The 71787-nt window shown below is 45.4% G+C and overlaps 1 protein-coding gene and 1 pseudogene across 4 annotated transcripts; both read left to right on the plus strand.

The window, feature by feature from the left end:
• The first annotated feature begins 3224 nt into the window (after window positions 1–3224).
• On the plus strand, window positions 3225–59754 carry ATF3 (activating transcription factor 3). 4 transcript variants are annotated; one of them, XM_057507998.1, is made up of 4 exons: window positions 3225–3361; window positions 54003–54246; window positions 57119–57226; window positions 58276–59754. In XM_057507998.1, exons 2-4 carry the CDS (start codon window positions 54007–54009, stop codon window positions 58471–58473), a joined length of 546 nt encoding a protein of 181 aa, XP_057363981.1. In that variant the 5' UTR covers window positions 3225–3361; window positions 54003–54006; the 3' UTR covers window positions 58474–59754. The 4 variants fall into 4 exon arrangements, with proteins under 4 accessions (XP_057363981.1, XP_036768376.1, XP_036768377.1 ...); XM_036912481.2 differs by lacking the exon at window positions 3225–3361 and adding an exon at window positions 48053–48246; XM_036912482.2 differs by lacking the exon at window positions 3225–3361 and adding an exon at window positions 48096–48229.
• LOC118926018 (interferon alpha/beta receptor 2-like) lies at window positions 9092–11650 on the plus strand (annotated as a pseudogene).
• Window positions 59755–71787: the final 12033 nt, after the last annotated feature.

A 71787-nucleotide genomic window follows, 5' to 3' on the forward strand; every position in this document is an offset into this window, starting at 1 on the left:
CATCACAAAGCTCACTCCTTCGTGTACCCTGCTCCTGTCCCCTCTGTTGTGCTGATGGAGGCACTGCCCAGTGCTCTTCCTCTTCTACCAGGTGTTTTGGAGCCTGTGACCAAACACCTAGGTGTGCTCCCTCTGCAGTCTCAGGAGGAGGTCAAGAAAACCACAGGCGGCCTCAGCGAGTTGGGGCTGGGGGTCTGTGGGGGCAGTGACTTCTTGCTCTACTGGGGCTAGACGCACAGACATGGAAGTGTTGAACAGTTTGGTACCTTCAGGCCAGCCTCTGTTCTGTAACTAAGGGAGCTAAAGCCCAGGGATAAGGTGACCTGTCCAGGTACACACGGTCTGTTCAGGAGAGTCTTAGTCACCTAACTTCTGGCCCACTGCTCTTCCCATGGATCACACTTCTGTTATAAAGTCTCAGGTGAGATAATGGGCATTAAACATATGTGATAAACTGTAACATGTCACATGACAGAAAGGAAGACAAATGGTGACATGAAGTAAATACAGAGGTGAAATCATAGAGAAGAATTGGAGAACACGATTTTGGAGGACCCTTGGCTATTTGTTTTCTTCTCTCTCCCATCCAGTCCCTAGACGGGTGAGGGGATTATTCCTCCTCAGATCTGGGAACCATTTCCCAGTGGAATGATGTGATGAGTTGGATTGCCTTTTTTAAACCTTCAGTAATCAAGATCTTGTGTATCATTTCAAGTTTTGAATTTTCATCTCCCAGCATTCACTTCCCATCACTTTCCTATCCCAGAGCTCCATTAAATGTCACTAAGAGCTGTAAATGTAAGTGGCCACTAATGTGGAAGGATTGTGATCGCCAGCAAATAGCCCCAGCAAAGGAGGAGCAGAAATCCTGGGTCTGTTCCCAACTGTGCAGGTGACTCACTGGATGACACAAAGCAAAGTGCTGCTTTTGTGGGGGGAGAGATGTGGGATGACACCGTCACTGCTCTCCTGACAGAGGCTGAAGGGTGGGGGAGAAGCCACTGGGCAGTTCCCAGTATAGTGGAAGCCCAGGGGTCCTTGGTGAATCCAGTTCCATAGTAGCTGCTTAGAATAGCTAAGCCTAGGCTCAGCCCTGAGCTCTGTCCCAGAGCTTGAGCGCCTGCCTCTGATGGAGCCACTGAGATGGCTTGTGCTGGATTATGGCATTTACCCTTCATGACATCATTCTCATGGGTTAGGAATGCACCCTGGTTATTTCTAACTCCCATCTTAATAACTTGTTATAGATCTGCTCTGCAGGAACTTTTTGAAACTTTATATATCAGCCCGTTCAGCCTTTTCAGGTAACAAATAGATTTACCATTTATCTAAAACACTTAGGTCCTTAAAAAAACAGTGCTTACAAAGGTTTTAAAAATAATATTATTAATTTGATCATTATAATTTAATGCTATACACAATAGTCATTGTATTATAATTTGATGATAATGATTTAGATGGTCTCACAGGGTTATTTTCCAACACTCAGTATGCTTATCTGTGTCTTTATCTCCATGAACACCTCCTTATCAAAAAGTATTCATTAATGTGATGGGCATAACTCTCCATGCAAACTTACGTACATTCAATGTCCTCTAAGAACTTACTATCTAGGACTGACATATAGTAGATGCTCAATAAATACTTGTTGGATGGATGAATAGAGTAAAAAAAAGAGAAACCCATGTGGTAACCGGTGAGACTTACCAGGAAAGATGTATTGGGGGCTGGAGGGAAAACGTGAGTGTATAATTGGCCTTGAGGGAAAGGGGACTCTTATGGTTGATGTGTGTGTGTGAGCTCTTCTCAGACCAGTCCTAGAGCTGGTTCTTAGAGAAATAGCTGGTCCCCAAGCTGCTGGAATGATGCACAGACAAGGGATACCAAAGGGGAGTCCCTCAGAGGTGCTATATGGCTGGCAGGAGTTGAAGGGGCAGGTACATGGTCCGGAAGAGGAAGACCAGGCCCTGTGGCCATCGCTCTCTGTTCAATATGAGCCATACTAGAATGAAGTTGTTAGAAGCCAGGTGATTTGGTAGTGACTGGATAAACTGGTTCACCCAGACCATGGAATATTACTCAGTGCTAAGAACCTTAAATGCATATTACTAGGTGAAAGAAGCCCATCTGAAAAGGCTACACGCTATATAATTCCAGCTGTGAGACATTCTGGAAAAGGCAAAAGTATGAAGACAGGAAAAGGTCAGTGGTTATCAGGTTGGGGGTGGGGAGCTGAATAGTCACAGCACAGAGGATTTTTAGGGCAGTGAAAATACTCAGTGTGATGTTATAATGATAGATATGTGTCATTATATATTTGTCCAAACTCATAGAATGTACAGCGCCAGGAGTGTGTTACAACCCTACTATAAACCATGGACTTTAGGTTATAATGATGTGTCAGTGTAGGTTCATCAATTATAACATGTCCTACCCTAGTGGGGGACAGTTTTAATGGGGGAGGCTGTGCATGTCTGGGGGGCATGGGTTCAATGGGAAATCTCTGTACCTTCCACTCAATTTTGCTGTGAACCTATAACTGCTCCACAAAATAACGTCTTAAAAAGAATACAGGTGAGCTGATTACACCTTTCTGTACAAAGAATTCAGTCCATGTGGAGTCAGAGACTTGGGAAACCACCATGATCAACTCTGCAACTTTGGGTCAGTTAATTTAGCCTTTAATTCCACAGGCTTGTAATGCCTTCCTTAGAGTGTTTTGAGAATTAGATGAAATACTATATGTAAACTGTTTACCCCAGTACGTGGGATATGCAGCATGGTAAATATATTACTTCCCCTCTCTGCACCCCCGTCCTCCCCATCCTCCCCCCACAACCACCACCAACTCTTCCAAAATGATTGTGATTATTAAACATTCTCTTGGCTACTAATTTCAAAATCAAGCCAATGGAGGAAAGCTATCTTGGTCAAAGTGACCTTCTACTAGGAAGGGAATCTGTGTGTGGGAGGGGGTGCGTGTGTCCTCACATGCTCAGCTAGAGATGTTGGTCACAGGGGCCAGACGTGGACTTGAGCCCTGGGAGTCGGTGTCGAGCCCCTCACTCAGCTTTCTCCTGTGAAAAGGTCAGGATGATGGAAGGCTGTCATATTTAGACGATGGCTCGCAGGGAAGCCTCGGTGGGTTAGTCACCTATAATATGACATCATATTGCCACTCAATATAGTAACAGCTGTTGGTTGCTTTGGGGGGGCAGGGGCAGTATCAGCTTTTGTTGACCAACCATACCTCCAGGATAAATTGGTTGGAACCAGCCGGGAAGACATGACAAGAGGAGGCTCCTCCTCTAAATAGAATGTTCCACATTTCCTAAGGATTTTCAGCTCCTCACTCCAAAATGTGAGTTTTCACTTTATTTTGTATTTGGGGCCAAGCAGGGGAATGTCATGGTGGAAGGGTGTTTGGTCAGGAAGCCTGCCGCTGGGGAAATACCCACCATGACCAGGGTGTAGAGAGGCGGGGAAGTGAGAAGTTCTGTGCACCAGCTATGGGATCTATATGGCTCCCAAAGACGTGGCTCGAGGGAGGGGGATTGAAAAGGCCTGGGGTTAGGGTGCTGCAGAGTCTCTAGGCTGGAGTAGGCATCTTACCTCTCACAGGTTCCACAGCAAGGGTGCAGTCAGATCGGCACCCCACTGAGGCAATGACGTTGTCTCAGCCTTTGAAATTAGCCTAGATGAAGCTACAGTTTGAAGATGGCACTCACGGAGCAGGGCTGCAGTGAGTCTGGGTATTGATTTGTCATATCATAAAGGAAAGCCATGGATTTGGTTAACCCCTTCCTCCCCATGTATTCCCCTGATATCTCTGCCTCTTGTGAGGCCTTATACTTTGGCAACAGAATGCTTTGTATCAGCGGGGTAATGCACAGGTCAACTGGGAGACATGACTCTTCCTGTGTCTAAAGTGGATTAAGTCCCAAATGAGGAAGTAAAGAGGTAAGAGAGAAAAAGCCCTGGGCCAAGAGTCAGGAGACCTTATTTAGCAGCTGATTCTGCCACTTTTTGAGCCGTGTGACCTTGGGCAAGTCACTACTTCTCTTTAGGTTTTGGTTACTTGCCTTGTCTGTAAGAATATGCACTCTTGGGGTCCCTGCAACCGTAACTAGCACGCTCCAGTTCTGCAAGTGTGGGTCTGCTCTACTGTTGTCAGTGGAGTAGAAAGGGTCCGGGGTCTGCCACTCACTGTGTGACTTTGCACAAGGTGACCTCTTCTCTGAACCTCAGTTTCACACGTATAAAATATGAGGTATTAGAGGATATGAGTGAGATAATGAACCTGAAAGCTTTTTCAGAGGCACTACGTAATGATACGTAAATGACACCCTGGGTGTGGAAGGGGAAGACAGGCTGAGAGGGGCACAGTTGGGGTTACTGGCAAGTTGGACTGTGACCAGGGCTAGGAGCACAAGTTGGTGAGGATTGTGGTCAGCCAGGCCATGAAAACCTCCAACCCTGTCCTGCTCGCTTCCTCTTCATTTCCCAGCAGCTGAGGGAGGGGAAACAATTGAGAGGTTGTAAGTGGTGCTGAAAACAGCCCAAGAAAGTGGCTGCAAACTCTTGTCTGAGGGTTGTGCCCCCTGAGTGGGCACAGTGCCAAAGCAGAGAGGGCGTGGGGGGCCCGGCCAGGGTCTTGAACCCCCATGCAGATGGGAAGCCTCCTGTTTCCTAGGGATGCCGGGAGGGGAAGAGTTCCACCTCCCACCTCCCAGGCTGCCCTGCTGAGACACCACCTCCCACGGGGTGAAAAACACCTGAGGGAAACCCTGGAAATAACAGGTCACGGCTACATAATGACCAGGGCGACCTGTCTCAATGCATCCTTTTGGAAAAATCACAGACCCTCTAGAGAAACTCCAAATTCCTGCTTCTTCCAGTAAATTGATTAAATCTAGGTTAGGGATTTTACTTCCACTCTCCCTTTTGCACTGTAGTGAAAGTGAAATCGACCATTCCTTTGAAGCCTCTCTTAGAGCCATAAGCATACTTTCCCTTCCCTCCCAAAGGGGGCTTCTCTGGTTTTGAATTCCGTTAATTTTGAAGCCCCAGGCACTGAAGTGTTGTGAGCCCGGCGGGAGGTGCGGCTGTCCTGCTGCTGACTCATCTGGCATCAACATAATTATGTTTCAGGAGTCAACGTGATTTTCAAACTATGAGTAATACGCAGTATTAGAGAGAATGTTTACAAAGCAGCGGGCATTTCAGCACACTGAAGAAACCAGCTGCTGCCAACAGCTGAAATGGGTGTAGGAATAAGAAAGTGCTCTCTGGAAAAACAACCTTGGTGTCTGGACGCCTCTCTTTGGAAAGGAGTCAGACAGGAAAGGCAGGTGAGCTCAGAGTTCTCTGAAGAAGGATCTAGACCGAGCATCGTTATCCGAATACCTGGATGTCCAATTATTTAATGTAGAAAAACTTTTTTACAGTTTGTTTTCATATACTCAACTAGAGTGAAAGATGGATTTAAAGACTTAAGCAAATTATTTCTTAAAGCCGGTTTCCCTGTGTTAATAATTAAAATAGTCTAAAGTTGTGTGAAGAAACATGCTGTTGCTTCTAAGGCAGGAATGGGGACATAAATCATTCCACGTTTTAAGGACTGGGGAGCAAAAGCCCATGGAGGCAGGGAAGGAGGGGGATGCCTGCTTAAAGTTCCTTTAAGGAATTAGTAAGAGAAAATGTTGAGAGCCTTTGAGTCCAGTTGGCTGGTATTTAGACCTCAGAAGAGAAGTGCTGGGCTTCAGCCCTGTTGCAGGGCTATGTGGGTCCCTGAAACCGGGACCTTGGGCTTAGACCAGGGTGAGGGCCTCCGGAAAAAACAAAGCAAGATAATCCATGGTGGGATTTGCTTTGGCCTGCTGGGGGGGCCCAGCTTATTTTTCTGACTTTACCCAGGTGCTGCTTTTCTTCCTCCAGCCCTAAACAAATGATTTGCAACCTGGGCAACGTAGCAAGCCAAAACAACATAGTAAAAACAGGAAGGATTCCATCTTGAAAATACATTTTAAAACCCAATTAGTTAAAAAGTAAGTTTTTAAACATACTCTTTAACAATCAGACAATAATAACTCAGCCCACCTTGGGAGCAAAGCAGGCAGTCTTGAGTGATACGCTCCCAGACCAGGAAGCTGCTATCCTGGGAGAAAATCAGAGCAGTAAATTTCTTGTAAATAACCAGGAAGACTAATAAGAAACTTAATGTCTCTTCAAAGATAAACATTTTGGGACCACTTAGCAGGTGTATATCCCTAGCCCTCTGTCTCTCAATCACCTACAAATCCCCTAGACAATGCCCCACCCTGGGACTCTGTTGTCCCCTCCTGGCCTGAGCCAGGAGCTCTGTCCTCCCCCTTTCTCTCTAAATAAAAGCCTGTACCTTGTTGTCCTACCTTGTGTGTTTGCGAAGTTCATTCTTAGACTCCGGGAACAAGAACCCCGGCATCATTTTCATAATGGTAATGTTAGTAACAGTTGCTCCATCAGCCTCCGAGGAGGAGCCTGGAGTGTCCACCCACCACTGCACCCCCAGTGTCTAACTGGGAGCCTGCATTTAGTAAGTGCCTGGTAAATATTTGCAGAATTAATGAATAAGAGCTTTGAAGACCTGCATTCTGCTCTTCTGTTTAGTTGGTCTTCCTGCTGTTAGTTTCCCCCCGACCCCCACCCCCACCGCCACCTGCCCACGGCTGGGGACTCAGCAAGCGGGGCCATGCTTGGAAACCTGTCTACTGAAGGCTCTAGTACTTACAAGGAAAAATAATTGCTTACATCCTTGGGGATTAATTGCTAAAATCAGATGAAGGTAGAACACTCAATCAGAAACTTCATTAGATTAGACCCCCTTAAAGGCAAGGCAATAACTTTAATTTACTTATATGTTGGAGGTAAATTAGGGGACTATCAGGCTTCATTTTACCGGCTGATTCTTGAACTGAAATCATCACTGTGGTTGTAATAAAAATGGTCATCTCAGTGTCTGGGCATTGTGATGGCAGGTGAAAGATAACTATTTGGACTAGGTGGGCCCTTGAAAAACAAAAGTTTCACTTTCAGATACGCATGTGAAGGTATAAAGGAAAAGGAGAAATGATGAAAAATTAACCCTGCCTTTTTTTTTCCATTGGGGAAAGAGCCCCTTGATCTTACATGCAAGGACTTATTTCTAAATTTCGGTAAGGTTCTGTAAGTACAGCTAGAGTCTTTCACAATGTCTGCCACAGATGCTCTGCGCTTCTGTCCTTTCCGTTCCTGCTTTGGCTCCCCTGCCTTTCTCTCCTCTCTCTCTTCCCCTCCCTTCCTTTCCTACATTAACTCCTTCCTTCTCTTCCCGTGTTGCTTTCCACCCCAGACATTCCTTATCGTGTACGCTTTCCTATAGCTTCTAGCAAGGAGCCATTCATCTGGTGGAAGCTCAACATTTTTAAAACTACAAATAGAAAGACAAAGTCATAAACGAATTTAAGCTCACAAATAAGTTGTTCATAAGTAATTTGTTTATTTTTAAGCTACCAAGATTAATTTCGCACAAGAATATTCCTCTTCACTTAAGAATGTCCTTAATGAAGCAAAAAATCATTTTTATTCAATCTCATCCCTTGAGTACACGGCCTTTGAATGTTCTACATTTGCATGGTAGAAAAAGGAGGGACACCCCCCCAGACGAAGACACACACTGAGAACCCTAACCTGCCCTCAACTGAGCAGCTCAGGTGTGTTTTCTGTGGACTACCTGGATTGACTGACTGATCCCTCCTCTCTCCACCATGAAAAGTATAGTATGGCTTACTAAAGCAGTAAATATGAACTAGTTAAGGGTATACTGAGGCATACTGAGGCTGGGGCATTTCTAAGGTTCTGAATCTCCCCTATTCTCTTTATATCAGAGGTGCATGTCCAGACAGTCCTGACTTCACGTTCTCTGCTCCATTGTTCCTGCAGGTACATTAATGCTTGTCAGGCCAGGAACCCCAACCTGGGTTTGAACGACATGGTCTGTGTTCCCTAAGGCATCTCAAATAAAAAAGCTCTTCACTTTTGATCCCTATTTATTTCATAAATATTTTGAAATAATTTAATGTTCATTTAACAGTGTTATTAAGCTCAGTATAGGTTGCTGAACATTTGAGATCCAAATGTTTAATGAATATTCAAAAACAAATGGTGGCTTTTCAGACCCCTTAGTATAAACTCATTCTAATTTTTCCCCATATTCTCCCTTTATTTCTGTCCCTCTACCTTCCCCGTCTTCCTGTTTTCCTCCTCCTTTGTTTTCTTGTATTTTGTTTGTTTGTTGCTTAAGGTAGATGTCTTCCTAAGAAACATATCTAAAAGGATGTAAGAAAAATGATTTAGCCATCTAGGACTGATAGAGTCTTGTCATCATGTTTCATTTTAAATACACATATCCTCTTTCCTAATTAAAAAATTAGACAATCCAGTTTTGCACCCTTCCTGTTTTTGTTTTTTTTGAAGTGTTTTATTTTCTGTCCCAATTCTAATGCCAGCCTATTGCCCCCTTATCAGAAGTGAGACAGAAACAGCTTCCAAAGGGAAATGGGGACAAAGAGAAGGGACAAAGCTGATAAAAGCTGAGTGTGTGTGCACAGCAGGGATATGGGGAAATGAGTTTGTCCAACAGGATCAAGGAAGTTTTTGGCTTTTTTTTTTTTTTACTCCAGATGTACATATCTTCCCACATCATTACTCTTCTATAACATGCTTTTAAGGACTGTAAAAGAGTCCTAAGTTAACTAAATATCTTTGTTCTGTATTTAACACTCTACATTAAATATGTGGGTGGTAACTGATTTGTCAGTGTTACACATCGTGCTGCAGTAAACACTCTTGTAGCTAAATCTTTGTGCGTAGCCATTCTTATTACTTTAAATATATCTTCTTGGGATTCTACGGGCCGCCGCCGCCCCAGGGGCCCGCAGTGCGCGTCCTGCCACGGCGCCCGGTCCGGGAGCGTAGGGTCAGCTCCAGGGGCTGGGCCCGTGGCCGGCCTCCCAGCAGAGCGGCAAGACACCCCTGCTGCCATGGGAAAGTAAAGACTTATATAATAACAAAGATGCTTTTGAGCTAGAACGCCTCAGCGATTAGACCACGGAATTTGTACCCCGTGGTGTGCATCAGCCTCGTGCTTGGTATTTTACATGCTTTGCCTGATTTTCCAGGTGAACCTTGCATTTTAAAGATGACATTATGAAAGTTCCGGACAATCTTATCACGGGAATTAAAAAAACATTCAATTGTGCCAACTCACTATACCTTGTGGTACACCATCATGAGTAGACCAGAAGATAGGAAGATTGTTGAGGACTGTAGAAATATCACAAGATCATTTTGTGACCTAACAGATGTGTGGGGAAACACGCGAGAGACGTACATCCCCAGCGTAGACTGGTTCAAGGGGAACCCACGCTGGTCAGCTCAATGAGCGGTTTCTTCCTGGCAACACGCATGTCTTTGTCTTTGGAACCGCCAGAATTTGAGGTGGTTGGTTTTATTGACCACATTAATGTAACAGTGAAAGTTCCATCCATCATTCCCAAGATACCAGATGGGGAAGAATTACGGTTTTACTTACCACTGTTCATCGAAGAACAGTCAGGGAGAATTGTTAAGAAGCATAAGCCCAAAATATATGAAAACATCACTGGAGATTTCACTTACGTCATCGGCAAGTTAATTCCAAACACGAACTACAGTGTGTCTGTTTATATAGAGCCTACAGATCTGAGAGCAGTAAATAGAGCTCCCTTAAAATGTACCCTGCTTCAACCTAGACGGCGATCAGAATTTCTGTGACAAGTCGGGCTGGGTATTTCCCCAGCTGCTGCCACTGGAGGCCGTGGCTGTAGCAGAGGTCATTCACAGTAACAGAAAGAAGAGAGCGTGGGATTATAATTATGATGAAAGTGACAGGGATAACAAAGCAGCCCCCGGGCAAGTGCTGGCGGTTATACCATGCACGGCCTAACAGGCAGGCCTCTGTGTCCGGCCTCCACTGCCATAGCCCCCTCAGAGGACTGCATCCATACAGATGCTGAGGAACCTGGCCTGCCCCAGCCCAACGCTGACACTGAGCCCCTCGTGGCGCAGGGCCCAGCCCCTGGCAGTCAGAACACACAAGTGAGGCGTACAGCGGGAGAGGCCATCTGCTGCAGGACCCCTTTTCCGAGGGGATGGCAGCTCCACTCAGGGGTCTGGGGACAGAATCGCCTTCAATGTGGATTTAAACTGTGTTTGTGAGGGTCCTTGATGACAACTCAGAAGTCCCTGCAACGTGTCATCTTTTCCAGAAGAGACAGTCTACCTGGAGGATCCCGATGGAATGGATCTTGATGAAGCAGAAAGCCTTCTGGTGGCCAGTGGATACAGGACACAGCCACCCTTCCCTGGCCCCGCTGCAGAGTGCCTGTGGCCTGAAGATGCTCCTTCCAATAAAAGTGCCACTTCTGAGTCAGATGTTGACATCGGGGATGGTTATATAATGAGATGAAGCCAAAAACATTTAATGAACTTGGACGGACAATACCTCCAAGGGTCTCCCTCTTTGCACTGTCACTTGCTCTTTTGTGGTCTGCAGTGTTCTTTGGGGCAGGATTTGGAGACTGAGGTCTGCTTGGGGTTCCTGGTGATGTCACTGATGTACATTCCCAGTGGGGCGCAAGGGAGTTGGGAAGCGTGGTACTTTATCATAGAATCACCCAGTGTGTTGCTTACATGTTCAAAGTGCTACACTTTGAAGGGAAAATGCCCTACCAGCTCCCTTTATTCTTGGGCATTTATAATGTTTCTGTATCATGTTTCCCACAGTAAGGAGCAAGGTTCCCTGTGGTTTCCAGAGGTGGTCCGAGGCCCTGTAAGACTTCTGCACAACAATTAAATTGGACCAAGGTGGAAGTGGGGAAAGAAAAGGAAGACACTGAGGGTTCATGGCAGGAGCATTCAGCAGTGTTGAGCCCAGCAGGCTCAAGGAAGGAGCTGGAAAGTAGGCAGGAAAGGAGGCAGGAGGGAGGGCAACGGGGGGAAAGGAAAGAGACACAGAGAAAACAGAAGCACATGCTCTGCCCTGGAACCGGAGAAGGTCCTGCCAAATCTTGAGCACTTCCCAGATGTCATATTCTGTCGTTAGAATTGGATTCTCAGCTCCTTGATTTTAGTGAGGAAGACAGATTGCACACACAAATAACTCTAGTCACAGGCAGGTAACTAAGAGAGGAAACATTTGCATGAAGGAGAAGGATAGAATATCAATATCGTATTTTAAGATTTTTTAAAAAGGGAGAGAACAAAATGCAAAAATGCTTTAAAGTTTTCAGAAGAAATGTCTACAGATCCTGTTTAACAATTTAAGAAGTGCTGTGTGCCGATTCCAAACGTCCTATGTGTGATTACAGTTCCTGTGAATGGGGCTGAATGGGGGGAAGAAAAGTTCTAGAATATGATGTAGCAAATATGACAAGGAGATCTGACTCTGCTGCCATTTCACTGTGTGGCCCTGGGCACTGGGCTTAGCCTCTCTGACCCTCAGTTTCTTTATTTATGAAATACAGGGTTTGGCCTAGTAATCTCTAAGATCTTACAATGCTGGAGAAGTATTAGAAAAATACACAGGAATAAAGATTCTGGTGTAGGAACTGCAACCCCGAACTGCTCCCAGGGTGATGAAAGGCATAGTGTTGCCCAGCTGCATCTGGGGAGGTCTCTTCCTGCACACTAGGTGAAGCGTGAGGAGAAACCTCAACCTGGACAGGGGAGGGTTCTTGACTCTGAATGAGAAAGAACTGTCAAGGAGGTCCGGAGAGTGTAGGTAAAAAGGGAATTCATTAGAGTGAGAGCAGCAGGAAATGGCAGCTGCCTGGCAGGCAGCAGAGAACAGGAGAGCGCAGAGGGAAAGTTCTCGGCCTAGGGCAGATTCCCTTGCCAGCTCCTGAAGTCAGGGTCACCTGGCATCCTGTGGACTCTTGGATCTGCGCTGCATGGGAGCTAGCCCCTACCACCCCAGGATCTGGGGGAGCTGCAGAGCACAGGATGGAGTGAGATTATGTTATGAGAACTTCCCAAAGGAGATTTTCAGGCAGGCTACTAAGAGAAGATTGTACAACTGCCGTTTTGTCTGGGTCACCCAGGCCACGGAAACATGCAGGGCAAATCTGAGCTTAGTAGCCCCTTCCTACTTATTAGGAGTAAGGCAGAGACAGAGTGAAGACTTGGAAATTAAGTGAAATAGCAAAGAGACAAAATGCAACAATTTGAGCAATGAGAAAGCTTTATTTGAAAGTATGCACTTAAAGAAAGGAAAGTGCGGGCCTCCTTAGGAGGTGCACTGAAAGCTTGGGGTTTCTGTCTTTTAAGGCTTTCAAGAATGGGGCAAAGGGCAGAGGGGGGTTGTTGGGCGTAGGCTTGATTTGTGGTCTCTGGTGAGAGACGCCGTGTTTCCTTCTTTATCATCACTCCTCCAGCTAATTCTGCTGAATAAACTCGACACGAGGGATTTATTTATCCTGTTCTTCTCCAAGGTAGTGGTTACCCTCAAGTAGTGCGGACAGAGCAGTTAAGACTGCCTGCCCTTCTTAAGGTACACTGCTGGGTTATTTAGCCTGATTACCAGAGAATGTGTTAGTGACGCCGGGGTTCTTGTTTGCGGAGCCGAAGAATGAGCTTCACAAACAGTCAAGCTAGGAGAGCAAGGTACAGGCTTTTATTTAGAGATAAAGTGAAAGGACAGAGCTCCCGGCTCACGCCAGGAGGGGACAAGAGAGTCCCTCGTTGGTGCGTTGTCTAGGGGGTTTTATAGGCAGTTGAGGATTTTTTGAGAACATGAAGAAACTTAGGGGTGGGGACTTGTTAAGTGGTCTCTGAATATTAAAAATTAACTTAACATAAGGAATTTCCTGCCTTGATTTCTCTCTGGGACACCAGTGCCTTGGACCGGGAGCATATCAAAAGGCTGCCTGCCCAGCCCCCAAGGTGGGCTGAGGTATTGTCTACTTGCTAAAGAATCTTAGAGCCTCTTGAACTTCCTGGGTGTTAACATGCGATCTTATCTTTAAGATGGATTCTTCCTGCCTTTTACTATGCTGTCTACAGCTGGGTCTGCATGCTAAGTTAGTTGCTCAGTTTGCAGAATCACCTCGTCAGATCTGAAGGAGGAAAGACAGCACATAGGCCTGGGCCTTTTAGCATGCTAAAGTGAATCTTACACATGGTTATGAATGATTAGCATAATAAAACATGTGCTACTCTTCTTTATCTGGGGAACATTAACTGATCTCACTGAAGAATGACTCTAGAGCTCAATGTTTAACATAGAGTTTTAGCAGGGGGGGTTTCCTTGCATGTAGTTACATTGCTCTGACTGCAGATATCCTGCCCTGCCCCCTCCGGAGGCCCTCACCCTTCCCTGACTACATCTATGGTCCCTGTCTCATTAGGAATCTTACGTCTCAACTCTCTGCTTTTTAAAATGGAACCTTAGCCTTAAGATGGGGTCCCTACTGTTCTTACTATACTGTTTATATCGCAGCACTTTTTCCTGTAGGTAGGAAAGTTAATAGGACCCTCCTCTCTGTCCTCATGTCAAGAGGAGGTTCTGGGACCTTTCTTCTGGACACATCCACAAGCGAAAAAACAAAAATTGTATCAGTTCTCGTTCAAAGACTGAGTAGGATATATTTTTTAAATTAAGGTATTATAGATATACACTCTTATGAAGTTGTCACATGGAAAAACAATGTGTTTACTACATTCACTCATATTATCGAGTCCCCCCCACCCCATTGCAGTCACTGTCCATCAGTGTAGTAAGATGCCACAGAGTCACTATTTCCCTTCTCTGTGCTACACTGTCTTCCCCATGATCACCCCAACACCATGTGTACTAAACATAATACCCCTCAATCCCCTTCTCCCTCCTTCCCCACCCCTTTGGTAACTGCTAGTCCCTTCCTGGAGTCTGTGAGTCTGCTGCTGTTTTGTTCCTTCAGTTTTGCTTCATTGTTATTATACTCCACAAATGAGGGAAATCATTTGGTACTTGTCTTTCTCTGCCTGGCTTATCTCACTGAGCATAATACCCTTTAGCTCCATCCATGTTGTTGCAAATGGTACCTTCTAAGTAGGGTAATTTTGTAACTGTTCTAAAGTAACTCAAGGTGATGGCTGTAAGAAGAGAAAACCTTATTTAATAGTCTAATGAAATTCCATAAGGGAGTTCCTCATATACATAATCCATTTCTCTGCCTTCTGAATGAATCTATCTTGTTTTGAAAGATTTTCAGAGTGATCTTTTGGGGTAACCTTCTTATGGCTGCATTTATGTGTCTATATGAGTGTACACACGTGTTTTTAAATTTTGTACAATGTTTGGATGTTGGTAAAGGATAATACATACTTTTTCATACAAAAAATATATCTTCTCAAGGAGAATAAATATATATTTTTAGATTTAAAGTAATCAAATCTATCAATATCTTTTCTTAACAATGACCTTCTCCATGTAGAACTTTGAAAGTCATTTCATATTTTCTTCTAATAAAATTTTTTTTAAGTAAAGTTTACATATTTTCAGTGAAATGCACAAACCTTAAGTGGACCATCCAGTGAGTTTTGCAAATGACAGAGGCACAAATGCGCCAAGACACTGGATTATATACTTTAAATGGGCGAATTGTATGTTATGTGAATTACATCTAAATAAAGCTATTAAAAATATGTAAATATATATAGAGAAATTAACATTATCTCAGAAAGTTCCCTAGTTTCCTTACCAACAGAACTTCACTCCCGCTCTAACCCAGGGGCAACCACAATTTTTAGTTTTTCATCATAGATTAGTTTTTCCTGTGTTAGAACTTTATAGAAATTGAATCGTAAGAATATATTTTATATATTCTTTTGTATAAAGAATAACTTTTGTATAAAGTTTCTTTCACTCAACACAATGTTTTAAAAATTCATCTGTGTTGTGTGCTTCAGGAATTTCTTTTTGTTGTTTAGAGTAATATTTCATTATGTGTCTATATTACAGTTCTTTAATCCAGTCCTCTGTTGATAGATAACTGGAGTGTTTCCAGTTTAGGGCCATCTGAACATTCTTGTACATGTCCTCTTGGGGATGTTTGCTTTCATTTATCTTGGGGAAATCCTAGGGGTGGAATTGCTGGGTCATAGAATAGATGTATGTTTAGTTTTATAAGAAACCACCAGGTGTTTTTCCAAAGTGGCTGAACCATTTTCCACTCTCACCAACAATGAATCAGAGTTCCAGCAGCTCCATACCCTTACCAACATTTGATGCTGTCAGTCTTTTTAATTTTAGCCATCTGTTGGGTAGCTTATTGTGTTTAATTTGCATTTCCTTGGTGACTAAAAGCATTGAACATTTCCTCATGTGCTTCTAGTTTTTTACTAGTTTTATTTTAATAGTTCTGCATTGTATATCTAATCACATCTATTTTTCCATCTGTTTATTATGATTTGAAGTAAATCTCAACATTTTTTTCTTATCAATAAACCCAGCAAAGTTTATGAAATAATAATTTTCCCCACTGACTTATAATGATTTCTTTATCATAGTTAAGTTCTTATGTATAATGTGGTCTCAAAATATCTGTTCTTTTAGAAAACATACTGAAAAATTGATTTGTACATTTGTACACTGATTCTTTTGTCAGTTCCACAGTTTTATTTTTTATTTAATCTTTTTACTTTTTATTTTTTAATTGAGGAACATACAATAAAATGCACAAATCTTAGTGTACAGCTTAATGAATTTTAACATGTGTATTCTCAAGTAATCATCACTGATATCAAGATATCAAACATTCTCACTATTTTTTCCCCTTCACCTATTTCACCCCCCTCAGCCCCTGCCATGGCAGCTACCAGTCTATTCTCTGTGTTCATGAGTCTATTTCTGTTTTGTTTATTTGCTCCATGCTGTTTTATTGATACTTGCTCACTTGCTTTTTAAAATGGTTTAATGCCCAGCAGGGCCACTTTCTCATTATTCTTTTTCATGTTCAACACTTTCTTTGCTGTTCATACGTAATTATTCTTTCAGTAAACATTGTAATGATAATGTCAAACTCTGAAAAGAATCTGATAGAGATTTTTATTGGAAGTACACTAAGCGTACAAATTAATCTGAAAAAATCACGTCGTTGTCATAGAACTTAATAGTCAAATTTTTGTCCACATTTCTCAGCAACATTTTTTAGTTTTTATTATATGAATCATTCGCATTCTTGTTAAAGAATATTCCACGGCACTTACTAGAGATTTTCAAGGTCATTGTTGTTGATTTTGCTGTTGTAATTTGATTTTTTCCATTATATTTTCTAGCTGAATAGTATTTCTGTGAGAAAAACTGTATACATAGAAAATTGATATACAGAAAAGCTACCAGCTTCTGTGTCTCTTTTGTATAGCTAGCACTTTTCCTGAAGCTTCATGCCAATTCTAATAAATTTTGATTGAATTATTCTTTTGAGTTTTCAGGAATATAATTATATTACCTCTAAATAATTATAAATCTGTTTTCTCCCTTCTAATATTTATTCATCTTATTTTTGTCTATGTATTATTTAATTGGTCAGAACTTCCATATCAAAATTAAATAAAAATGACAGTAGATTCTATCCCTGTTTTGTTACTGATTTTAATAACACTGTGTAATGAAATATTAGTATTTCATTCTTAAGGATGGTATTGACTGTTTAAGATAAATACCATTTGTTATGTTAAGAAGGAGTTATTAAATTTTTAATCATTTTAAAGTAAGGAATAGCTGTCATGTTTTAATGTCTTTTCTGCCACGCTTTGAGAATTTCATTTGGACTTTGTTTTGTAGCCAAAGGACATGATATATTATACCATTGGGTTTTTCAATTTTTAAAACAAAAACCCTTTTCATTTAGGTTAAACCCTCCTGGGGTTATTCTCTTAATACTCTGTTATCTGTGTTTGGATTTTCTTCTCTATGATCATAATTTAGATAGGTTTCTTATCTTCTTTTGCACTGTCTTTTAACATCAGGGCTCTCTCAGTAGATACTTTTTCCATATTTTTCAATGTTTTAAAGTAATTATTGAAGCATAGTAATTATCTAATCCTTAAGAGTTGAAAAGTTTTTCCCTATAAAGTTTTCTAGGCGAAGACAACTGTTTTTCTAGAGAGTTCTTTGCCTCTTTTCTTTTTCTAGTTTCTTCAGCTGTAATTAGGTTTCATACTTCTGAATTTGGTAATTTCCAGAAGACTATCCATGTCATCTAGGTTTCCAAATTTATTTAAAAATTTTGCAAATAATTATGTTTAAAATATCTCCTTATCTGATGTTGGATCTTCTCTTTTTGTTTCTGATTGTATTACCTACAGAAGTTTATTTCTTCTTTACTCTCTCTAATGGTTCGTCTATTTTATTATATTTATTTTAAGAAGGTCTTGAATTAACTATGAATTCTAAGTCACTTAGTTTTGGTTTTGTCTTTATTCTTCTTTCTCTTGATTTCTTAGGAATTTTATTGTTGTTCTTATAAATCTTTGGGTTGAATACTTTCACTTTTCCTCTCCTTGAAGAGAATGAAAACATGAAGATTGTAATTTCACTTTTCTATATACTTTGGTAACATTTAATAACTTTTGATATGGTGTGTTCTTATTTTAATCATCTTTTAACTGCTGTGTTCTTATGCTTTAATTTTTGTTCTGTCCTTATACTTTATTGTTATTTTTATTTCTATTATTACTAGCTAGTTTTATTGTCCTGTAATCAACAAATTAAACTTGTATAATGTTTGCTTATTTCCCATTTTTAGTTATATGCACTGCAAATACCTTCTTCCTGTTCTGTAATTTCTTTCTATTTTGTTTATAGTGTCTTTTTTTGTGTGTAAGGTTTTTGTCTTTCTATAATCACATATATCCCTTTTATTTTAGTGTTTGTATGTTTGTCTCTTACCTGAAAAGCCTTTAGCTACTTGGTGATAGAAATGTATTTGCCTATGGTTTCTTCTAAAAGTTACAAACTTTCGCTTGTCACACTTAGGTCTTTAATATTTAGTTTAAAGATTATGGATAGGGTTTAGTTTCTCTTCTCTCTCACATGATAAGCAGTTGTCTCAGTCCCACCATTTCCCCCATTGCTTTATGATGCTACCTTAGTTGTGTATAGAGTTTCCTCATGTGTATAGGTTATTTCTGAGCTTTTGTTCTGTTCCATTCATCTGTGTGTCAGCTCCTGTGCCAGTACCACCACATTGTCTTCAATATCTAAATACAAAATAAGACAAGTCTCACTCCCCTCTTCTCTTTCATAGCTGTCTTGACTCTTCTTGTCCCTTTCACATGAATTCTAGAATTAGCCTATCAAGAAACACACACACATTTTGGGGGATTTTGAAAATGAAAATTGCATCAAGTCTATGGATCAATATGGAGAAAATTGACATTTTATGTTATTGGGTATTCTAATTTCAATGAACATGGTATTTCTCTCCATTTTTCTAGGTCTTTCTTTATATTGTTCAGTAACACTTTCACAGTTTTTTTCTTTGATTTTTTTTTTCTGCATATCTTTAAACAAATTTATCCCTAGGTGCCACATAATTTCTGCTACTATTATGACTAGGGTTCCTTTTTTTTTTCTATTATATTTTCTAATGAGTTATTAGTGTTAAGAATGTTATTCATTTTCTTTGTGGTTTTTGTATCTTGCATTCTTGCTGAACACTTTACTTCTAAGAGTTTCTGTTTTTTTTTTTTATTCTTCATATAGACAATCAAACTTTCTGTAAACAAAAACAATTTTTTCTCTCTTTCCAGTCTCTCTCTGTGTCTCTCTTTCTCCTTTTTTTTTTCTATTACATCAGTTCAGACCTTCAACATGCTGAATAAAATTTATTACTGGCATCCTTATCTTATTCCTGACTTTATTTCATTGTAGAATATGTGGTCTTTGTCAGCTAAAGAAAGTTGCCTCAATACCTAGTTTGCAAATATATATATATAATAACCATGAACAAATGTTCCACTCTATGAAATGTCTTTCCCTCGTTTATCAAGATGATCCTAAAAAGATTTTTGAAGAAGAAAAAAAATTTATCTTTTAATCTGTTAACTTTAATAGGTTTTCTAATCTTGAATTATGCTTTCAATTTGAGATTAAATCCTACTTGATCATGATATTTTCCTACATGAAAAGTGAGATTGTTATAATTTTCTTTACTTGTACTTCCCTTGTGTGTAGCTCTAGTATCTCAAAAAATAAATTATGTAATCTTCCTTTTTGTCCCATTCTCCAAATCTGGTTTTTGTTTTGTCTTGTTTCTCAAACAGCTTTTATCTAATTTTTGAATTCTGATAAAATCAGTTGGGCCTGATGTCTTTGGAAGTGGGAGATTTTTTATTAACAATTTACATTCTTTAATGGCTAAGCCTTTATTATGCTTTCATCTGAATCAGTTACCAAAATTTTATTTTTTGTGAAAAAGTATCTATTTCTTCTAAGTTTCTATATTTATTGGCATGAAGTTTTTAATCATTTTCTTTTATGTATTTTTATATCTCCATTGTTTTTTTCTAACCCTCTTTTATTCCTATTTTCTGTGTTTTTTCCTTGATCATTTTTGTGTAAGCTTCAAAAAACTGACTTTTGATTTTATTCATCTTCCCTAAATATTATTTCTTTAATTTTTTTCTCTTATATTTATTATGTTATTTCTAGTATAGGTCTCTCTGTTGTTTATTTCCTAGTTTTTTAAGTTGATTGCTTTACTTATTTACTGTCCTGTCTTTGTTTGTTTTTTCATTTTGTTTTTACAGAATACAGTCTTTGCAATATTAAGTATTCATTGTTTTCTTGGCCACAGTAAGGGCCCCAACACTTTTTAGCTCCCTGTTGAGCCCTGCTCCCCATCTTGTTGTTTTTGTTCCAGAGTTGAAATTATACCCTTTTAAATATTACAAAAAATTGTTTGTTTTACAATCAACAGTTAATTATGTTTACTAAAATATAATATCCTTTAGTGGTTCTTTCAGTGACACTCTGGTTAGTAAACTCTCTTTGTGTGTCTGAAATGTCTTTTATTTGTCAGGGTATGGAATTCTAGATTGACAATTATTTTCCCTTTGCACTCTGAACATATTACCCTTATTGTCTTCTAGAATCTACTGCTGTCTAGAGAAGCTGCCATCATTCTTTTGTAGGTAATCCATCTTTTATCTCTGATAACTTTTGTATCTTTATGCTTAATGCTCTGTCATTTTGCTACCATGTGTTTAGGTATGGTTTTATTCTTATTTCCATGCTTGGTATTCAAATGTAGAAGTCATCAGTTGTGAAAACTTATCAGCAATGATCTCTCTAAACATTGGTTGACTGTCATTCCCTCCTTTTTCTTCTTTCAGAATTCCCATTAGATAGCTGTCATTATCTCTCAGTCAGTCCTCCATGTCTCTTAATACTTTCTCTTCTCCACCTAGACTCTGGGTATGTTCCTCATATTCACTTCCATTTCACTGCTGTGTGCTTCAACTTAATTCAATCCAGAAATTTTCTCATCCAGGGCATTTAAATTTTTAATGATTATATTATTCATAGCTGAGATTTTTAGTTAACTCTTAAAAAAAAATAAATCTGGTATTATTTTTACCTTTTTATAATTTCTAGAAATTTCTCTGATTCAGCTTATTTTAAAATCTTTGTTAGGCTACTCTGTAATATTAGTTTCAGTGTAAAGTAAAATCCTGTCCTGATCATTGGCTTTGTTGGCTGTGTTTCTTAGCATTAGATTTGTGTCTTTGGATTTGGGTTTACAAGCTCATTTCAGATGGATATGGTGTTTGTTTTGATTTTGTTTTCTTCCTCTCTCTCCTTTACTCTGTGCTCACCCTCCCTTTTCTCCCACTATGATACCACCTAGCCCTCCAGCTCCCCAACCCTGTACGGAGTTTGTGGTGGCATTTCAGGGTTCTTGGTTCATGGTGGAGATGGGGACACAGCATATCCAGTCATTGCCTCCTCCCCCATCTGCAGGCTGCGTCTGCATCTTCCCATAACCCTAGGCCTGACCTTCAGCAGCTAGAGCCCAGGCAACTCTTTGGAGGACTTTTAGCCTCTCTTCCCAAACTTGGGAAACTCAATCCCATGTACCTCCCCCACCATCAAAACCCTTAGCTCCATAAGGAGAAGGACTGGACATATTTTGATCTCCACTGTATACCCTGTGCATAAAGTAGTACCCATACCTTGTAAACTGAATGAAAGAATCATGGCTCACATGTCACAAACTGAAGGACTATTCGGCTGGAGTTGAACCTGGAGCTTTGTTTACTCCCAGTCCCCTGGAGAGGGTCAGCCTAATGCAGAGGGTGACTTGTATCTATGGAAAGGAAGAAATGCTGGTGTATGAGCTCAAAGGCCTTGGGGTCAGGATAGTTATGCCCCTTACCTAGCTGTCACCTGATCATCTTAAACCCAGAATTCCTTTGCTATAAAGTGAACATCCCATGGTTGGATGGCAGTACACTATCCAGATGGTGACTGCCCGATCAGCCTCGGTTCCAGAGTGATAATAACAGAGCAGATCCCCAGCCACCCCGTGATGAATATGTAGTGTGAGTGAGAAACAAATTCATTGTTTTAAGACTGAGATTTTTAAAGCTGTTACCACAGCATGACTGAGGCTATCCTGATGAATCCAACTGCTTACCTGTATCCTTCCCCTCCTCAGATTTTGAGCTCTGTGGGGGGAGAATCCTGTTTTCCAGTTTCCAGTTTCATATGTAAATATGATCATTGTTCTTTACTTTATTTTCACTACTAGGGGCAAACATATTAAAAGCCAGTAATTATCCCATATTTGCAGCATTCCGGTTTTCTAAGAAAATGGTGACATTGTTGAGAATTCTCAGAACTATACAAATACCTTAGAAAGTGTCATGGTGTCCTTGCTAAAAATGGGAAGACAAAAGTTTTGACCTGACCATAATTTAATTTGTGCATGATCACATGCAACATTATTATATGCCTCAGTAACCAGGTGAAGCCAACAGGGGTGACACACTGTATGGGTTGGCTGGTCCAACAAGAAATGCTGTGACCACGGTGGTCTTTGAGGGCTTAGAGCCACGTCCCAGCGGCACTTTCTGCTCCTGGTTTGCCTGTCTATACTGGGAAGCCAAGCCACCTTCCCAGTTTGCTCCCCACTGCTCCCTCAGGGTGGACTACATGAAAACCAAGAACTCAGAAGAACAATGATTAGAAAATTCAGTTTTGCATTGATATCCACAAAAAGTTCAGCAATGCCCTGTGTGATGTGCATACGCCGCATGGCATCTCTTAACAGGCATTGTGAAGTTTTGTTCTGTCGTTGTTATTGTTGTTCCGCCAACTGAAGCATGCTTTATTGAACTTAAAATGCAAAAAATGCTTGTGGTTCCATAGACATTTGGTCTGCTATAAACATTGCACTTGGTGGTGTAATTATTAATAGTTTAAGAGAAGTGAGTAGCATAAACAAAATATGGTCTCTATTATGAAAATGCAAACTATACAAATCTAAAGCATAAAATAATTACCCAGTTTCTTGATACATGCATGTGAAATATCTTACACATTTATGCAATAAAAGCTTGGCAGTGTTTTGATATTTGAGGTTGCCAAACACAGACTCTGGATGTAATTACATATTCTTAAGGAAATGCAGTTTTATTATTTTCAAGAACAGATATTAGAACTCAGCTCTTAGAATGTTAGGGTTCTCTTTTAATGAATATAAAAAAGCAGTTTACAAGAAGCACACATTTTTCCAAGTAAAAGAGAGCTTCTAGAATGTGTGAGAGAAGACTGAAAAAATGTTCTCAGACCAACAGCACATCTACCCTCCCCCCGCCTGTAGGGCTTCCAGACGTAGCAAATAAAAATACACAAAACTCAAGTAAATGGGAATTTGGGATAAAAACAAAGATTTTTAGTGTAAGTATATCCCTGATAGAGCATGGGCTACACTTATACTAAAAAATTATTTGTTGTTTATCTGAAGTTCAGGTTCACCTGGGCATCCTGTACTTGATCTGACAGCCCTATCCACCTCGCCTTTCTTAACTTTCATTTTGCACTGTCCTCGGGAAGGAATCTGGCCAGCCTCGGCCCCAGACTCCATAAATTCCGTATTAACTAATGCAAATGAACTGGCATGAATACATTTTCATTACACACTGTGGGGCTTATAACGAGACTTGGTTCACTAACCAACAGTTAATGTCAACCCCACTGCTCCCTTGTAAAGCAGTGCAGCCTTTAGAACTCCAAGGGGAGGGCTGTGAGGGCGCTCCCCCGTTATGCCCTATTTTAGACACAGTCATTAGTGCTGGAGAAAAAACACACTGGTCATAAGATTCACCCTTTGCCGTGTAACAAGAGAGTCAGTAAAACTAAATGCCTGAAGGAAAGCGTGGGAGAAAGGATGTCTCCAGAGCTGAGGACTCCAGAGGTCTCCTTCTGCAACAGGCCCGCATATTTTAGCAGTGAAACCCCTGACATCTCTCCCTGCATGGAGATTGAGCAGCGTTTTTTGAACCTAAAAAAGAGACTGGGTGATTCCAGGCAGGTATTCAGGCATTGCCCTAAGACCTGAACTTAGGAGCAACAAGAGGGAACACTAGCTTTGCTGAGCTCATGACATAAATTCGTTGATTTGTTTTCTCCTCAGTCCCACCTGCTGTAGTACAGCCTCACTTTACAGGCCAAGAATCAGAGGCTCAGGCAGTCAAGCCCCTTACTCAGAGTCGCATACCAGTGGCAGAGCTTGGGTTCAGATTTGGGTCTCTGTGGCCCTATTTCCATGCCATCACTCTTTCTTTCTGGGAGGAGAGAGGTGCTAAAGAATGCTAGGGTTGGAGAATGTTCTAGAAGAGATCATAGGTGGTCATGGCGAATGTTTGTTCCTAACAAATTTCTGAAAGAAGAATAGAGGTGGTGAGGTATAAAAAAATGAAAATGCGCTCAAGGCTAGACAAATTCAAATCCTGCCTCTGCTACATTTTAGCTGTGTGACTTTGGTATTCTCTAATTTCTCTTCATCAGTGGGATCTAGCTGGAAAATGATGGCACACACAACTGGTTTAACTGAGGCAAGTCTAGTGGAGGACTATTAACTGAAGCTCTGGCAGCTTTAAAGGAGCCAACAAGGGATGGTGAAGCACTGAGAGACTGATAAGAGCAGGAAGCCACTGCCACCCTAGGCCTGAAGTGCGGGAGGCAGTATTGTATTGGATCCTATTGAAAGCTGGAGCCATGAAAGAGGAGCTGCCTGACAGGGTCTGTGGCCCTGAAGAAACACAGCCATTGTCAGAACCATACCCTGTAACAGAGGTCCTAACCTGGCCTCTTTCCCTGGCCAGGAGCCCAGGCTTTACGTCTGTAGAGGTCAGCCTCTCAGAGCTCAGAGCAGGCCAGATGGGGCTGGAAGGGGCTGGGGGGTGCGGTGTGGTGATCAGAGCCCAGAGGGGCTCAAGCTGAGCATCAGTTTGCTTTTTATAAAATGGGAATCACAGTCCCTACCATGTGTTGCTGTGAATCTTAGAAATAAGCTGACTGACTCACTCAACAAGCATTTACCAAGCACCTACTGTGTGTCAGGTTCTCTCCCAGAGATACAGTGGTGACCAGAACAGACAGACTCTCTGCCTTCAAGGAGGTTATGCTTACAAGAAAGCCAGACGTTACATAAATATTTAAAAGGAGGAGGAGATAAAATCTCACTAAAATATCGCCAGAAGGTACTCATAAATAGTAGCTATAATTTTTTTTAAGTCTCCCAAACAGACCTGTGTCACATGGCACTTCTGTGACATTTTATACCAATGTTTTTGAACAACCTTTACCATCAGGACAGTTTTTCCCACTGTAGGCAGAGTTCTGAGCATCCTGAAAAGAGAAAACAGCTGTTACTACCTGTGTTAGTCAGGGTTTGCCAAAGAAACAGAACTAATAGGAGATGATAGATAAATAGATAATAAGGAATTGGCTCATATGATTATGGAGACTGGCAAGTCCTAAGAGCTGCGGTCAGCAAGCTTGAGCCCCAGAAAGGTCCAAAGTTTCAGTTCTAGTCTGAAGGCAGGAAGGAAATGAAGTCCCCCTGGAAGGCAGTCAGGTGGGAAATGCACCCTTTCTCATGAAACAGGCTAAGCCTCTTGTTGTTCAAACCTTCAACTGATTGGATAAGGCCCACCCTGGGGAGAGCAATCTGCTTTACTCAGGCTATCAGTTTAACATTTAAACACCTCGAATAATATTTGACCAAATATCTGGACATCCAATGGCCCAGTCAAGTTGCACATAAAAGTAACCATCAAACTACCCTAGAGTCAAAATTCCTAAGTTGCCCCCGTCTCTCTCCCTCTTGCCTAAATACAATCCCTCTCTTTCACTTGACGTCTGTCTGAGTGCAGCACCCAGGCTACCTGCATCCAATGGGAGCTTGTTAACTAGGAGGAAGACTGCAGGCCCCCCAGGCCTACTGCAGGAGAGTGCCTGGGAGGGACACCTAAGACTGGGTCCATTTTTAAGCCCTTGCTCATCTAACAGTGCCTCCTCTCCAACTGCCAGGTACCAACAGGCGGAAACCCTACAAGGGAAGGTCTCTTCTGAGGGCCAGGGAGGCCAGGGGGAAAGGGCCTGGATAGTGAGGTAGAATCACAAGCAGACTGAGAAGAGGAAGGCTTGTTGATGAAGCCGGGGGGGGGAGAAAGACTTCGGTGGGTGGCAGCTCTGGGAAATGCCAACTCCTAAAGAGCCCAAAGCCCTGCCTACTTGCCCCTCCAAGCACACCTTCAGTCTCCCTGGCTGACTATTCTCAGTCACACTGAACTCCTGCAGCTCTTTGAATAGCTGAGCTCTCTCCTGCCCCAGGACCTTGGCTCATGCTGTCCCCTTGCCCAGTCTTAAAACTGCCTGGATGGCTCCTTCATCCTTCAGGCTTCGGCTTAAACAGAGCTCTTTAAACGCCACTCTTCAAAGCACCCCATCCAATGGAGGTCCATCCATCAGTATCTATTTTACCACCTGTTTGCTTCTCTGCAGAGTGTATGAAGAAGTGTGACTTTTAAATTTATTTGTTTGTGAAGCAGAAGTGAATTTTATAGACCACATACTCACAAGCACAAAATGTAATAGATTTTATTTTGTAAGTTTTCATTTCTCTGTCCCAGGAAACATAATCTAGTCTCTTTGGGTTGAACTCAGCCACATTAATGGTTACAGAGTCATTTCAGGGCATCAACTCTGGTCAAACTCAGCATTCTGCCCTTGGGTGTCCTTCTCCAAATGACAGCTTTGCTACAGCGGAGGGTCCCCCTAGCCTAGGGTCATGGGCAGCCACCCCTCCGGCTTCCTCCCCGAGGTCCCCGCTCCTCCTCCGGCTCCCAGCGCCCTCTGCATCCTCCTTTTCCCAGACTCTTGGGTCCTCCAACCTCTCCCGATGCTCTGGGTACTGCCTGAGGCCAGGGAGGCCTCAGCTACTCTGCCCACACCATGCTGGGAGGGTGCCCCAGCTTGCCCACCTGGATGCCCCCCTCAGCTCACCTTCTACTCTCACACACAGGCTTCTTTGGGAAATTACCTGGGGAAGGGGTGCAAACCTCCTCTGTTCTGAAGCTCCCAGTTTGTCACAGAATTTCCATTATCTTCTGATGTCAAGCTTGCCTAGAGGGACACTCTCCCTATGTCTCCCCTTTCTCATTCTCCCTTCTCTCCCAAGCTGGTAACCCTGGGGAGAGAGGGGGTACTCTCCTCAGGCCATGGCATTTCCTTCCTCTCCGATGCTCCAAGGGCAGAGCTGACGGAGGGTAGCTCCTGGAGGGCAACCTCACCCCTGAGCATAGTGCCTGGTGCGGAATGAGCCTCCAGTAAGTATTGGTAAACAAGAGAACGAACGAGCAAGTGACCCGATCAGTAAGAGTCTGCCATCCTGGATGGCACTCCTGCCCAGAATAACCTTGGAGAAAGTGCCAAGGAACTTCATTTGGTGAGGGTTTCCAATGTCCACTGCCAAGTCGTTGTCCCCTCTCCTCATGGGGGGGAACTTTGCCCTCCACATGCCAGAAGTGAATCATGTACAAGAAAATGGACACATGAAGTGCTGTATTGCCGACAGGCTCTGATCATCTTTGTATTTTATGCAAAGGCCACAAATAACCAACAGTTACCACTGTGAAGCCTTAGAAAGAGGCATTTTGTTCCTGTCAGGGCTACAGCCTTAGGAATCCCAAAGACAGTTGATGGAGTTAATTCCCAACTTCAGCCAAGTCACTGTGAACCCTGGAAAATGCACAAGGTACTCCATGGATGCCCCTGCATTGGGCAGACGAGCCCTCTGGGAGCAGAGACCACCATCGGGAAATTTCTGTCTCTGACAAATGAACCTTTTCACTGACTCTGACATAAGCTTGGCTTTTGTCTTTTAAGGTGGAGCGGGTGAGTTGGGGGAAGGAAAGAAGGGTATTAGGTTTGGAAAACAGATGATCATGACAATGAAAGCTAAAAATTGAGCAAAGTGATGTATTTAACAGATTGTCATAATATGATAATCACATATTGATGATATGATATTAATATAATCTTATGATAATAATGTAATGCTGTTCAGCAAATTGGGGGCATGAGTATATCAATAAATAAATAAAAATTCATACCTATGAGTCTTAAATAGACTCTTGAAAGCTGCCTTGGGAACTAAAATATTCCGATGTTATTTTGTGTCCATGGGAAGATATGTTTTGCACTCCAAACAATGACTTGGAAGCAGACTTCTGCAGACTTGGAGCTGCTGCTGTGGGGTTTGCTTACACGGTGCAAACCAGCCTACAGCCTGGGCCTCTGGAGAGCAGCCTATATGCATTGAGAAGCCCGCACTGAGCGCAGGGAAGCAGCCAGTGGCTAAGGGACAGTCTTGCTAATAGAGGAATACCCTGGAATGTGAACTCACAAGAGAGGGCAAAGAATGGCAAATAAAATTCAGCCTTTCTGTTTTTAAGTCAGTTGCATCTTCAGTTCAAATGGAGCATTAACCATTCATTCATTTATTCACTCATTCAAAAATACATGTGTCTCCATTCCCCCACCAACCCCAACAAATCCCTTGAAAATAACTCAGAAAAGATTTTTTTTAATGTATTAAATTATAGGGGAGAAACAACAGGAGGATGGATAACAGCAGACAAGAGATGTCAACAGAATTGTGGAAGATGGAAAGCTGGGGTGGGATGGGGCACACGAATTAATTTAGCAAAGCAATGGTCCAAGTGAGTGCCTGCTGACGGGGTGGGGGTTTTTCTACAGACCCCTGCAAGTCTCAGCATCTCGGGGCACCATTAACTGCGGCAGGTGAGGGAAAGGGGTGAGGCTGAAACCAGGGAGACGGCTTATTAATCTGAATCAAGGGGTGACCCCTAAGTAGCTTCCCATACCCTTGTGGCAGGGTGACTGCTCCCTCCGACCTTGGGAAGCTTCTTTAAGGAGAAATTGAAACTGGAGAGGTTCAGGACACCAGGATTGCAGGAAGGGTGTGGACTTGGATGTCCACAAGGGGATTAAGTGAGACTGTACGTTCTGAACTTCCGGACACCTGGCACGTTTCCCACCCTGCTCACTGACAGCCCCCAACCCGGCCTGTTGCCACCAGCCCCAACAGAGGGGAATCAGAACACTTAGGGTTGCTGACGAGGAGGTCCTCTAACCAAGAATCCCATCTCATCAGCACAGGCAACAAGGCTGGCCCCCTGAACAAGGGGCCTGGCCCTCTCTTAGTGTCACTCAGCTACTAGATTGGGTCATGCGACTCTCTTGGGAGGAGAATGAGAGGGGCAGGTACTCTTTTTTAATTCAGTTTTAAATTTGTATCAAAGTAATACATGTACAGAATTTAAAAAGTCCTTCAATATGACAAGGGTCCATCATGAGAAATACAAGTTTCCCAGCCCAAACAATCCCACTTTTGATTCCCACTCCCTGAAGGCAGATGTTCTCCATTCTATTAGCTGTTTCTTCTCCACATTTTTGATTGCGTGCTTATATTGCTAATTTCCCAATTTTCCATTTTGGACGCGATCAATTGACTTGTACCTGTGGACTTTCTGGGTTTAACTTTCTTCCTCAATATGACCACATGAATCTCTCCTGCAAACGCTCAAAATAATGCCACCTTTTAGTTGTCTACATATTTGGTCAGTAGTTTCCTTTTCAAAAATATAGGTAATACCTATATACGATTTTTTTTCTGTGACTATGTAGACATAGTTGAGCATATTTTTATGTTGCATTTATAAACATATATATGTATATGTTTAATCGTATGTATATTTTATGTTGTAGTTATTGTGTTTTAATATTTTCAGTTTTATTTGTTTGAATTTTTTTAACTGAAATACAGTTGGCACAACAATTTTATGTTGGTTTCAGGTATATGATGTAGCAATTCCACAGTGAAATGCATGACTAGCTGCTCACCATGGGAAGTGTATTCACCATCTGTTGATATACAAAGATATTACATCACTGACTGTAGTCCCTATGCTGTAGCATTCCCTGTGATTAATTTAAATTTTATAACTGGAATCATTTACCTCTTTATCCCCTTCACCCATTTCACAGTTATATTTTTAAAAGAAAAATATTGTCCCAATTTGAAGCCAACTAAAAACATGGCATCATTTTGAGCATAAGAGAGGACCATGTGTTTGGTTTTGCCAGGCACGTTCTCCTTTGAGCGGCAGAGAGGTGGTGACTCTGACGTCATAGAGAAGGAAACAGGATCCTAGCAAGCCCTTGGACACCACAGTATATTCACAAAGTCCTAATAATGCAGACCCTGTTTATTAGCTTTCCACTCTTGAATTCAAACCACCCACAAAGCAAGGAGGACTTGATTATGGTGACAGAGTTGACTGTAGATGGTTTTGTTCTTGATGTAAAAGTAAAGGTACGGAGCAGATAGTGGAAAGAAGAGGGAAGAGATGGGAAGAAGGGAACTGTGCTGATATCCTCAGCTCACATTGGGGGCCGGGGGAGTCAGAAGGTACCAGGGAGATGGGAAAAGAAATGGAGGATTAAGTGCGTCATGTAAATCTACAGGGGGAACCAACAGAGCTAAGCCATCAGTCAGCAAGCTGGGGCAGCGGAAGGGAAACAGGCAGCTAAATCCTCATATTCCACAGAGGCGAGTCAATAGGCAATGTCTTAAACTGACCAAGAAAATTGTCTTAAAACAATCTGAATAATTGTTTTAAATAAGTTTTTCAAGAACAGTTGAAGGAAGTGGTCTCAAGGTGGCATGAGTGTGGGGTGAGCACTGTTGGTTTTATTTACACTCCCATACTATTGGATTTTTTAAAATCTTGTGCACATATTACTTTAATTTTAGAAATGTAAAAGAGGGAGATACATTTAAAAAGCACATGTTTTTAAAAGTTGAATTCAATATGAACCCAGAAGTCATACCTACGAGATGTTCATTTTGCAATGTCATTCTGTATTATTATTCCTTCAAACATTTTCCAGGCAGTTCTTTAAATAGTATTATAAGCTTAATGGGTCTCTTGTTGAGAGTCTCACGAAGTTAGCATTGGATATAAGCCACATTAGGGGAGCAGGATAATGTATTTTCATTGCTCTTATTGTTGGCTACAAGGTAAGTGAGCCAGTCACTTAGGTAATGAAGAGAGACTGCACAGAGGTGAGAAATATCTCTTTGTGATGCCCTGGTTTCCTGCACCAACCCCTAATTCTAGTCTGGAATCTTTTTTATTCCCTAAGCAGGTCTCTCTTGCCCTGGTCCCACCCAGATCTGCAAAGCTGGGTTTAAGGTGGATTAAAGAGTCCAGGGGTAATAACTTTGGACCCCGTGCCAGGTGTCCCAGGCTATGTCGTGGATAATGCATTTCGGTTCCCTTCATCATCCCTCCTTTTGATTGCACTTCTTAGCCAGGAGGGAAAGGCCAGTGTCTATCTTTGCAAAGAATGGGCCTCTTAGTAGGATTTCAACTTATTGAAAGAATGAAAGTTACAGAAAGACGTAGAGGAGTATCCATAATCTGACCCCACCCAGCTTCTCCAGCCTCTTTGCCCCTCTGTCCCTGCATCAGGAGACACCTCCTTTGTGCTCCCAGGCCTTTGTGGACCCTGATTCTTCGACCTGGAATGCCTTTGCCCACCTTTCTTAAGGGGATGTCTTCAAGACCCACCTGCTTTGAAGGAGCCTCAGCCTATGCAGCCTCCTCAGGCTGCATAGGCAGAAAGGACTTCCCGCCTGGTGTTTCCAGCAGCCTGTGCCATCCTGCTGCTCAATAAACTTAACTAAACTCAGCAATTTTCACCCGGCCCTTTTGCAGGGAAAAATCTACTAAAATGGTAGCTTGGCTTACACCTGTGGGAAAAATATACTCCAAAAGCTCATCAAAGGAAGACATTAGGTGCTCCAGCAAGGGCAGAGGTCAGGAAAACATTGTCACTGAGGTCTGTGGTTTTGAAAAAGCAAGCACTCTTTAGACACTGACAGCGTATGGACTAGCCATGGGGATGCAGTAGAAGAGGCCCTCCACAGGCCTGCTCTGTGTCTGCTGCATGTACTTTTCCAATCTGCCGAGCTGTCGTGTTTACTAATGGACTCGCACTGCAGTCATTTACCTTTGAGAGTCAGGCATTTTGTAGTCCTTTAAATACTTTTTATTTCTGGAAAACTTCAAACATGCATGTATAAATCCTCATATACCCATAACCCAGCTTTAACAATGATCAATATTTTGCCAATCTTATTTTCTCTATCCTTCCACACACCTTTTCACAGGGGAGGAGTATCTTAAAGCAAATCACAGACATTTTGGGGTGTATCTCTAACAGATAAGTACTTTTTAAAAATGGTGGTAAAAATACATAACATAAAATTTACCATTTTATCCATTTTTAAGTGTCCAGGTCAGTGGCATTAAATACATTTTCACTGTTGTGTGTGTCCGTCACCACCATCTATCTCCAGAACGTATCGCCATCCTAAACTGAAACTCTAAATTCATTAAACAGTAGCTCCCCTTCTCCCTTCACCCTAGCACCTGGTGACTCTATTCTACTTTTTGTCCCTATGAATTTACCTCTTCTAGATACCTCATGTAAGTGGAATCATACAATGTTTGTCCTTCTGTGTCTGGCTTATTTCACTTAGCATAATATTTCCAAGATTCATCTCTGCTGTAACACATACCAGAATTTCATTCCTTTTTAAGACTGATAAGGATCTTTTAAATAATAATCACAACATAGTTAACAAAATTAAAAATTATTTCCTAATGTTTCCTAATATCGTATCTATGCTCATGTTTCTGAAATGACCTCTTTCAAGGCCATTTTTCCATTAGTTTGACTGAATCAGGAGCCAAACAAGGTCTATGAGTTCCATTTGTTTGATAAATCTCCTAAGTCTGTTTTAACTACGATTAATTCTTCCTCCTTTTTTTTTTTTCTCATGCTGTTTATTTCTTAAAGACACAGGTTATTTGTCCCATAGGATTTTCTCCATTCTGGATTTGGCCAGTTGCATCTTCATAGCATTGTTTAATAATTTCTTCTATCCCCCAATTTCTTGAAAAGCCAATGGTCAGATCTAGCAGCTTTATTAGATTTAGGTTCAGTTCCCTTCATGGGTTGTGTGCTTCCCAATATATATCACAGCAAGAGGTCTGTGGTGTCTGGTGGTCCCACTTCTAGGGAAATTAAGATGAGTCATTGGGTTTCAGCGTTGCCAGCCTGATCCACCCTCATTGATAAGAAGGCACTTTAAAATTAGGTTAAGTTTTTGTAACTGATCTTAGGCATACATATGTGTCTGTGTCTGTCTGTGTATGTATTCGTATCAGTCACCACGCTCTGCCCTAGAACTGTCTTCTATTTGTTCTGTAGATCCTGAAAACTCCCCACTCAGTCCGTAATGCTGAATAGCCACTCCTGGCGTTCTTGAGCTCTCAGATTTCACTCCACACAGCTCTCTAATTCCAGTTAGTCTTTGAGTTGCTTACGAATGGGTACGCACTCAGAGCTGCACAGACCCACTGAAGGAGTCCTTTCCCACCTGCCCGCCTTGGTAGCCTGCTCTGATGGCTAAGCTCTCAGAGAGTAAGCCTTCCTTCTATCTCGCCCAGCCCTCTTCCTGGAGTTGAATTCTCCTTCCTCTAGTCTGGGTCTCGGTAGGACTGAAAAAGCAGCTGGCCAGCCGACCTTGCGGAATAGGGCTGGACAAGTGATGCACTAGGCGAACACATATCCCGGGTAGCCTAGATGCTTCGTGAATTTAATGAAAGGTTGGCAAGAACTAGAATACGTTTTACGGTAACTTCCCAGTCAGGGTTCATTATTTTTCTACTAAAATTAAATACAGATGTTATTTTCATAAAGTAAATTGGGAGGAAGGATGGAGAAACAAGGAAGTCTGAAGACAGAGCAGAGACAGTGGGGCAGAAGAGCCTCAGAGGAGGGTGTCGGGAGAGAAGAGGAGAGCTTGAGTCCATAGAGAGAAACAGCACAAGCAGGATGCTAGACTCTAGATCAGCTCTCCAGCAGAAACAAAACTTGAGCCACGAATGTGAGCCGCATGTATAATTTTTAATCTTCTAGTAGCCACATTCATAGAAGTAAAACAAGTGACATTCCTTTTAATAATGTGCTCTATTTAACCCAAAAATTTCAAAATATCACTTCAATACATAATTAATGTAAAAATTATTAATGTCCCATTTCACATTCTTTTTTGTGTCCTGAGTCTTCAAAATCCAGTGTGTATTTTACAGTTTATGGCACGTCTCAGTTCAGGTCAGTTCTCCACGGCCACGTGTGCTGAGGTAGCTCTCATGTTGGACGACACTGCTCTAGGTCTTGACAAAGCTGCTCAGGCTCTTCTTTCAACTTCCAGTCTGTAATGTGGAGATAACTTCCCCTGAACTGATTCTGTTTTAGGGCTGTGTGGGATGCTTAGGAGTTCATGTGGGCAAATGTACTTTGTCTGCTAACACTATTGGGCCCTTCACAGGCCCCTAACTCATGTGAAAGAAAAGTGTGGCCAGCACCCATGAACAGAAACTAACCTACTCATCTATTGCCTGGTCACCTGGACTTGGCATGCATTGAAAGAAGGGAACTGTAGCAGGTTCATAGACATCTTGATTTTACAGACTAGTGAAATTCTGCCGCAAAACGGGGGTAATGGAGATGAGGTTGTCAACTGTTGTTTTGACATCTACTATCAAAATCATTCTATTTATTTAAAAAATGAAAGGCTATTTCAATACTATCCCAAGCACCAGAGACAGTAAGATGAGAAAAGTGAACTACTTGCCCCCAAGCTCATAGAACAGTGGAGGAACACATAGACACAAATGTGTATTCAAAGACCAAATAGCTGTGTGTCCCCTAAGACTCTTGTTTGCACGTGTCAGAACCCAGTTCAAAATGACTAAAAGGGTACATTTGCTGGCCCACATGACTGAGAACTGCACAGTAAATGTGTCTGCAGGCCTCCCTTGATGCAGAGCCTCTCCCCACTTGGCTTTGCCCTTCCTCTTCGCTTCGTGTGAATCCCAGCAGGCCCTGGTTTACAACCCCCACGCTCAAGTCCAGCAGGAAAGCAAATGAGCCTGCCCCAAGCAGCCTCAGTCAGATGCTCCCAGGAGCTCATTGGCTCTGACTGGGTCTGAGAGCATTCCTGGCCCCCCGGCATGGTTTGCTCCTGAAGGTCACCCAGTGCACATGGGCCAGGAATCTCAGGAGAATGGCTTTCCCAGAGGAAAACCCGAAAATGGTACCTGGATTGGGGTAGATAGAGGCTGAATGGCCAAATATAACGACATTGACACAGAATTACAGGCATACAGAAAAGGCACGATCAGGCTGGCTTCATGGGCATGCGCTGTCTGCAGTCCCACTCTTGAAAGGTCCCATGCTTGATTTAATGCTCTGCTGTCACCAACTTGAAATTCTTAATAATCTTTTAACAAGGGGATCCACATTTACATTTAAATTCCAGAGTAGGTCGCTAATCCTGGATGCAATTAACATTACATTACATATGTGACTTTGGAACTGAGTGGAGAGGGCTGGGTGGAGGCGGAGAGGGATTAGCAAGGCAGCACTGCAGCCAAGTGGAAGTCTCAATGGGAAACGGAAACCACTAGCGCCTCAAGCGGGCGGGGCTTTAAGTGCCTGTGGGGAGTGGCCCCAGCTCTACGCAGAGTGGGCAGAGAGGGACCTGGTGTGTGAAGCCGGGAGGGTGCCTCTCAATACATATTTCTTGAATGAATCAATGAACACAAGTCAAGTGAATGACAACACTACACAAGAAATACTTCTATTTTAAACCTGTATTATCCCAAATGAACCATCACAAAACAACTGCCCAAATCTCCACCTTCGTTTTCCACTGCAGACTAAGGCTAACTTTTTATCATGTTGTATTAGCGTCTGCTCATCTTTATCAGCAGCACGTTAGCCAGATTAGCATTCCCCCTCTGTGACTTCACCATCCAGATAGTTATGAATCAGAGAGATGTTTCTAAGAACGTTTTCCGATTGCTTACTTTATAATAATAGTGTGCTTTAATTACAAGATGACGTTTTAAAACCTAAATAGAACAAGCCCCAATTGTGTGGGAGTTCATTGCTTTGGTGATAAAGGAGAAACACAGACAGTGACTCAGGTGGAACATTGTTTCGTTTTCATTTTCTGTGTCCTTTGGCTCTACGTGTCAGGACCTGTAACAGGCCCAGGGCAGAGTGCTCTGTGGGGAATGGAAAGTGACAACGAAGGCTTTGTGTGTCAGAATGAAAGTACCTGCTTTCCCTTCAGCCTCTCCCTTTCCAAGGCCAACATGAAAGGGGAATAAAAGATGGAAGCTTTCCTCCAGCGCATGGGCATCGCGAGCTGTGACAGTCAATACTTTGTTCCCAAATTGCTTGAAGGAATGCTAAAGAGACAGCACTGGTTCTTCTGAATTTAGATTCTTTGTGAGTTTCCGCCACTGCCTTTAGATTACACAGCAATTTAAATTTAACCTAAGAGGAGAAATCAACGTTCCGGTATGTGGAGATTGCCTGTCCATTCTTGTCTTCTAAGGACCTTGAACAATGTCTAGCAGGTTGCAGGCACCCAATTGTTCTTTGATGGATAAATGAGTAAATGTATTCTTCACAGCAATCCTACGGGACTATGGCAACTTTCATAGAAAAAAACAGAGACTAAGGCTATGTGCTGGGAGCTGAGGGAAAGAGACGGTATGGCCAGGCAGGTACGTCTGAGGCAGAGCCAACGTGGGGCTTCCTCAGTGACCGACTTTTATGTGGCCAGGTACAGTCTCTTCTGTAGGACGCTTGGTCAACAGGGAGTGACAACAGGAGAAAAGGGGCTTTTAAAGTGTCACATTCCCATTATGATCATCGTCCTCATTATCATCGATTGCAGACACAGAGCTTGAAATCATAGAATTGGAGAACTGTAAGGAATCACAATACTAGATGCTCCCATTTATGAGTAACTTGTTATAATTCTGGCATGAGTTACACTACACATATAGATCATCTTCCCCCACCCCGCATCCCTGTAACGACCCTGCCATGTAGGTCTTGCTCCATTTTCAACGACCCAGGCCAGCGAGTGTGTTAGCTGGGGCTCTTCTTGCTCCTGGTGCCTACCTCCTAACACAGAACAAATCTGGCCCTCAGAAAGGTACCCAGGTTATTTAGTTAGTGCAGAATCAGGACAGGAACCCAAGACCTATGTCATTTCCACTTACCCAGTGGCCTCGGTTTGAGACAAGTACATTTTGGGTTTCTTTCTGTTTTGTTGATGTCACTCGAGGCAAGTGGGAGAAAACTATCTGAGTTTATTGAGAACGAATTAGTCATTCCATTTCCCACTTAGAAACTGTTTTATTCTTTCCTGTATCCCATCTCAGTCTCTGACACAGGGTAGGCATTCAGTGAGTGTTTGATGCACTTAATTAATCTGGGACTTGATTTAGATGGACTCTCAGTCCTTAGCATCCTTCAGTGATATGATTGGAAAAAAAGTAGCAACTATACCCTTTGACAGGCATAAGATGATGTTAGTTTTTACCTTCATTATAATATTTAAAGTTTATACTTTCATCTTTTAAAAATTAACATGCCCCCATTATAGAAAAGATGGAAAATCCAGATATATAGAGAGAGGAAAAAAATCACCCACCCTTATTTCTGCCAACAAGAATAAAGGTCTTCCCATATTTTATGGCAATTCTTTTTTCTATTCATGTATTTTGTGGTTTACTTATAGTTTTTATTCAGTTGTGATTGTGGTTGTTACTACATATGTATCTTGCTTTTTTGAACTTACATTATGCCTATAGCATTCCCCAAGTTAGAAGCTCTTTAAAAACATCTTTTTAAATAGGGGTGTAGCATTGAAAGAAATAGACACTTAAGTGAGCATCTTCTTGGTTAATTGTCCCCTCCCCTCCAGGATGAAGGTCACTGACTTCTTCTGGTTTCTCCGTGACCACTACATTGCTCATTAATCACTTTACCAGAAAGCGCTGGGGTCAACACTTTTTTAAAAATTAAGACTTTATTTTTTTTATAGCAGTTCTAAATTCACAGCAAAACAGAGGAAGGTACCGGATTTTCCATATCCCCCTGCCCCCTACACATGAACAGTCTCCCCCATTATCAGCGTCTCCGATCAGAATGTGTATAGTTGTTACAACTGATGAATTCACACTGACCCCTCATCAGCACCCTAGTCCATAGTTTACATTGGGGTTCATGCTTGGTGGTGTACATTCCATGAGTTTTGACAAATGTATAAAGACACATATCCTTCGTATAATATACACAGAATTTTCACTGCCCTGAAACTCCTCTGCTTACCCACTCCCTCTCCACTCATACACATACCCCCAACTCACACATACCCGACTTCTGGCCACTAGTACTATTTTTATTGTCTCCACAGTTTTGCCTTTTCCAGAATGCGATACAGTTGGAATCTCATAGTATACAGTCTTTCAGATTGGCTGCTTTCTCTTACTGATACGTATTTAAGGTTCTCCGTGTCTTTTTATGGCTTGATAGCTCATTTCTTTTTATCACTGGATAATATTCCATTGCCTGGATGTACCACAGTCCATTTATCCATTCACTTACTGATGGACATCTTGGTTGCTTCCAAGTTCTGGTGATTGTAGATAAAGCTGCTATAAACATCCAAGAGCAGTTTTTGGTGTGCACATGTTTTCAACTTATTTGGGTAAATACCAAGGAGCCTGATTGCTGGATCATATGGTAAGAGTATGTTTAGTTTTATAAAAAACTGCCAAATTATCTTCCCAAGTGGCTGTGCCATTTTGCACACCCACCAGCAATGAATGAGAGTTCCTGTTGCTCCACATCCTCATCAGCATTTGGTGGTGTCAGTGTTCTGAATTTTGGCCATTCTAACAGGTGTGTAGTGGTACCTCTTGGTTGTTTTAATTTGCATTTCCTGATGGCATATGATGTGGAGCATCTTTTCCTACGCTTATTGGCCATCTGTATATCTTCTTTGGTGAGGTGTCTTTGGCCCATTTTAAAATTCAGGTTGTCTTCTTATTGTTGAGTTGGGGTCAATATTATTGTCGAAAGACTGAGGGAAAACAGGTGTAAGCCGTGAACCAGTGGAGGCCGATTTACATGGTACTTGATAATTAGCAGTAAACTCCCAATAATCCAGAACAGGATACATTAACCCCTACACTGAGCCCTAGGGTACAGCCTGGCTACCCTTCCTGCTCCTCTCCCCTTTTTCTTCTGAGTCTTTCTGTTCCTTTGATGTCCCTAACCTGCTGATGTCCCAGGGCCACTCCCTCCTTTGAAATCTGCTTAATACTGTAATTGCCCCCAGTGAATCCATTCTCCTCCCTGTACCTAGTCACTACAATATCCATCGCCCCTCCTCCCTGCCCCCAACTCCCGGCTCTGTATTGGAAAAGAAAACTCTTCCCGCCTCTATTTGTCCCAACACCAAGCTGGTGCCAAAATCCAGAGGCTGCCTGGAAGTGTCCCTAGATCACCTCTCATGTTCTCCTCAGGGGCCCCTCCTCAGTTCAGGGAGCTCAGTTTCATTCCCAAGGCCTACCAGGCACCTGTTTCAGACACCGGTAAAGTGAGGGGCAGCCCCCCTAAAATGGGAGAGGCCCAGCTTTAATGAAAGAATCATGCATTTTGCAATGAAAAGCCCTGGTGGGTGGGAAGCTATTTTCCTTTGAGCACACTTAAGAGCATTATACTTCATGGATAATATGTATTTTGAATGAAGGACATAGGCCACCATCTTCTCAGTTCCCCCTGCCTTCCATTGCCTCTGCTGACTGGTGTTGCAGCTTCCTGATTCGTCCACCAGCCTCCTCCTCTCCCAGCCAGTCTACCCGCAGCCATGCTCCTGCAGTTTGCTGAAGCATGCCTGCTTGTGTCCAACCACTGCAGAAAGGCCACCTCTCCCCTTTGTCCCTGGGACACAGTCCAATCTATGACAACCTTTGAGGTCTATCACGGTCTGTCCCCCCACTTGCTCCTCCTCCCTTTCAGCCACCATTCTGCAAACATACTACAGGTTTTCACAACTCCGTATTTTCATTCACCACATCCACTGTGGTCCTAGCATGTGCAAGGAGCTGGGGATGAGCATAGCACTGAGCAGGGCACAGCCTCTGTCTTCCTGGCACCTGTAGCCTCTGCATATGCTTCTTTCTATGCCTGCAATGCCTTCCCCCTGCCCGAAATGCTCAGCCTTCAACATCCAGCAGAAAACTCACTTCCTCCATTGGCATTTGCCAGCTTTCCTGGGCAGAGGCTTCCTGCCTCACTTTATATCTTATTACATCATTCTATAACTATGTGTTGTCATGGTCTGTCCATGGGCTGTGAGCACCTGCCAGACAGGAAAGCATCACTATGTATCTGCAGGTCCCGACACAGTACCCAGCAGGTAGTAGGTGCTCATTAAATGATTTCTGCAGATATATACATAGAGAAAGCACCTGCTACGAGCTGAATACTGTTTCATGCATGTTAATTTGCCACCTAAACAAGATTTTAAACTAATCAAGGACAAGGGAGGCTCTGATATTGTCCTTGCAGCCCCAAGGTGTCTAAACATATTGCTGAGAGCCGGATCTCATGACAGGACACAATCTAAAGAATTGACTGATAGGTATAAACTCACTGGAGTGACTCACTGCATCCTCAGCCACTCCAGTTTTAAGTACAAGTTCATCATCAGATGATTTCAGTTCATTATATTTTGGGAGACAGAATAAAACTCCAGAGAGCCCTACTCAGTTGAGTCAGTCAATAGCAGGACTTATTTGTGGTTAAAGCAAATTACAGAATAATTGCAATTTTGGCAGGTGGGATAGTATCACAGAGGGCACAGGGACCTGGAATTTGTCAAGTGGGAATCCTCTGGGACTTGGACAGTTTGGTGAGGTCAACTCTAGAAAGTTACGTGCATGTAATAAGACTTTGGTAAAGGAGAGGATTGCCCATTTTCCACAAGAGCAGCAAGGCTAAAGAAAAATAAGTACATGTAAAGCTAGGATTTGGGGGATAGTATAGCTTAACAGAAGTTTTGAAGTAAGTCAGACCTGTGTTTGAATCAAGTGTCTGTGAGAAATTTTCTTAACCTTTCTGAGCTTTAATTTCCTCATCTGTAAAAATGGAAATAATGATACCTCAGAGTTATTAATAAGGATGAAATAAGATACTGAGTATTTTTAAAAGTTCTCACCGCTGTGCCTGGTGTGTAGTGTGCGCTCAGTAAATAGTAATTACTAAATATGCCTTGGTCTCACACTGATTTTTCTAAAAATTCGTTTTAAAATCACTTAGCCTGTGAGATAGAGGCTAGATCCCATGGGTGTCTAGACATTTCTCACATATCAGGGTTCAAGGGTAAGACATGAAGTAGGGAAAAAGTAGTATTTATTGAATGCCTCCTATGTGGAAGTCTTGAAGGTGCATTGTTCATTAATTCTCAATATCACCTTGTATGATAAATATTATCCTTTCACAAGAAAAATTAAGGTTTCAAGAAGCACGCAAAACCAAATAGGAGGTGGTAATGTGGAGATTTGAACTCAGTTCTTACTGAGTGCAGGTCCAGGGTTCTTTCTGCCATCTCTGGCTTCCACCCCTCTGCCACTCACCTTTGCAGCTGCAAAGAGGCTATGCATAGCCAGCCACTAGCATAGGATGACTGTGACATATTGTCAGTTGTCTGACAAAGAGCTCTTCTTCACCCTGGCCCTAATCCTGGCAAATGAAATATCTCCTGGGACAGAGGGGCAGAGGGAAAAAGGGGGCTCAGAGGTCTAGTGCCTAAGGTTCCTGGTGTAAGGATTTATGATTCGAGACCACGGAGACCTGCTTTTCCTCTCTGAGCTCATTTTCATTCCCATCAGATGAAGCACTGAACTTCATCAACGCTTCCCAAGTTTTCCCATGAGCACCTGCTGAGAGATGGCAGGTGGTGTGGTTAAGCAACAGACCTGGAAGCCAGGCTACCTGGGCTTGAATCCTGCTCTGCCGCACCCTAGCTATGTAACTTCTGGCGATGATTTACCCTCTCCATGCCTCAGTTTCCCCATCTATAAAACAGATGTTCACAGTACTTACTGCACAGTATTGTGAGGATACAAGGCATTAAGTATATGGAAAGGGCTTCGCCCACAGTCTGGAATGCAGTGAATGCTACATAACAGTATTTGCTGGCATTTTACACTTAAAGGCAAAAGAGAGGGAATTAATCCCCCCAGGGTCCTAAGAGTATAACTCTCCATGGCCTAATCCAAGCCCAAAATGTATTGGTATCTTTTCCCTTTAAAATTCTTCTGTGGCTTATATTTAAATTCAGCATATCCATACTTGCTTAAGAGAAGACAATATTTAAAGCCCTTGTTAAAACTGACACTCCAGCAAGATTCTTTCTGTCTGCCCTGGCACAATGGTGTGCCTATGTGCAGGCTCATGCCCAGTTTGATGGAAGTAAATGACTTCCAGCATCCCTTTGGCTCTGGTTTCTTGTGGTTTGGAGAACCAGTACCTTCAGACTCCAGGAACCTCTGGTGGCCACCTGTGTGGTATCACCCATGCCATCCATGCCACCAGGCTGGCTTTGAGATGCCAGAGCCGGGAGCTACCTAAGCCATAGAGAGCAATCTGCCCGGCAGGCACAGGCAGAAGCCTTGCTCCAGCTGTTCTGCCTTGGCACTGCTCACCCATGCGGCACACTGGGCTTTCGGTTCTGAGGTGGACACGCAGAAACTAACAGAGGATGAGAACGTGCAGAGGGGTTGGATGAAAGGAGATGCTCTGTGGGGAACAGCACTTGCAGGATTTTTTTGTTGGGAAATTAGGCAACATGGAAAACATACAGGTAGGCAAAATCATTGGGGGTCCTTCCATCTTCTGCTATGCATGTGCAACACTTGAAGATAGAAATCAAGCCCCTTCTCTAACTGCATTTAAGCAACCGGGGCAATGACGGTTCCCCCTTAATAAGGATTTAAATTTGCATAGCACTGTAGCAAAAATATTAGCAACATCCTAAACAGCAAAGTAGGGAAGTGACTAAATAAATCTTAGCACATCCATTGGCCATTGAAAATTATGGCAGTAAAAGTCAGGACAGTGGTTACCTCTGGGAGGTAGAGAGAGGCACATGTGATCAGGAATGATCACAAGTGGGCTTCTAAATACCTGAACTGGTGGTCTACTTCACTTGTGTGATAGGTTCTTCATGTTTGTTTCATTATTAAAATGAATATATATATGTTCTATATAATCATCTGTATGTATGCTATACTTCACAATAAAATGAACAAAATTTTTAGAAGAAAAAACATGGTAACAAAGACCATATACAATTCAGAATAATAAAGAAAAGAGCAAATTTCAAAGTTGCATGCAGTCTCCATCCAACTCTTTAAAAAGTATATGCATGAGAAAAGGACTGGAGGGCAACACACTACAATGCTAATGGTGTTGTGATTATGGATAATTTCTTTTCTCGTGCCCACTTCCCAAATTTTCATAACGGTAAGTTATACTAAAAAAAGTTCCCTTGAAACACTGAAGTAGGGTGTTAGGAACCTTTAAATATATGATTCTTTTAATTTTCAAATCCCTCTCCCATCTGTTCTCGCACTGCTTCTTAACGGCTGCCCTTTGAGGTGGTCGATGTCACATAGCTCTGCTGTACAGACCGGCACACGGATCAAGTGTCTGTGACTTGCACTAAGTCAGTCGGTTGGCTGGAGGGAGACCCTTGAGTGGGTCCCAGTTCTCCATAGTCCTGCTAAGCTCCATGCCACTGCGACTTCATCTTGGGTGACTGGGGCTCCAGAACCCCCAGTCTTAAATAGAAGTAGCTGCTCCCTGGGCTCTGGTACTATAGTCCCAGGTGGGTGTCCGTGGCAGAAGATAGACTATGCACACGAAGATCCCCAAAGATGCAATCTCACACCCCTTCCTTTCTAGCAAGGCACCAAGTCCATGGGTAAAATTCCTTGGAAATGTTGACAGAAAAAGAGAGAGAGAAAAAAAGATAAGTTGCCAGGACCACAGGCTGTTGGAGAATCAAGTTGGACAATATTTCTCAACTCTAGTTTTTGGAGGAGAGAGATTACTGACATGGGTCTGTTCTTGTGCTGTTCAGTGCCTCCCCCAGACACCTTCTTTCCCTCCAGCTCTCTCAGGAGAGGTGGCCAGGGGCTTGCAGAATGGCTCCAGCAGAAGGTCTACATTCAAGACGCTCAGCGCTCAACCCAGGGCCCCTCACTTGAGAGAAGGCAGGGCCTGAGAGAGGGGGAGTACCTTGCTCAAGAATTCCCAAGGGAGAACCAGACCAGACCCCAAACCCACTTTGCACTGGGCCACAGGGAGCCTGAAGCCCTGGTCCGCCCTGCACGAGGAGAGCCCCAGGTGTGTCCTGGAGTTGTGTGGGTAGGGTACAGGGATCACTTTCAGTGACTTCTGTGTGGAGTCTTATGCCCACTCCCCCGAAGACTCATTCCTGGATATGGCTCAACACCATCCACAACTCTGGCCACTGACTATGGGGTAGAAAGAGCCCTGGAAGAGAATCAGGGGTAGCCCCAGAAAACACTTCTTAATTCATAATTAGTGAGACAACAACTGAGAACTGTGCCCCACCCTCAATGAACCCTCCCAACAACATTATTATGTGTTAGGTGCTATTATTCATGCCATTTTTCAGCTGAGGAAACTTAAGCCCAGAGAGTGAAATGACTTGCCCACGGCCGACAGCTGCTCAGTGCTGACTCCTGAGCCAAGTGCCACCTTTCACACTTCAGAGCCTCCTATGCAAGGCTTTCCTGCAGTTCCTGGGGAGTTTCACTCTGGAGACACTTACTTAAGTAATCCCCACAATTCAAAAGGACTTTAGGGAAAGTGTGGGCTTTCCAAAACAGAACAGAAAAGACCCACCCCACTCTCCTCCCGAGCTGAAGTGGGTTGAGCCAGGACAGGACTACTAGTACCCTGCTGCTTCCTGGACTCATTTTAACTTCTCGTTAATTTGCCTCTCTAAAACTCTATGGGCAAATACAGCGTCAGGGTTGGAAGAAGAGTCATGGGGCTTGGGGAGGGAGAAGGAAGGGACCGTTCCCTGGACTAAAAAACTGCTAAAACCTTGATATATCTCTTAAACTTTTTTTTTTTTTTTTTTGCTTTTGGCTCCCTGCAATGTTTTGGTGTTTAGATTCCGTTGCCACGAGGGGTCTGTTTTTAGCTGCGGAGTTCCATCCCCTCCCCTTTTAACTTTTTTCCCTTCTTTTTTGCACATGCCCCAGCATGAAGTTTCCCAAAACATACCAAGGCTGGTCTGAATGTGGATTCCCCAGGCGGTTCCCCAGCGTGAAACCTCAGCAATATTCAAGTCTCAGCTTAACCCTCTTTCCTGGAGGATTAACCCCTTAAGTAACCCTGACCAGGGCTTCCTTCTCAGGGGGAAAGGCATTCTTTGCCTTTGTGCAGAGAAGCATTTTGGTCTGGCAAGCTTTTCTTGCCCCGCCTCCAGATGGTACAGAGGGTACACGCTGGACATCGGTGGCATTAACTGAAGTCAGGGTACAATGAGGAAATTGTATTCTGAGGAAAATGAGGCAGGATTCAGATACTGGCCGCCCCTCCGGCCGCACACACGTACGGGTTCTGCTCTTCCACTGCGCGTTCCCAGTCTGGTCAGGCATGTCACAGTCCTCCCGGGGCTGGGGGCAGGGAGGCGAGGCAGCAGCACTTTTTGTTTTCCTTGGATAAGAGTTTCATTCACAAGGGGGTGGACTTAACTTCTCTGTCAAGATTCTTATCGCTTTTAGAGTTTCAGTGGGAAAGGGAAACAGAAAATGCCACACTCCGACTTCTCTGAACAGCTGACAACATTTCTATCCAGGTGTGACGGGGAGATTCAAAACCAAGAATTACTAGAATGAAACAAGACTAGTAAGAGGAACGGAAGGCATGATGGTAATAAAAATAAACCGACAGGGGGCTGTGGACTCCTCCGTCTTAATTACCTTTCTCTTGCATTGTTCTGTGAAGACTGGCCTGTTTGTTTACCCTGCTGCGCCAAATTGAATTACCCCGCAAGGGCAGGACGAAGCCTCCGCAAATCTGGTTTGGGTGCACTAATGGAATCGTTTAAAATGTAAGCTGGTTAAAGATTTCTGCAGACATTTCAGAGAAGAGAAAACCTGAAACCTTCCACGGGTCCTCTCCCATCTCCTTGTTTCACTTTATAATAATGCAGTTTATTCCAGGGCAGTAGATAAGCGGAGAATCTCAAAGAACTTTTATTTATACTTACAAACGCCCTTCCTCCTGGGCGGGCGGCCTTCTAGGGGTTGCGCTAACACGCCTAGGTTTTACCCGCCCCGCATCCGCAGCAGGGTGGGGTGCGGGGGTGTGGATCGGGGTGTGCGCGTGGGGGGTGAAGCGTGGGGACGGGAGAGCCGTTACCAGGGCGAAAAGTAAAGCAAAAACAACCGTCCGACGCGTCCTGCGGGACACCGCCGCTGGAAACCCCGTCCGGTCCAGGACAACATCCCCAAGGATCATGCGTGGAACCCCGGGACTAAAGAGGCTGCCTTGCGCGTCGTTCTGGGCCCGAAACTTGGTGTGGGGGTCCTGGGTGAGGCTCGGATTTTGGAGAGAGGAACCCGGGTATGGGGGACTCAGTTTGACCTGAAGCTTTGAGGGAGAGGGACAGAGATTCCACGGGGGTGCAGAACTGTGTGTGTAAACGAGGAGGGGGTGGGGGCAGAGACAGCGGGAGAAAACCCTTCATCACCGACCGACTGCAACAAGCTAGGGCTGCAGGTGCAGTGGGGTGGGGCTGCGGGTGAGCCCCAAGCTCCGCGACCCTTTCAGTCCTTACCCCAAATTACCTGCAGGACCTTCACCGCCTCTCTCCCAAACGGCAGGTGGGAACAGGTGTTTCTGCCCCCGGCCGCTACCCCACACCCCACGGGCGCGCGCGGGCCTCCTTCCCAGGCAGGTTCGAAACGTCTCTGACCACACTGGCGCCCGCATATATTCGTCCCTAAGCTGCTGAGGAGGTCCCTGGTTCTGCCACTCTCAAAGCCGAGACAGCTGCGGTCGGGAAATTGGAACCGGGAAATTGTTTTAAGGTTCAAATCTAGTTCTGCGAAGTCCAGCTTCGAATCTGATGTGTAGGGCCCCGTCTTTCCCGCCACCCTGGCTTGGGGGCGGAAGGGATTTCTGCTCTGCCTACTCATTTCGGCCCCGTCAGTGGGCCCCTAGTCCCGGCCGTCCTGTCGCAGCGCAATCCGCTCTGCGTGCAGAACACGTGGAAGCTTTAGACGGTTTTCCCCAAATGTTGCCATAGAGCCAGGCGACCCCTGCCCCGCCCAGCTCGAGGGGCCCCGCACGCCGCCTCTTTCCTCCTCTCCCCGGCCACTCGGCCTCAGCTCCACTCTAAGCCCCTCCCTGGGCTGCCTCTGATTTCTCCAGGTCTCTCATCGTCCACAGTCTCGTTCTTTTCACTGAGAATCTCCCTGTCAACTTCAAACGCTTTGTGGTTGTTAAAAAATCCTAATCCACACCGTACCACTAGTCCTCGCTTCCGAGCGGAGGTTCCGACCCGCCCGCAGGCGGTCCGCCGGCGCGCTTGTCTGGGGTGTGCCGGGCTGCGGGCGCACGGTGCCCGACGAGCGCTGCCCTCCGCGACTGGCTGAACCCTCCGAATTCCCGGGGTCCCTGCCGCGGAGGACAACCCGGGCGCGTAGCGGTATGAGTTCACGGTAGGGGGCCTTTGGGCACCTCTCCCACACCGGAGACTAACGCTTCTGCCCCCACCCCACACCCCCCTGTTAGAGAAGGAGGCGTTTCGCCTGGGAGGGGATATTTCTCTGAACTCCAGAAAATGACCACGCATTTTAGAGAAAGGTCGTGCCCGCTTCCCAGCCTCACCTAAACTGGGCTGCGGCCAGGACCCGCCCCTCCATCTCCCCCACACCCCACACCCCGACCTAGCGGAGGGATAGATGCCAGCGTGGTGGAGTCATGCCGCTGGCTTGGGCACCATTGGCTCATGCCTGGGACACGCAGCGGCGAGTACGCACATCTGGCGGCCCGCCCGGGCGGCTCCGGTCCTGATATGGAGAAAGAGGGCGGGCAAGATGTGTGTCCGAGCTTGCGAGGCCGGGAGAAGGCGCCCCAGCAGGCTCCTCCCCAAGCTTGCATCACCAGTCCCCCCTCCTCCCTTCCCCTTCTGGTCCCTCCTCCATACCCCCTCCCCTATCCCAGCCTAGTTCTGCCGGTTCTCCGGGGAAGCTATTAATAGCATTACGTCAGCCCGGGACTGGGAACCCGGAGTAGAACGGGAGCGCCGCCAGCCCCAGGGCTATAAAAGGGGTGATGCAACGCACTCCAAGCCACAGTCGCTCGCAGCGAGGGGCGCACTGCACAGCCCTCCGCCTGCGCCGCCCGCCTGCGCGCCGGCAGGGCGTCCTCCCCGGTGCTCACCCGCCGGCCCCACCGCCAGCCAGCCCGCCCCGACCCCACCCCGCCCGCCCTCTGGACCCTGGCCGCCCGGCGTGGAGACAGGAGGTGAGCGCTGGAAGCGAGTGAGTGAGCGCGGCGAGGGTGGCCCGCTTTCATTCCCTTTGCGTCCCTCTAGTAACCAGTCCCCCGACCCCTGCGCCCACCCCAGCCGCATCCCCAGCATCGAAAGAACTCTGGCAGAACTTCTCCGAGTCACGCTGCTCCTCAACGCTTCGGAAAGTTTCTCCCGAAGAACTTTCTCTTTTGATTTAGGGCGCCAAAGTTTCCCGGAGACGGAGATCTCGGAGGGGCTCCCGCCTCTCAGCCGACCAGGAGCGCTGCTGCGCTCGCCCGCCGCGCTTGCGGACCCCACCGGGAGCGGGCGTGGGGAAGGGGCCGCGCGGAATCCCGAGGCTGTCCGGCTCGCCGGCCCGCTCCAGCCTCCCTTGGTGTCGCGGTGCTGCTGCTCCGAGCCCAGCCTTACCGAGGCCCGCGGAGAGAGCCGGGCCCGGGTGCTCGCGGAAGGGCTGCCCCGGGGCCGAACCGAATGAATGGGAAGGGAGTGGCGAGCCGGGGACGCGGGCGCCGCCGCTGGGGGTCGCCCTGCGCACCGCCGAGCGCGGGGCCGCAGGACAGCGCAGGGGGCCGGGAGCGAAAGTTGGCCGGGACAAGTTTAGAGGAGGAGGTGAGCACTCGCGTTGCTGCCTTGGGGCGGAAGGCGGAGACGGCGCCGGCACCTGCCAGTGTCGGGCCCCGGGCCGGAGACGTCCCGTCCCAAGTCTCCCACAGGCGTTTCTTTCGTACCTGTGACTCTAGCTCTGGCTTTTCTTCCGGCACGTTCGCGCGTTTTACTGCTTTTCGTCCACAGAGACCCAGCGCGGGCGCGGGGTGGAAGCCAGTTCAGATACTGAGGGGATGGTTTCTTCGTGGTCTCGTGGCCAGGGACCCTGAGGGCTTATGCGGCACATGATTTCCTTGAGCCTCAGTATGCGCAGCTGGGAGACGTGGCCACACAGGCACTCCTGGCTCCCTCTGCCCGGTTCTCAGGATGAGATGGGGCTCGGACCGGATAACCACCGGTTATCCTTTCTGGCTGGAGCTTTTCAGGTTCTAGAATGGTGTAACCGGAGCACAAGAGGCCGGTGAGGGATCCTGAATGACCTGAATGGGGGAGGTCTCTAATGTCACTGACCAGCTTCCGAGGCAACGGGAGGAAGGGACTTCTCTGTGGGGCATCCCTTCCCTTCCCAGCTTACTTCCCAGTGGCTTGCTCTCCGTCCCTGCTTCCCCACACCCTGTTTTCATCTCATCTCACTTTCCCTAATTTCATTACCTGGATCACATATGTTTCCTTTATAAATAGGAGAGTTGCTAAACCCTTGATGGAGCCAGAAAAGGGGAGGGAGGCTAGAAAATCTAGGCTCTCAATGCACCTATTTCAGCGTGGGTGGCAGTCACATCTGTCTGGGGCCTCTGTCTCTACTGTCCCCCTTGTTTTGTATTTAGCATTTGTTGTAAAATAATACTACAGCATACAGGCTCCTGCTTGGAGGATATCCTGGCAGGGCAGTGGGTCTGGCAGTTGTTACTGTCTGGACTGTTGAGGAACCAGCATGCGGGTAGCACTCCAGGCTCACTGTGGAATGAGGTACAGCTCCCAGCACCCATGGCAGCTATCGGAGCCTTCCAAACCTTCCCGGCCTTCCTGTCTTAACCCCACCCTTCTCTTTCTCCCTGTTGGCTCTCTCTCTCCATTATTCTTTCTTCTATAGTCCCTTCCTGTCTTTGTCCTGTCAACGTCTCTCCTCTGTGGTGGGTACTGCTGACCCCTTATCTACCTGGCCAGTGGCTCTGGTCTCCATTTGTCTGGTTGGTTGATCCTCATGGCGTTCGGTCCCTGTTGTTGGTGATGGAGCAGATGAGCAGTGGGTGCCAGGTCAACAGCTTGGCCTGGGCTGGGCCTCTCAGCAGCTTTATGGCCTTGAGGAAGTCACTTTACCTTCCCGGACCTCACTTTATGCAGTTACAATTGAAGATCTGACTTAGATGACGTTCTGTGGCACTGAACAGAATCCATGATTTCCTCCTCTTTCAGACTGTCTAGGCATGGAACAGGGTAAGTGGTTGCAAGTGTTACCAGCCTAGGGAGGAGGAAGTACATAGCTAGGACACCACAGAAACCAGAACTGGTTTCATGTGTGAGAACTGGTTATTTCTCAAGTACATCAGACCAAGGGAGACAAGCTGGTGCCAGCAAATAGCGGGGTGGACTTGCCCTGGTGTGTCAGGACCCTACGGGTCAATCAAAATGCAAAGCTGTGACTGACCTGAATTTCTTGAGGGTTCCAGTTAATTCCTGATCAATAGGGCTAAATTGTATTGATGTTATGAGTTGCCCCTGAAATGAGAGAAGTGGAATCACAGTAATAATGGCGACTCAAGTACATGCATAGATCCACCTTCAGGGCTCTCTTAACGATTTTTCTGACAACTCTGTGAAAGAATTGGGTAGGTAGTATTGGTCTCATTTTACAGACGAGGAGACTAAGGCCCAGAAATTATGAGTTTGTCAGTGCTTAGCTTGTAAGTGGTAGTGATAGGCTTGGAAGCATCATCTCTGGTCCTGAAACATAGCCTTACACTCACAGCCATCAAGTGGACTGAAGAAAGGCCAACCATGAAGGAGAGAAGGACTGGTACTGGCTTCCTACTGTCAGATGTTCTAAGAGCAGTACTTAGGGGAAGAGATGAAAATTAAAAGTGAAAATTCAACATAGTTGAAGCTACTAGGAAGTTAAATCTGGGAGCTGAATTTACAGTTAAAGAAATACATTCTGTAAGGTTTCACTTTCTTGAAAATGAAGAAACTAACAGTGATATGACATGATTTCTGATTGGAGATAATGAAGCAAAAGCAAAATGTAAGTAAAAAGTCTTTGTAGCAAGTCTGGACAATTTTAAGATCAATGTAGAAAGTCAATTCAAAAAAATCCCCCAGACATATTTTTTCCTTCAATGACGGAGATGTTAGAGGACTGACAATGAGTTACACAGTTTGCAGAAAAATTGTCTGAGGACTTAATTTCATTTTCATTGTACGGACACAGCCTGGGTGGGGCTGAATCAGACCTTTAAGAAAGTGAGAAAAGGAGTAACTAGAAAGTTATCTAGAGAAACTAAGCTTTAGCAAAGGCAGAGAAAGCCCAGATCTCTGCACATACTACTGTTCTACTTTCTGAAAAGCTTTTAACCTTTTTACAACCCATTTCCATCCCTAAGTAAGCCCACTCAATGCTTGCTCTTAATAAAAACATTCCATACCACTGACACTCTTCAATTTCCTTCATCAGGATCACTGACTTTACACTAAGAAGGACAAAACAATCCCAAAGAGCAGACCCCAGTCCCGAGGGCTCATTAATAAACTTAGTGGGGAGGTGAAATGGAACTACACTCAACTGCAGTGGAATTCAAACTACCCGTGTAGAAGGGAGCCATCCAGTCCTACAAACAAAGGGCAGCCTAGTGGTAGCTCTGAATTCCCTCCATGAATACTGGGTTTTGAATGAAGTTGGAAGGGAGTGAAAACCTGAATGCATGGGAGAATCTTAGCCTCTGGCTTTCTCAGAGTTTATCACCTGTCGGTGAATTACCTTCCCAGCATCCCAAGATTATAGGATTAAGTTGATAGAAGAACATCAGTTCTGATTTACAGCACCAGATTTGGGGAAGAGAATGATAAACATTTCCGGAGTTTCTTTCAATAGTTAATGGTAGCATTTCTTGGCCTGGAATTCTCGCCTTCATCAATGTATTTCAGATATTACGGGGGAGTTGGTTAGAGGTCAGGTTGTTCTATTTAGAAGTGTTTGAGATCAAGGAGAGAGGCCAGCTACCCTCCCCACTGAACCTCAGTAATAATACACCTTCTAGTTGCATATTGTTTTCCAGGTCATATTCATGCATTATTTCCTCAACTCCTTGCACAACTCAGGGAAAACAGGACGAATGTTGTTAGTGGAGGGAGCAGGCACTGGGAGGTATGGCGGTGATGCACTGAATAAGTGGGCCTCAAATCTTGATCTTCTGATCCCAGTCTGGGGATTTTGTGGGTAAAAGACACACTTCTCCATACTCCTGGTCTGTGAGCAGCAGCCTGAGTGTGCACCGTGACAAAAAGATCAGCAATTTGTTACACAGAGTTGAAGTTTCCCCAGGACTCGTTGCTTAGCTTCCCCTTCATTGCCTCGGCTCCAGGACCCCCACCCACCCCATGCCTGCCCTCCTCCTAAGAAAAATTTGCTCCAGTTGTTTGCTTCTGCAACATAGAATAATCTATCTATATTCTATAAATTAAAAGCATGAGTTTTGGATTCCAACTTAATTCCAAATCCTGATGCTATCTCAGATTAACTCTAACATTAGGCAGATAATTTAGTTTGTCTAATCCTCAGATACCTCATCTATAAAGTAAAGCCTAGGACCTAATTCACTGCGTTCTCACGAGGGTTAAAAGAGATAGTACGCATAGGGTTTCTGGTGTGAAGGAGAAACTCGTTAAATGTCAGCCATTTGCCAAAGGGCTCCTTGTCCGGCTGGATTTGGCTAATGGCTGCAAGTCCCCAGATTGAGAAGGACGCTCCAGGGGACCACCGGCCTAGGCAGTCCCCACATACATCAGCCCTGGAGAACTGACTGCAGGGATGAGGGGAAAGCCACTGGTGGAGGGAGTATGCAGCAGGGAGAGGTTTATGGGGCCATTCCAGATCGGAACCCTGAAGCTATTACTGTTGCTACCCTTTCTTTTCCTTTTTTGTCTCTTTGGGCTCCCTGGGCTCGAGAATGATAGAAGTAGATGGGACCTTTGAGGCTGTTTGATTCGGCCACCACCTACCCATTTCACATATTCAGTCAGGCAGTCTCCAGCAGTCAGGAGGCATTGGAAACAGCCAGTAACAGGTGCTGGGCTAGGCTCTGGATAGAGTGATGCCGGGGACTCAGTCCCCTGGCTGCAGGCGCTCTCAGCCATTTGCCACACGAAGACTGAGTCTCAGAGAGAGAGAGCTCATGTCACATCAATCCTGAATGACAGAGCCAGTCCCATGTCCCCCTGTGCCCCCAGCCCAAGCTTTTCCAGATAGTGCAGGGCTGAACAACCCCCACCGAAGAAGTCCAGATTCTTAGCTGCTGACTTTTCTTTGCTCTGAGGTCTTTGGCTGCACTGACCCTCACCTTAAGAAGGGGCTGCTAGTCGCATGGGATCTGAATCCCCATGCCCAGCACCTGCCAGGCCAGGGCGAAGAAACACACCAGCCACGGTTACCATCCTTTTCTCACTCACTTGGATCCGGCTTCCCAAGGGAGAAGCTTCAGAGATATATTTGCTAAATTCTGCACCTTTTACTTCTCACTGATAGATTCAATTTGATTTCAGACGCCTTCTAAGTTTATTTTTGAAAATGAGACCGAAAATGGGGTCACATAATAGTCTTGCTGATTTTTAAAAAATGTTCTTCCTCTTTCAGGATCATGTGAGGCTACATTTGCATATATGCACACACGCCAAAATTAATAGCTCTTAGGAGTTGAGAATAGCCTGAAACGCCATCCCTTATAATTTTCAGTTAAGCATTTTTTCCTCATCACTGAGCTATGTATTTTAAGAACCTTTTCCTCAAGATGTGGATGCAATGAAAACAAAACCAAAAGCTTATGGGACTTATCTCTGAGGGTGGGGCTCTGGTGTTGGAGGTCACAAGTGTGGTAGGGGGCGGATGGGGGTGCTTGACCCCATGCCCCCAAATCCCTGAAGTAGTTTGGGTTTCCATGTGTCTTTCAGCAAAATGATGCTTCAACACCCAGGCCAGGTCTCTGCCTCGGAAGTCAGTGCCTCTGCCATCGTCCCTTGCCTGTCCCCTCCTGGGTCACTGGTGTTTGAGGATTTTGCTAACCTGACACCCTTTGTCAAGGAAGAGCTGAGATTCGCCATCCAGAACAAGCACCTCTGCCACCGGATGTCCTCAGCACTGGAGTCAGTCACTGTCAGCGGCAGACCCCTGGAGATGTCAGTCACGAAAGCTGAGGTAGGTCCTACCAGAGGGCCCGTTCTTTCAGTCCTTGTTTATTGCACCCCTACCATGTGCCAGGCATGCTCTAGGTGGGGGGCTGTATGGAGCATGGTGATTTTCATCTTTACAGGGACCCAGGTGGCCAGACTTGGAGCAAGGACCAGCCAGCCACGCACACAGCCATGTGTGATGCTCACAGTCTTGGAACCACGTTCTGCTCCAAGTTCATTTCTGTCTCTGACACTTTCACTGTTTCCTACTCAGCAGCCTTTTATAAAACACCTGGAGTAAAAGACACGGTAGAGGTCTAAGAGGTGGTTGCTGGTGATGGTCTCTACTCTTCCGTTGGTCTTGCCCTCACCTCAGATGCGAGATAAGAGTGTTTGGGGCTTATTTAACTGGCATGATCACTGCCTTTGGTCAGGGGGAGATGGGACTTGCCCAAAAAGAACTGAGCTTAAAAGGAAGTTGGTTGAGAATCTTTGCGATTCCATAAAAGGGGGATAGGATAATAATGACTCTTGCACTGGACTGATGGAAGCTTAAAGGCAGTAACATCTGTGAAGGGCCTCGCTTGTGGTTAGCATTCAGTGAATGGTAGCTGAGACTTTGGTGTGGTGCTGTAGCCACAGGGCATCATTAGGGTATTGGCTGGACCCCAGTTAACCTCAAGAGGTCACTCGTGCCTAGTCCAATGCTGGACAGTGCAAGGTGGACCATGGGACTCCTGAGGACTTTTTTTTTTACATTTTCTAAATAAGTATCTTGAAATAACAGAATGCAAAGGATCTTGTAGGATCCCTATAGAAGGAAGAATTCATTCTGCAGGGATATTTGGAGGGGTCACCAAAGGGGGCAGCAGGCAGCCTGCTTCCTGGAAATACTCCTCAAAGCCATCCAACCCACCTAATATGATTCTGTGTTCACCAGGTGACGTTCTGATCTTAGGTCAGTTTAATAAGCAGAACTTGCCAGTGGGAAGAGAATGCCCCAACTAACTGGCTGAATGTTCTGGTCCCCTTGGTTGCTGGAATTCTCATCCTCAAATAAGACGCTGAGCCCGGGACACCCACAGGCATCCTGCACGTTTGGGTGGCATGAGTCCACCCCCAGATCCCAGTCACCTCTGAGATGGCAACACGGTAGACAGAGGCCGCTGTGGCTGGGGGAAGACGCAGGATGAAGAGCCGAAAACCTGGGTTTATATCTGGGTTTTGAGGCCTCCTGGTCTTGTAATGATGAGCTGGCGATCCCTGGGCCTCCCTAGGCACATTATTACAGCCACTCTATGCCTCATTTCCACATCAGTAAAGTGAGGGAATTGGACTAACTGGTCTTAGGAAAGCCTTTTCCATCTCTGACAGTAAGTGACTCTGAGATTTGTTCTACTTTCAAGTACTTCCTCATAGGAGAAAACCCTGACTCCTCTGCCATCTACCCCAAACGGTCACGTTGCGGAGGAAACACTAGCATTGGTGCCTTCTTGATGAAGACATTGAGAGTCAGGTCAAAGGTAATAGCTAAGGCTTACAAAGCATTGGCTGTGAGCTAAACACTGGGCAAGGCTTTTTACATACATTAAGTAATTTGACCCTCCTCACAGCCCTACTAGGTAGGTAAGATTATTGCTCCTATTTCATAGATGAGGAAATGGAGGCTCAAGAGTATGGTAACTTGCTCAAGGCCTCCCAGCTAATAGGTGGTGAGGCTGGGATTGAAAGGCAGGTTAGTTTAAACCCAAATGTCTGCCTGTGTAGCTCTGGGATCCAGGATATGGAAGGTGGAAATTCCTCTTGCTCTATTTCCCCCTTGGACTTTGTTTCTTTAAACTGTGAGGTCTTGCATCTCAGTCCAAGCAAAGTCAGTATCATAATCCCGAGGACTAGCAGTGTCAGATGTGAGGTGATACGGCATCTCAGGATCTCTGTGGTTTGAGGTGTGGCTCCCATGCCCTCTCCCGCTGTCCAGCACAGGGACAAGTGGCATGACGAGGTCTGACATGAGCAGCCTAAGCCGTCACCCCTCTGAGCCCATTGGGCTAGAGTCTCTAAGCCAAGTCCCACGGCCAGACTTTGCTGATTCTCCATCAGATCTCAGACAACGTCTGGATCAAAGTGAACTTGCGTAAAGGACAAGCGCCTAAAGCAGGACAGGGTTTTATTCTCTGAGGATCCCCAGGGGTGGCTGGGGTGGGAGGGTGGGGACAGAAGAGATACATATTTATTTATGTGTTGGATGAATCAATGGATAGTTCTAGTTCACTACCCACCGGTGGCACTAGGCCATGGCGTGATGATGCACTTGGCTTGGGCAAATTGGCTTGAGCCCCCCCTTCTCCAGCAGCTGCACAGCTTCTCTGAACTCAGGATGGGGGCACTAAGATGCTCCAGGTGAGGACAGATGGGACTTGAATCAAAGAAGAGGTGGGGGAAAGGGTGGCTAGGGGATGTTCCTGAGGTCATTCATGGTTCTAGGGGAAAGGACATACTTACCCATCAGAATCCTGATCTAAAAGATCACAGTTGTTTCCAGTCATTATCAATCTGAATATCCAACTCCTATAAGGATCACAGTTGTTTCCAGTCATTATCAATCTGAATATCCAACTCCTATTTCACAATCCAAATGCATTTTTAAATAGGCTACATTTTAATTTACTAATATTGCCAATGTAATTTTAATTAACAGTTCTTTGATTTTCCTTATTCATTTTTAAGTATGTATGTGTGTAGGTTTCATGCCAAAGTCCAGGGCTTTATTTTGTAAATAAATAAAGAAACGTGGGCTGCCCTGGCTTCCCAGATTTTGCTGGCAAGAAAAGGCAGTGCATTTGAGGTGGGCTGCATTTCTGGCCTCGTGTTAAGTGTGCGTCTCTTGAATTTTATAGGTAGCCCCTGAAGAAGATGAAAGGAAAAAGAGGAGACGGGAAAGGAATAAGATCGCCGCCGCCAAGTGTCGAAACAAGAAGAAGGAGAAGACGGAGTGCCTACAGAAGGTGAGTGCCCTCTCATCTCACCCCTTCCTCTGTGCCCTCTGGCCCCCCACAGACCTCATGCTGCTGTCAGAAGGGAGTGAAAAAGTCTGCCGCCCAGAATTAGTTTCCCAAGAAGGGCATTGTAGCTGTGGCAGAAATGCCAGTTGCTGAATAGGGTGTAACAAAACTATGAGCACAATGAATGGGACTCTGGATGTATGAAAAGCAGGTATGTGGATTTAAAACCACCGGATTTTTGAACGCCCAGATTCCCAGCAGCCGCAGCTGGTCCGCACATGTTCAGCAGCTTGCAGGCTGCAGGTAGATCAGTCAAAGAGGTTTCACTTGCCTTTTTTCCTGAGAAAAAGGAAGCTGCCAGCTCTCATTTGGCTCACTATGAAAAGCCTTTAATTAATCTCTTTAAACAAGTTATTTCCTTAATCCACACGCAGTGGTTACACTTTCTTTGCATTCCTGTCTTAGTTTCTCAGTCTGCAGCCCTTCTCGGCTCTGGCCAGGGCCTGGGTGCAGTCCTTCCAGCAGCTGTGCGCCCTCCCCCGGGTGTGGACAGGCCAGCACAGAGGCTTCACTCAGGTTCCACAGGTCCCCAAGGGTTCTGCTGATTGCTCCAGGGAGCCAGTGACAATTAAGACATTTTATGTTGCCACATACATCCTTTCTGGGAAGGTGAACTTCTCCGTGAAATCAGTGACGCACAGACTAAGAACCATGAGTCTGGATTTCTCCCCAGCCCCCCGGGCCCTCTGAGCTGTTGGTTCTACTACAGCGTCATTACTATTAGACCCCAAACCTGCCTCAACCTTAGTGGAAACTCAAGGGCATCTCTGAAGAAGTTTCCAAGTTCAAAGGCTTCTCCTGGGTCTGGATTCTTCCAGACTGAGCACTGTTGTCCCAGCTTTGTGGAGCACTGTAGCAGGGGATGACAGGATTCCCTTGGCTGGCTGTTCCTAGCTTGATGAGCCCTGATGTGTCCCAGGGGCCACCCCCCAGCCACCTCTCCTCGCTGGACCTTGACTCCTTTCCTCATGATTCTGTTGCTTGTCCCCCAGGAGTCCGAGAAGCTGGAGAGTGTGAATGCTGAACTGAAGGCCCAAATTGAGGAGCTCAAGAACGAGAAACAGCATTTGATATACATGCTGAACCTTCATCGGCCCACGTGTATTGTCCGGGCTCAGAACGGGCGGACTCCAGAAGATGAAAGAAACCTTTTTATCCAACAGATAAAGGAAGGAACATTGCACAGCTAAGCAGCCATGGGATGTATGGGGGCAACTGGAGAGTCCTCACTGAATCCTCCTTTTACATCCAAAACCCTGAAGCCTTTGGAGATCTGACTTCCTGTGCACTTCGAATCTCAGCGGCAAAGAACCATCGGTGTGGGAGACAGCCCTCGGTGACTTAGCTGGGCCTGTCCACTCTGCCCCAGAGTGGACTTTGGACCAGGGCAAGGGCATCTTTTGCCCCAACTCCAGGATGTAGGCCTTATCATACTGGCTATTCTTGGATTCTCCAGATGGCCCCTGGTTGGGGTCCTGCCCGCTCTCATCTGGATTTTACAAAACCCAGGACTCCCACCATTAGGATTCATGCAGAAAGGATTCATGCAGAAGTGTCTGTACCTTGGGTGGGTGTGGTGGGGCCACCTCCTCTGCTGCCACTGTCACTTGTAGGGGACGTGGAGTGAGAATGGCATTTAGCGAAGTTGTACGATGGCCAGGATTGTGCTTTCTAGCAAATGTGGTGTTATGTACAGGAATTACTGTGTGCAAGGCATTTGTTTCAAAAGTAGGTATTGTGCTCTTCTGGTGTTTGCCTCACACAACACTGGGGTGGCCTTTCCATGACGTTCCTCAGATGTGGTTTCTGAGAGTCTGGGCAGGCTGTTACCATGGGCAGTGTCTTACAAAACGTTCAGGCGGCCGGAAGAGCCTGGCAGCCCAGGGAGAACAGAAGTCTGCTGGCCAGCAGTGCAGTTTTGTGCCAACAGAGAAGGTCTCCTTTCCCTCAGCACCTAAGCATTAACACAAAATTCAAGGGCGTGAGTGCAGGTCCTGTGTTATAAACTCAGTTATGTCACAGGAAAAAAGCAAGAAGAAAGTCTAACTTCCAAAGGGTTACAACTCCCTGCTCAGTGACTTAGGTGAGAAGTTCCTTCTGTGCCGGGAGAGCCAAAGAGTATTCTGTGTTCCTTTTCTTGTAGTTTGAAAACCACATTCAGGGACACCTGTTGGAAGCCAGGTGAGGCCTAGGCTTTAGCATTATTGGATATGAATGGTATTGTTTCGTCATGCGGCTGTCTGTGGAAACCTGACCCGGAGCGTTTCCAGCTGTGAGAGGTCATTCACACTGGCCACAAGGACTCTGGCTACTGTCTCAATTCTGATGTTTCTGTGAAATCCTCAGAGTGTTTAATCTTCCTTGATAGTATCATCACAATTTTCTGTAAGAGGAAATACTACTTATTTATCCTAGTCTTTCTAACCTTGTCAATGTAATAAATATTGGAACCAAAGACATGGCAAACTGAAGTGTTATGCTGGTTTCTGTTCTTTTGCATCGGTGGGTTGTTGAGATCTAGTCACCCCCTACCCCTTTCCTCTCTGTGTGGTGATGGAAGGGAGGGGATTGTTTAGTTTTAAATACTCTGCAGGTGTCTTTGTCCTTTGGGGTGCCACTAGGTGGGAGAGTTGACTTTCAATCCTAGTCCTCAGTCTCTGGCATCTGATACTTCCTTTCTCACTGACAAACCCTGGAACCAGCACCCAGTATATCCTTTTGACCAACTGCTTGGAGTTAAGATCAAATTTTGATAGAAAATCTGAATTGCTAAATAAAACTATCAATGTCTCTGAATGTACAAATGCCTAAAACATACACCTGTTGTTTGACTTGAGCCACAGACACCACCTTACATTCTGCCACAGAACTCTTCTTCAGGTGTTCACTGGAATTACATTCGTTATAAGGTTTAAACATGTGTCTCGTTTCAAATATGTATTTTAAATGTCAGGAAAAAACGGGGATGGTGGGGAGGAATGAGGGAGTAATTTTAGACTGGATAGGTATGATGATTCAGAGAAAGGTACTCCACCCAGTTTTCTGTTCTCTCCACAACACAGTTCCTTATGTCAGGAACAACCAGATTCCCTTGCTCTTTGCCCTGTGCACATACGTAACACTAGAATATGTAGGCTAGAATAAAAATTGGTTACTCTGCTACCGGTGTCCTTCAGAAGGACACTGGCTTGATTAAATGTTAAGATTCACGCACAGGAGTGGTGCCCAGTCCTTTGAACTCATGTATGGTTCCTTTAAACGATCCCCCATAACACAGTCTTCCTAATTCTGTTTCTTTTAATTGCACATCAGGGGTAGTTCCTGATCAGTAAAGAGTCATCAGGCAGAAGTACCATTCACCACTTCTTTCTGGAGATGTTTCCTTTTCTGAGTTTAGGGAAATAAATCCTTACATTTACCCTCTGGTTGTGGGTATAGGTGCCACACTCAGCCCTTACGAAACTCAAGGAAATATTTAAGCTGCCATGGACGACAAAGGATTGGAGAGGAAGGAAGGGGGTGGTGACTGGCAAGAAAAACTGATCTGAGAAAGGTGCTGTGTATGTCAATGGAAGTGTATGTTCCTTTAACAAATGCATTAAAAAGTTTCATTTTCTGTGGCCAAGTTTGTGTTTTGGTACTTTAATTTTTTTAAAAAAAGGATGAATATGTATGTACCATCAAATTGTTTAGCTCACCTCGATTCACATTCAGTGGAAAGGGAAGGCTGGGGGCTCTGAGGGAATAAACCTGGACGGCCCTCTGCCAGTCAGACGCCAGGTTGACAATGGTTTTCCACTGGGCTGCCTCCTGCTGGGCTGTGACGTCACACAGGGCATGGAGAGCCCGCGCTCCCTCCCCTCTCCTGCCCTCAGCCTTGTCCCCTTGCCTTTCCCTGAGGTCTGCCTTTGCCACCATGCAGAGAAAGAGCTTTCAAAGGTTTTGGTCCAGGACAGGGGTTCTGGATTTGAAACTTCTACTTTCTGCCAAGAACTAAAACGCTGACTCTTTTTCATCTCTATCCTAATGGCTCCCCACGGGCTTTGAATAAACTCTTGCAATTCAAGCCCACATCAAGCTTTTCCTCTTTTCTTCATCCCATATTCTTGCTTGCCTTCAATAAGTTTCTCTGTGAGCAGTACTCACAGACGTGCTGTAGGTACACCCTCAGAGGAGACCGGGTTTGCCCAGGGAGCATCCTGGCACGTCCATCTGGTGGCTCTAAGCCTGGAAGTTTCCTATTTGTCTTATCAAAAACTGCTCTCAGGCAGGAACTGACACCGAGGCTGTCAGGGCCTGGTGGGATGAGTGCTAATAATAATAGCTACCATTGCTTGACACAGTATGTTCCACACTTTACATGCAGTATCTCACTTAATCCTCACAGCAACTTTAATCCCCATTTTACAGATGAGGAAGTGAAGAGCTTAGAAGCTTCCTGAAGGTCGCATGCTTGACCTTTCTACAGCAGAAACCTATGCTTTTTAACTATAAGCATTCTGAGCCAGAGTGTGTATATGCGGGTGTGTGTGATAAAATACACATTAACATGAATCTACCTTTATAACCATTTCAGAGTATACAACTCAAGTGTCCCTCAGTATATTCACAATACTGGATAACCATCACCACTAACTAGTTCCAGGATTTTTCAACCCCTAAAAGGAAATTCTGTACCTATTAAGCAGTCTCATCCCCCATTCTGCCCTCCCTCTAGTCCTAGGCGACCACCAGTCTCATATCTGTCTCTATGGATTTGCCTCCGTTGTGTATGTCATATAAGTGGAATCGTACAATATGTGGCTTTTTGTATCTGGCTTCTTTCACTCAGCATAATGTTTTCAAGGTTCATTCATTTTACAACATGTGTCAGTACTTCGTTTCTTTTTATGGCTGGGTAACATTGTACTGTGTGAATACACCCCATTTTGTTTATCCATCCATTTGTCAATGGACAGGTGCATGTATTTTCACAGCAAGATAGCTCGTCAAGGAATGAATCTCTATGGTGGGATTTCAGGCATAACATCAAACTGGAAGGTGAGGGAGTTGAGAGCAGAAGTCTTTCTCAGATCTGTCAAGTAACAAATTAGAAATCACATGTTCTCTGACTAGCTCTATGGGACAGCAGTAAGGCAGGAGGTATAAGGGTACCGGCTCCCCAAAGGTGTCAAGGTTTCCAAACCACTTCTGCTGGAGGGCATCTGGCAGGCTCCTGGAATGGAAGCTTACAGCTCAGGTTTATTTCCCCCCCACCTCATTTCAGTGGGGGAGGAGGGAAGAATGTGGAGGGGTCTTAAAAGAATACGTAGGTTTCCATACACAGGCTGATGAAAGGAGAAACTGAGATGACTCCCCAGATAATTTAATCCCCAGTTCCTCCCAGCCACTGTCTGAAGCAGTCATCCTGGATTCTCTCCATAACATATATATGCACATAGCATCATACAACTTCTGTATTGCAGTGATTGGATATTCTTCACGGTCGTTAAATCAGTCCAGTTTGGAAACATTTGGATGGCCCGAGCTTTCTCCGTAAGCAAAGTACTACAGCGGTTCAGAACAAAGGCTTTAGACCTGCATTCAGATACTGCCTCCACTACCACCACCACTACTGTGAATTTAGGCAACAGACACAACCTCAGTTTCTTCACCAGAACATGGGATGGTAGCTACAGTACCAAACATAGTGGATTCTCATGATTATATGTGAAGAACATAACACAGCACCTCAGGAAAGCAATTTTTAATGTATTATTAAACAAGGTCAATATCATTGTTTACTGAGATTTTTTGAAAGGACTGGATAAGGACCAAGACTGGGTTATCTGATGGTTCCATTCTAACCCATCATCTTACATGCCTATAGACTTTGTCCATTTGCTGTATCTTTTTCATTTGGGGCAGGAACAGAAAGCATCCACCCAATTTTCCCTGTTGAAGACATTTCTACCTTGGTGCCCATCAGGATGGGCCTGTCCTCTGCGGGGCAGCGGGATGTTTTGGGGGGAGGATGGCGGCCCCGCCCTGAGGGCCTGGCTGAGGGGTGGGAACAAAGGGGCTTGTGACAGTGACAGGTCATAAAGGGCAGCAGAGTATAAATAGGGCTGCGCAGGGGGGTTAGGCGAGGAGTTACTTCTCTCAGCTGGACTGTAGCTCACAGCATCTGAGATTTATCAGACGCAGAGGTGAGGTACAGCAGAGCGCGAGCGCACAGTACATCTGTACACAGTGAAGAGATTCCGGCAGGCATCCAGCACCTGCTAGCATTCCCACGGCCATCACCTGACCCCCGCCCCCACCTCTGCCTCCAGGAGGCTCTGAGGCTGGGGGAGGTGGGTACTGCAGGGTGGGGTGCTGCTGAGAGACCTGCCAGGGAGCCACCCGTGCCCAGGAGCACCGCTGTTCCCTCTTGTGTCAGGGAAGGGAAGACCCAGGGACCTCCCTTCCTTGTGAGCGCTGCTTCCTGTGGTAATGGAGTCATGAACAGTGAGTCTCTGTTTCCGTGTTACACGGCCCAGAGGAGCCCCGGGCTCAGCATGTTCAACACCATCATGGGGCAACTGCAGCGGCAACTGCGCCAGGGAGAATATGACATGTTCAAGTCTGTCCCTATGTTTGAGAGCGACTTTATCCAGGTCACCAAACGGGGACAGACTGATGTGCACAGGTGCGCCCAGATCATGACTGTGGGCATTGCAAACACTAACCCCTTCAACCCAATACCAGAAGTCATGCTGGTGGCACAACCGGTCCGGGATTGCGAAAAGCACACGGGGTGTGGCCAGGCCACGGAGGGAAAAGAGCACAGATACAAAGGACTTAGAGCTCACCAGGCTCCTCCCCTTGAAGTTGGTGAAGATCTCCGTTCACAGCCCTGAGAGACAACAGCTGCACGTGAGGCTTGCTCCTGGCCGCTCCTTCTACCTGCAGCTGCGTGCACCCTCCGGACAAGCAGGAAGACCTCTTTGCCTATTGGGAAGAGGTGATTGACCTCCTGAGGCCCCCGGTGGAAGCTTACAGCAGTACCCATGCCGTTCCAGCTGGGGACCTGTTCATGTCGGTGTTTGAGGAAATGGACAGGAGGAGCCCCGAAGCAGCACATTTCCAAGGCAGGTGGGACAAGATACCCCACAAACCAGGGGACCATCATAAAGAGTACAGCCAGGGACTGGAGGCGGCTGGGAGCAGACTCAGGGCCAGAAGCCACAAGAAGGACCAGGATTTGGGAGGCGACCAGGGCACAGGACATACCCCTTAGGGTATTCCCGATTTCCCCTGCATTTAAAATAAAGAGATAAAAAATACACTGAGAATGTGGCATGCTGTCTTCTGTCTGAAATTCTAGGCCTGGCAGCTGAGTAGCGATGACCTCACAGTGCCTTCCCTGAGGTCATCTGGGCTGCAGCCTGAGACCCCAGTGCCAGCCGGGGCAGCCCCCACCTCACCCCCATACTCAGCAGAGCCCACAGGATGACTCCAACTTGCTTCAACCGCTTTCCGGCTTTGTTCCTCAAGGCCTTGGCTGAAGACTATGGCCTGGGAAGCTCACCCCTCCACACACCATCTCCCTATTTTTAAACACCTTCCTTCCCTTGAAGGCCCATAAGTAAAGCAAGAACAGGCCTCCGTCCCCTTGGGCACCGGTGGGGAGGGGCAGCAGCGTCTCCTGGGAGCCGGAACTGGGAGGACTCTCATGCTGACTTAGCAGTTCCCGAGATCCCAGGTATACACCCTGGAGAAACACGTGTTCCGAGAAACAGCTATGAGAATGCTTAGAGTAAAAATAGCAAAACACTGGGAACAGCCCAAATTTCCATCAACAAAATTGATAATATAGTAGGATAGGAATAGAGTGGGATTAACATAAACTTCCCAAAACAAGCCACAGGAAATGTAATCCCACTGACAGAAGAGATCATAGACACTGTAGACAACATGTAAACAATGGAACAGTAAATACAAAATTTTCTGGGGAGGAGAGGCGAGCGATGGGAGCAAGGGGTAGACACAGGCAAGGTGCTGGGCACACGGGGGTATTTTTCACATTTTACTGCGTCTGATATCAGGATGGTCCTACAATCACCATGGCAGTTGTGATAAGTCATTTCAGACATACCATGACCAATGACTTCTCATGTGTTAGGGAGGGAAGAGTGGGGGCTGGGGAAAATGAGGTGGAACTGATGAAAGTGCAGGTGACTTCCCACTATGGTGACTGCTGGTTATTAATGAGGTGGCAAGAAGAGAGGCCCAGGGGGAAGCAAGGAGGAACGTGTTAAGAAATAAAGCAACAGCTTCTAGATGGCTAAAGGGTAAAACGACAGAATAAGGCAGCCAAAGGAGGCGGGAGAGTGTGAATGCTGAACTGAAGGCCCAAATTGAGGAGCTCAAGAATGAGAAACAGTATTTGATATACATGCTCACCCTTCATCGGCCCATGTGTATTCTCTGGGCTCAGAACGGGTGGACTCCAGAAGATGAGAGAAACCTTTTAATCCAACAGATAAAGGAAGGAACATTGCCAACCTTCAGCAAGGTGCTGGGCACACAGGTGTATTTTTCCTATTTACTGCCTCTGATATCAGGATGGTCCTGCATTCACCGTGGCAGTTGTGATAAGTCGTTGTTTCAGACATGCAATAACCAATGACTTCTCATGTGTTAGATCTGAAAGTCTCTTGAATCACATTTATTTTAGGTAAGTGGTTACAAGAACCTTTGGTTATTAAGAAGAGAAGGAACAATATCCCTTCTGTACAAGATGAGAACCCTGAGGCTCAGAGACTGTAACCTGCTCCAATCGCACAGTGGGACCTTCGCAGAACAGTGACGCACAGCCCACCTCTTCCCTGGTTGCAGCGTGGGGAGGAGGCAAAGCTAAGGAGTCTGAGGCAGGGCCAGCATGAGGCCTGGAGACACGGGCGTTCTTACAAAGCTCCACAGAGATGAGGCCCAAGTTGACCAGATTGAAGGGAGGGAAAAGTGGGGGCTGTGAGTTGGTTTTGGAACTTCAGTGAGCTTGCCGCCCTTCGCGGGCCTTATCTCAGGAGATTCCTGGCCACCCTGGAGTCGCGTCTGGCTCCCAGGCTTCTCTCCCCAGCCCGTGTGACCTACACTGCAGCCATCAGCAGACCCCCCCACCTGGAATTCCCAGGGGCCACTCCTGGCTGGAGCGGCCTCTCTCTGCAAACTATTCCACCCCCACCCTAGACACTAAACTTTTGAAAGCCAGGCTCAGGTAATTTCTTCATACCAAATTTTTAGGAACTTTCTTCTTCTGAGGTGAGATTATTTGGTAGGTCACAGCTAACCGCTGTTTGCTCACTTGGACAGACCTCATCTTGGCGGGTGGGGAGAGGTCTCTTCTGTTGGCAGAGGGATTGGTGGGCATGGGGGGTGGCAATGGTGAGGAAGGAAGAGAGCCTGAGACCCACACACACCATTTCCTTGGGAAAAACAAGGTTCCTGACCTCAGGATGAGGCATTCTTGGAGTGAGTCAAGTTATTCTTAAGAAAGAACAGAACATGCCAAGATTAGATATGAACTGGCCCTGTGAGGAAAACAACCTCAGAATCATTAACTCAGCTTCACAGAAGGCTGAGAGCCACTGGGAGACAGAAGTCAAGGTTTACTGTGACCAGCTTTCCCCTGAACTCCAGTGGGGAAATTACAAAAAGGTCACATCACATTCCATGCAGGCAAGTGCAGGTAAACACTAGCCTGGAAGAAGGAAATGCAATAAAAACACTGGCTTAGCACTTCGCTGTTTATAAATGTCCCTTGTGTGCCCCCTTCTGCTCCTCACGTCTGTCTGCTCTGCAGATGAGGAGAGGAGACTCTGGAGCATTTTAAGGACTAGCTCACGGCGGGAGGAACCGCAGTGCAGCACTTCACATGCAGCATGCACCGTGGCCGCCTGGGTCCTCCAGGCAGGGGCAGAGATGGTAGAAAAAACAGGACAGGTGGGAGCAATCATCACAATTCCCAGTGACAGCTTCAGGGAGCGATGTGTGTTTGGGGGAAGAGGAACCATTCAGAGGAGGGGTTCTGGGGCATGGGAAGGAATTGTGGGTCAGAGGAATTGGCAGTTTTCAAGGGTGACTAGGGTTCTGCTGGGTGAAGGAGGTGCAGGGAAGGGGTGGGGAGAGCATCAGGCTATGAGACAGAACGTGTGCAAAGTACAAAGGACCGAAACCTCGCAGTGTGTTGGGCAATTATGAGTATTTCAGTCTTACTGCTGGGAGAGCATGGGGAGAGGAGGGACAGGAGGCTGGAGAATCTGGCAGAAGGACTGGGGGATGTGAGATGCTGTGTGAATGTCTAGGACTTGGGTTGCCACGGAAGGCGAGCGTCTGATGGGAGGAACCTCTCTCTGGCTCCAGAGTGGAGAGGGCAGAGTCAGGAGATGTTGAAGATACAGAACAGGACAATTTTCCTTCCCGCGTCCTGAAAGACAAGGAGGTCATGGGTTAGGCCCAGAGCTCACCTAAAGGAGGTGCAACTGATCAAGTAGAGGTGACTTTCCACAATGGTGACTGCTGCTTAGTAAAGAGGCGGCAGGAAGAGAGGCTCCGGGGGAAGCAAGGAGGAATGTGTTAAGAAATAAAGCAACAGCTTCTAGATGGCCAAAGGGTAAAACAACAGAATAAGGCAGCCAAAGGAGGCTGGAGAGGAGACAACAGGAGAGAAGAGACCGCTGAGGGGTTCCTTGTGCATCTAGACACCTAATTCCCACTGAGCACCGAGCCCTCCTCCACCAGGCAGGCGTCACCCAGTACAGCCCCGTGTGGCCAATCTTGATACTGCGAATGGCGCTTGAATGAGGGGAGCCAGGACTGAGGCAGAATGGCAGTCACCCTTTCTCCCTTTGTCACCCCATAAGTAGCCTAAGGACAACCTCAGAGGTGTGTGCTGGGGCAGGGGAGGATGTCTGGGTAATGCAGATGCGTCTCACCCAGGCTGCATAGCTCCGGGCCCTGGGAGTGGAGTGGCAGAGTGTGGACTGGCCCCAAGCAGGTCCCCTTCGACGCTGGGATTCCAGCTCAAAGGGGCAACGAGGGACCACCAAGAAGAGCGAATGGAGCGGAGTGGGTGTGAGGGTCCCTCTACAGCCAGGAGTCATTTGAGAAGCAACTGTTGAGCACCTACTATGAGCAAGATAGGAAATCAGGGACCACGAAGAGGTTCACACACACACACACACACACACACACACCAGTAATACCAATCAAAGTACGGTGGTGGCCTCAGGCAGTGTATAGAAAGAGGCTTCATGGGGAAGGGGAGGCCTGAGCAGAGAGATGATGGGCTGAGCACCTGGCAGAGGGAACGGCATGATGGAGAAAGAGAAGGATTTGGGAGATCTGGGGACTTGGAAGGAGCTCAGAGATGGCAAGATGACAGACAAGCGCAGCACGTACAGCAGTGGTGAGGGGGTATTGGGAAATGAGGTTTGGGGGAGAGATGAGGCCACCACACAGAGACCCAGAATGCTGTATAATTCCCTTGGACCCCATGACCTTCATCACTGCAATGGGACCTATAATCCCAAGGTGAGGGGTATGCGGAGTTGGGTTCTCTGGGAGCAGAAGCTCAGACCCTCCCCTTTGCTGGCTGAAAGAGCTTGAGCGTGGGGTATGGGGGCCCATGCCCTCTTACGTTCTCTAAGTGGGTATTTTCCCACAGCTGGGCCGCGATATTGATACCCCTCATCCTGGGTCACCTGGAGGACCAGACCAGTCAGCTTCGGCTGCCAGGAGCCCCACCCAGTACCCCAGTGTGTCATTCCAATGCTGTCATTCTCTATGTATGCCATGGCCTGCAAAAGGTGCAAAAGATCTTTCTAGACATGCAGACGCATGCACACAATAGGCTTGCATGTGAACTCTGAGCGCAGCAGCAAGGAGCCCCTGAGAAGCAGCCCCCTTCAAAAGCCTGCTCCCCACAGCTTAACTGATGCTGACCACGCTACCCCTGTTTCCTTGTCCCACTGACATAGTCACAGTCCCAGCATCTGCCAAAAGGCAATCTACATTATGGCTCAAGGAGAAATTTACAAAATATGAACAAATACAGTTTTTCATAAAAATTTTCATAAAGCTAACAGATTTTTAAAGAGCTATCTTTGCTTTGAGATCATATCCTTCCCTTTTTTATAAGTATGATACATACAGAAAAGTGCACAGTGCCACCTGATGACATTTCACAAAAAGAGATCAAATCAGTGATCAGAATGCCACCACCTCCACCGGTAACCTACCCTAACTCCTAACACCACGGATCGAGTTTGCTTGCTCTTCAACTTTATATAAATGGAATCAGAGTATATATTCTTTGACTCTGGTTTCTTTCTCTCAACATCATGTTTATGAGACCTGTCCATGATTTTTCTGGCAATCATTCATTCTCATACTATAATTTACTCATTCATCCTGCTGTTGATGGGCATTTGGGTTTTCCAGTTTTGGGCTATGAAGAATAATCCTCTTTGTATGTGGACATATGGTAGCTAGACTGTAGTGACCACTTTCTAATGTATATACATTGCATAGCAATTCAACTAAAAAACAGAATGGTGCTGCTATGAACATTTATATACTCAGAGTGTGCAGGTGCGTCTCCAGATGACCACAGTAAAGCCAATATTGCAATAAATTGGAGTCAAAGGAATTTTTGGTTTTCCAGTGCAAATAAAAGTTATGTGTACACTTTACTATAGACTATACATCTCTAAAATACCAATGTACATACTCTTAATTTAAAATACTTTATTGCTAAAAACTGCTAACCACCATCTGAGCTACTAGGGGGTCATAATCTTTTTGCTGGGGTCTTGCCTCAGTGTTGATGGCTGCTGACTGATCAGAGTGGTGGCTGCTGAAGACTGTGGAAATTTTAAAATAAGACAACAATAAAGCATCAGTTGACCCTTCCCTTCCCGAACGGTGTCTCTGTAGAATGCAATTCTTTTGATAGCATTTTACCCATAGTAAAACACCTTTCAAAACTGGAGTCAATCCTCTTCAATCCTGTTGCATCTGTATCAACTAAGTTTATGTAATATTTTAAATCCTTTGCTGTCACTTCAACAATCCTCACAGCATCTTTACCAGGAGTAGATTCTATCTCAAGAAACCACTTTCTTAGGGGGCATTACGATTAGCATGTATAATGTGTGTGGGGGCCACGGGGAGGGCTGTGCAACACAGAGAAGACAAGTAGTGACTCTACAGCATCTTACTACACTGATGGACAGTGACTGTAATGGGGTTTGTGGGGGGAACTTGGTGAAGGGGGGACCCTAGTAAACATAATGTTCTTCATGTAATTGTAGATTAATGATAACAAAAAAAAAGAAAGAAAAAGAAACCACTTTCTTTGCTCATCTGTAAGCAGCAACTCCTGATCCATTCAGGTTTCAACACGAGAGGGCAGCAATTCAGTCCCCTCTTCAGGCTCCACGTCTAATTCTAGTTCTCTAATTCCACCACAATCAGAGCACACACGTTTATCAATTCACTTCCCCATCCTACATGGGTGCAGCTCCTGGCATCCCCCAAACAATGACATAACATCAGGGGAAAGAGGAAACATCATCCCTAGCAGTGTCCTTTCCCAGCCTGTGGCTGGCCAGAGCCTGTGCCTGGCCCACATCCACATGGCCTACTGTCAGCACTGCATCAACGTGAGTTGAAATTGTAGGAGCAGCTGCCACACTGGGCACAGGGCCAAGAAACTGGGAGCCCACCCCAAATTCTGCAATCATGCCGTTGCATTTTATTTGGGGCCTCTATGTGTAGTAGTAACAGTGGTATCTACTGTGTGCCTCCTGTCTGGCAGCCACTGTTCTAAGAACTCAATAGGAGTTCATGGGTTTAGTTCCCTCTACACAACTCTATGAAGTAAATACTATTATTCCCATTTTACAGATGAAGAAACTGAGGCACAGATGTGTTAAATAACTTTCCCAAGGCCCTCAGTGGAGGAGGCAGGATTAAATCCCAAAAGGTCTGACAGCAGAGCCTGCATTCCTGACCCCCCAGGGCTGACTCTGTGGAGTGCAGCACCTTAGAAGGTATTTGAGCCTAGGCTGCAGCGAGTGGTCAGGCTGCAGCGAGTGGCCAGCCTACAGCCCCCAGCCCATAAACTCCGTGGCCCGGCATACTAGGCAGCGTATGCGGTGGCAGCCCCTCCCCAGGCTGCGGGACCACTCCTTTTCCCTCTATTCCTCTTCCACAGGCACTGCTATTCACTCCGACATAGGAGTGTCTTGGCTGCTGGGGAAATGAACCGCATGTGTGTCCAAAGTCCCCTGCTGCTGTCATCCTTCTCACCTGGAACCACTTCAAACTCCATCATCCCCACTTCCAGGCTGTGACACCTCAGACAGTCCCTGGACAGGCTCAGAGGATGACTTTCCAGGCCCCAGTAAGAAACTGCAGTCTAAAACCTGCCTGGCAGGAGAGGAATGGCCCCTGGGGAACCTGCCTGGCCACGCAAG

This window comes from Manis pentadactyla, chromosome 9 (genome assembly GCF_030020395.1).
Source record: "Manis pentadactyla isolate mManPen7 chromosome 9, mManPen7.hap1, whole genome shotgun sequence".
NCBI classification, from domain to species: Eukaryota; Metazoa; Chordata; class Mammalia; order Pholidota; family Manidae; genus Manis; species Manis pentadactyla.

What these genes read in the sequence shown, in the direction of transcription:
- ATF3 (XM_057507998.1), top strand. Translation starts at nt 54,007, where the DNA reads ATGATGCTTCAACACCCAGGCCAGGTCTCTGCCTCGGAAGTCAGTGCC. An exon ending in TGTCAGTCACGAAAGCTGAG is followed by an intron (nt 54,247 to 57,118) that starts GTAGGTCCTACC and finishes TGAATTTTATAG; the next exon opens with GTAGCCCCTGAAGAAGATGA. An exon ending in AGACGGAGTGCCTACAGAAG is followed by an intron (nt 57,227 to 58,275) that starts GTGAGTGCCCTC and finishes CTTGTCCCCCAG; the next exon opens with GAGTCCGAGAAGCTGGAGAG.